Source organism: Echeneis naucrates, chromosome 6, assembly GCF_900963305.1.
Source record: "Echeneis naucrates chromosome 6, fEcheNa1.1, whole genome shotgun sequence".
Classification (NCBI taxonomy): domain Eukaryota; kingdom Metazoa; phylum Chordata; class Actinopteri; order Carangiformes; family Echeneidae; genus Echeneis; species Echeneis naucrates.
The window spans coordinates 11,948,026-12,015,150 of NC_042516.1; the positions used below are offsets into that span (position 1 = coordinate 11,948,026).

General features: G+C 40.3%; 1 protein-coding gene across 1 annotated transcript; it reads left to right on the forward strand.

The window, feature by feature from the left end:
* The first annotated feature begins 4,393 nt into the window (after nt 1–4,393).
* On the forward strand, nt 4,394–60,637 carry LOC115044631 (collagen alpha-1(XIV) chain-like). Its single transcript, XM_029503763.1, has 25 exons — nt 4,394–4,510; nt 5,769–5,884; nt 15,202–15,318; nt 19,587–19,730; nt 20,209–20,304; nt 36,777–36,932; nt 37,141–37,260; nt 37,454–37,618; nt 37,752–37,916; nt 38,163–38,314; nt 39,182–39,311; nt 39,621–39,766; nt 39,905–40,034; nt 40,293–40,432; nt 40,914–41,040; nt 42,000–42,139; nt 45,616–45,748; nt 46,157–46,192; nt 47,495–47,637; nt 49,804–49,936; nt 50,972–51,094; nt 52,191–52,340; nt 54,413–54,529; nt 60,368–60,514; nt 60,633–60,637. Exons 1-25 carry the CDS (start codon nt 4,455–4,457, stop codon nt 60,635–60,637), a joined length of 3,087 nt encoding a protein of 1,028 aa, XP_029359623.1. The 5' UTR covers nt 4,394–4,454.
* Nucleotides 60,638–67,125: the final 6,488 nt, after the last annotated feature.

Here is a 67,125-nt window from a genome sequence, read left to right on the forward strand (position 1 = left end):
ACTTCGTGTAGTGGCAGAATTTCTAAGTTACATTTTATTTTACTTTGTACGTGATTTCATATGAACAATTTCACTCCCCATGCTTCTTGCTGAGTAATGCTTTATAATACGCCGCCATCTTTTAGCCACTACAAGCTTTAACATCTGCTCTTATAAACACCAATGAGGAGGTTCCTGTTTCCTGGAAGAAATCTCTTTCTCTGTTTGTCAAAGGCAACACTGGTGGCTTGTTTGTAATAATTATAGGAAGGTAGAGGAAATGCAAGGGACGGAGGTGGCGTTCATTTTTATTATTACAATATGCTGGTCCTGTGCAAACGGGGAGTATTACACACCAGTGTAAAGATTGCTTACACCTAAAGATGTGACAGGTTTATCAGGAAAGCAATAATTATGTCAGCTTTTGCTTTGTTCTCCAAAAGCATCTTTGAGGAAAAACTATGTATGAAAAAACTTTATAATCCTACGATCTCATAAAAAAAAAAGGAATTTGTGTTTTGTTTGAATAATATTTCAGTAAACATTCTCAGCCAGGCCAAGTACAATTAGCTGTCAGATTTTTTACCTTTTATCCAAACTCGCTAGCTGCTGCTGTACCATCCAGGGTTCGATATGTGGTATCTGTCACACTTTTACAAACCTTCGTGCTGACTTGTCAGGAATCAGAATGCAGCTGTTACTTTGTATGACAGTGATGTTACAGTCCAATCCGAGTCCTTGGAATGAGCAGTACTTGAAATAAGCAGATATTGGTTGCAGTGCAGTAACTCTAAAAACTTTACGAAGCCTCAGAGTTGGACCATATGGCGCTGAGCTAAGTGACCCACTGATCAACTTTACCATGTGACTGATGCATTTATTCAACAGAGCCACAGTTGTGATGGACAGGTACACAGTGGGAGGATGAACGGATTGAGACCAGAGTAAAAAGAGAGGAAGCTTATGAGGACAAAGGGGAAAAAGAATGAATAAATATAATAATAATATTGGACAGAGAACGGCGAGAGCCCATCCAGAGAAATGAATACATAAAATTAAAAAGAAAAATGAGCACACAGCGCTGTAGTTCATCCAGCAGGCACATCATTGGGTCCACAGAGAGCAGCTGTCAGTCATAAACTTCCTGGGACTGCAGCAACTCAGTATGTAAAGTTAAACAGAAAATGAACAACACACTATTTGTGGTATAACACAGTTGGATGCATTTTTATACATACAACACTGCGACTCTCCCAGTATTTCCCAGAGACCAACCAGCTGGGTTTAACTGGTTTTAATCAAATAGCCTCACTAGCAGAAGGGGTCAAAGGGTAGAGATGGGGGGTTTGGCATGCAAATGTCAGACAAAGTCTATGGTTGTCTATCGTCTATTGTCTGTCTGACACTGTGGTGTGATCAAAACACACTAACAAGTCAGTGCTCCGAACTGACCAGCTAGGTCACCGCTGGTGAAGAGATTAAAAAAAAAAAGAAAAGTGAGTGAATTTATAATGTGAAAATACAAGGAGCACTGCAGAAACACTGCAGTTACATATCTTTCCCAGATAAAACGTGGACAACCAGGACAGACAGACGAAGCTGAATGTGACAAAGGTGAGGAGCAAAAAATTAAATGTTAACTTTCACTAACCTGGTTAAAGAACACTGCATTTTATTCATACTAACAGCTAACCCGAAGGCAGAAAATGATCAGACGGTTTTCCAATGTCATGATGACTGGAAATGTGTGTCCGAGCCGAGACTCCCCCGAGGCTAATGATAGACTGTAGGTTTTATTGATAAATGTGGATTAATGTTGGTATTACAATGCAGATGAGAGAACCAGAAAGCAGGCTGGTCATCTTAAAAGTATTATTCTGTACAAATTTGCCTGAATACCACAGTTATGACTTTTCCTTTTGCCACACCCTGTGCCAATGGTTTGTTTTAAGAATTCCATGCACAAGTATTTTTTTTAGATCTGAGAATACAGGCAACAGTATTGTGGAGTCTATGACAGAACCAGTGCACTTAAATCATAAGTAAGACTGATCATTACGTTTGCAGTGTTTCTTTTGTTTTAAAAATTACAATCAAGGAACGCTACAAGAGCATCAAATATAGGAATGTATCACTTCAATACCATAAAATCCCCAAACAAATTGATTTTACCAAAAGACAAGGTCATGTTCAGGGCTCGGCGCAGCCTAAAGCAGAAGAAATTAGACTGAGGTAACAAATACTGACATATAACAGCAGGTGAATACAAAAAAAAAAAAAAGTATTGCAGCCCAGGAATATGTCTGGACAATAAACTGGATGAATTTAACTATAGATTACTCTGGATTGCTGAATAAAAATCAAAGCATATAGCTAGATATGAATTGTTTTCAAAGTTGACCTAATAATTTATCTTTTTAGATTTCAGGTCAAACACATCCAGCCACCAACTCTTTCATGTGGTGTGTTTGTTTTTTTTTTTGTGTGGTCTGATGCAGACGGGCAACAGATGAAGGGGAAAGAGGATGACAGGACAGGAAGAGATGAAGAGGCTGAAAAGAAGGAAGGAGGGAGGAGGATGGAGAAGCCTTATCCTCTTGATTATAGTGTTTATGGCATCTGGACAGTTGTTTAGCTAAGGCCCATGCATGTGTGTAGAGACTGTGTGTTGTGTGTGTGTGCGTGCGTAGTTGCCCCAGGGACACACCTGGAGAGAAGCTACTCAGTGTTTCGACTCAGCCAGCCACCGGCACATTTCAGCAGCCTCTGTTTCTCATGACTTCAATGCTTCAGGGCGAGTCACAAAGTCTCCTCGACAGCAGAGGAGCTCAGTGTATACAGAGGATTACAAAGTGAACTCAAACCTTATTCTCTCCAGCTGACAGGACAAAATACTGGTATTGACCAATCCATTGCAATGCTCATTCTAGCCTAAAAAGTAGGGACGGCTTGTCATTTTGGGAAAAAACAAAACAAAACAAAACTACTACTTTCTGAGAACTAGAAAAAAAATAAAGAGGGGTTCCAATTTCATATCTGTCCATTAAAGATGTAGCTACAATCAGGACAAGATTGTAAAGGCTAGAAACTGCTGATAGTCTGATGTTTTACTTCCCTAATGCTAAGCTAAACTTATCACCTGTTGGCTTCGGTTTCAGATTTAAGAGGCACACAGGTCATTTCAGTCATGTTAATGAACACGCTGGACAACCTGAAAGCCTCAAAACACCTAGTTTGAACCAAGGAGATGAAAGGGTCTTGTAAACACTTTTGTAAATATTGTATAGATGCTAAACACACCATCCTTGGTGTTTATGAGCAGACATCACCTTGTTTAGCACTCAGATTTCCTGCATCCAGTCAGAGGTTAGGAAGTGTTAACATTTTCCCATGTCCACATCTGCTGCAAGAACAGTTCATTTGAAATGTCTGGAAGTGAATCTGATTTTTCTAAATCCAACATTTGGTGTGGGCCTGGAGAATTCTCCTCTTCCAGGAAAAATAGTAGCTTATGAAGCAATTTCTATCTTATTCAAAAATCACTTCATTTAAAGGGTAGCCGATAGGATTACTGTTTTGGAGCTGGAAACATTCAAGTTCCATCAACAAGTTCCCATTTGGACTGGAACGAGTGTTTTAGATACTTTTAGATTACTTTTACAAAAGAAGAGAAACTGGGGTGCTTTAAATGCCCCAGGAGCCCTTACAGATGTTTCTGCAGGAGCTCCAACTTTAAATTGAGGTGTAGAAGGTGTGCCATTGTACCTTTAATCTCAGAACAGACACCTGTCCTGAGCGGACATGCACCCCGCCCTGATCAAACCAACCCCCCCGCAGTGACCATATGGCTCCTTTGAAGCCACAGATTCCGGAAATGTCCCTCACAAACCACGGAGTCGCATGAGGGGCCCCGGGAGACCGGAGCCGGTCTGAAGCCTGCAGGTTGGCAGCGGAGGCTTCTGCGCAGCGGCACTAGGTCTCTCGGTCTCCCTCTCTCTCTCTCTCTCTCTCTCTCTCTCTCTCTCTCTGTGTCTCTCTGTGTCTCTCTCTCGGAGATTGGGGTTGGGGCAGGCAGGGAGGGAGGGATGGCTGAATAACGAGGAAAGAAACACCCATTCCGGACCGACCGAAGCGTATCCGGAGAGAAGGAGTGAGGGAGAGAGAGGGTGAGGAAGGGTGAGGAGGAGGAGGAAGCCTTTGGGAGGCAGCAGCGGCAGCAGCGGTCTCTGCTCTTCACGGGATTTCCTCTGGGGATAAAAGGACGCGTTGGATTGATGACTGGAGGTATGAGGATTTGATTCACGGTGTGTTTGAGTGCGTCGCTCTCAGGTGTGCAGCACGCTGCCAGGATTGACTCAAACCGAAATCTGTCTTTAAAAAAAAAAAAAAAAAAAGCAAAAACAAAAACAAATAGATATAACATCAGCAGGACTTTGACATGATCACCGGAGACAAATATTGGCTGCGGACGGTGAATGAAACTTGTGCTCTCTCACAAGCAGGTGTGGAAAAACGTTTTAAATACTCAAACGTGAGTTGTTTGGGGTTTTTTTTATTGACTGAAATACGATTTTCCTCATAAAACAGCTATAATTTATTTTCTCCTTTGGCTTTTGTAGAAAAAAAAATATCCATTGTATGAAGGTGCGTGTTGGGGTTTCTCGTCCTCTGAAACCAAAATGAAATTGTATTTCAGTGTGTGCAAAACTGTTAGCTGAAAATAGTCTGAGTGTATCTAGACGGTTTAATTGCTTCATAAATGATATTGTATCCCTGGTATTGCATAGAATCATTTCATTTTAACAATCTTAATTTAGTGAGATTAACTCTCATTTGTCTGTGTGTACACTTTCATTTTTATCTGTGCGTTAGAGAGAGAGGCTATGATGGGAAATCATCATTTCCTTTGTCATGTCCTGAGGGTGATCTGTGGGAAAAAAAAAAAAAATCACTTCTGTTTGATGGAGTATTTTAGACATTAATATGCGCTGTCATTTTTCTGGCCTTTTGACACTGTCTGAATTGAAAGAGCTGCCTGTCCTTCCAACTGCCCCTGGGTTACCACCACACCGGAGAAGGATTCAATCTTGGAACAACTTTTGTTGCACGTGCTGTTTTATTCATAAGACTCACGGCAAGGTGTGTGAGAGTTTCCTCTGGAGAGGAATGTTAAGATGTCTGTGTGTAATGATGAGTGGGAGACTGGAGGAGAGCTGGTGAGGTGGAGGAGGAGCGGGTCAGGAGAGGCAGAAAGGGAGGGAACGAGGAGGCGAGGGTGCCAAGAGCAAGAAGTGAGGGGTGAAAGGAGGGGGTGAGATAAGTGGAGGAGAGGGGTAGTTATGTTTGCTCTTGTGGTTTGACGAAGGCACTTTCCATTTTCCTTCTTCAACCTGTCAATCAAACAGTCTGCCTATCACTCTATCTGTCCTCCTTCTTTTTATGCCAGTCCTTCTTCTCCTCTCCTCTCTTCTCTCAAACAAAGTCCACCACTGTTTCGCCCTCGGTCTGCTCTGTGTAGGCGTGACACGTAACCGCTGCTCTGCGGTCAGTCTAGACTGTTAGACTGGAGCTTTGTAATTGTATCAAAGTGAATATTAGCCAGTACCAACTGATTCCAGATCAGTGCCTTGGGGCAGTGTGGGCAAGGTGGGTCTTGTTGACCCCCTCTCTGCAGCTGAAAGGCATTCTTGGTGTTTCTGTCACTGAAACCCCTCTTTCTCTGTCTCTGCTCTCCTTCCCCTTTGCCTTTTCTCCATTTTCTCACTGTGATCTACCCTCTGTGTGTGCAGGTCTAGGCTGCTGGTTGTGAGGATGATGTCTACAGGACAGATCAGGTGGTGTTTGTTTGCTCCACTGGTGTTCCTGGCCCTACTTTCCAGCTTCCCCAGTAAAGCACAGGATCAAGGTAAGTAATTTTCCACTTCTCCAATCTTTTCTTTCTCCTCTCTCTTCTTCTTCATACCCCTCCTGTCCTATTGTTCCTTTCTGTTAAAGCAGGTTCTTATACCCCCCATCCTTTCTTCAACCCCTTTCTTTGCCTCTAGGCCCTCCACTTTCCACATTGACCATTCAGCCTCTTTAAATCTGTGTCATTCATCACTCTTATCCTTTTTTTGCCCTGAAGCTGCACCTCTCTGACCTCCTCTATCTTCATATTCTTCTCCCTCCCCTCATCCCGCTGTCCTCTCTTCTCCTCCTCCGTGCTCTATCTTTCATAGGCCGGCAAAAATCCAATCAGATTACATCACACTCACGATGGTGTCACCTCCGTATCATTACACCATTTCACCGTGGCAGCATGGCAACGCTTTCCACCCTGCTGCCATCCTCGAAAGGGGTTTTGATGAATGCGTTGTAATGTTTTGTAACAGTGTGCTTTCAAAATGTGATTATTTGCTGCGCAATATATCACGCTCCAGTGTGCTTCGCAATCAGCCGAGCCGCGGCAAACCTGATTTAATCAAACTAAATGATCACCAAAAAGTCTTTTTGGGCAATGTTTTTTTGGTCATGGATATTAAACATCTGGATGCAGTCTTCCCAAGAAGAACACATTTGAGTTCCAGTTGACCATATGGTATGTTGATATGTTATTATGTGGCCATATTAATATATATCATCTGCTAGAAAGTTCCAGATGCATGTTTTTCTGAATGACTCAGATATTCTGACGTATGCTTCTTCTTCCTGGATGTCTTTTTACATAGTAAATTTAGTGGTTTACGATCTAAAGTCAAATCAATCTTACCGTTCCTTCTCCTGTGATCAAGGTCCAGTTTTTGAGGTGATTTAGGTGATAGATGGTGATTTTTAGTTTTTTAATGATTGTTTTTGATTGAGAAAGCTCAGCTTGATTCAACAAAATGGATCCCCCATGTCCTCCAGGAATCCTGTCACAACAGTGCATGTGCGTGTGCAGTTGTTTATGCAACTTTCTGTTGCACAGGAGTTCATGGGAGTGCGTTAAGCCAATGAATTGCAGAGGTAGTTATCTGGAGAGAGATCATATGAAAAAGACCCAGAGGGACACTGATAGCGGACCTTCCTCTTTATCTGTGTGTCTGTTCCACATTCCTTCCAGGATGTGGAGTTAGAGGATCAGGGAAGTGGCAGGTCTTAGGTAAATCAACACTACACACTACAACAAGAAATCAAATAAAGATTTTTTTTTCTCTCTATTATAGGTTGTTTAAAGTCAATAATACACATGTGACACATGCCTTTTATTGATCTGTTTCTACAGACAAATCCACCTAAAAAATGATTCATTTTGTCACATTGATCTTTGAGAAGTTAGTTTTTGTTTCAGGTCCGTTTTGCTTTAAGTTTGGGGCTGCTTTGTGTGTGTGTGTGTTTTGTTTTTTTTTTTATTATTTATTTCATTGATTGCTTTGAAATGAAAGAAGGGTTTTCTGCTTTCTTTCGTCTTTCTTTTTCTTTTACTGTTGAACTCACTCTTTACTTCACCTCATTATTTCTTCTATACCCACTCCCTTCATTCTTCTCGCTCTGTTTCTTCTGACTTATTTTCCTCATCTCGGTTTCCCCTTTTGTCTTTTTCTTTAAGAAGCTTTTATTCGAGTTTTCATTAGCAGCTCTGTAGGTCCGATTTTTCATCGCAGTCAGACAGGAAGGAGAGGTGTGACAGCATAAATTAAAGTGGGATTTAATTCCAGTGAATCACAGCAGAACATCAATGACCTCCCAGACACTATGGGAGCATGCCCTGCCCAATCCCTTCATTAGGGAGCATGTGATAGCCATTAATTTTTGCCCACTTGGTCTTTGTAAGCTACAACATCTGGTCAGTGGGGATCCTAGCTCAAAGATTAGTGTGGGTTCTACCCACCGGGGATGTTTGTATATACAACACACATGTCTGGATATAATCAGGAACTCCTCTATCATTGAGTGGGTGAGTCTAGGAAGGATTTGTTGCTGCAAGAAATGAAGCAACTGATCTGACATTTAGAGCAAATTTGTGATGTTTTAAATCCAACAGTGTTTCTCCATTCATTCATTATTACAGCCTATTGAATTTTTCAAATGATAAATATGAGAAATCTGACATGCTTTTGCACGTTACTGAGCAGGTTATTCTGCAGCATCTGGGATGATATTTCATGAAAATACCAAAATCACACAGCGTTGCTGAAATAGAAATGCTGTAAATTTATGTTGCAGTCCCAGTTTACTGTAGCTTGACATCCTGAAGTACAATCTGATAATCCCATATGATATTTCATAGATAGGTATGGAATATATATTCCTTGTACGTACAGCTACAGTGTTTGTACAGTGTTTTGACAGTGAACCAGGTTCACCATCTGGGAGCAGAAGCTGAGGGGATTGTCCTTTGTTTGGCCAATTTCTATTCATAAACCTGAAGATGATATTCCAAGAAAAGTTTGGAAATCAACAAAGTCATTTGAATTTCAGGTCCAGGAACTGGGACTGTCTGGAAAAATGTTATTGGCAATCCATCAAATGGCTGTCGAGACATATTTGCTTGAATCCAAATCTGTCAGCCTCAGTGTAGCGTTCGAAATGAAACATCTTAAATAGAAAGTTCCAGATTTAAGAAGGCTTCATCCTCACAGGAACACAACATGTTCTTCCAAAACTTCAATGACAATATTTGTTGTTTTTTTAGGATATCTCACTCTGGATCAAAGTGATGGAATGACAGACAGCTGTCCATTGCACTTTGACTCTGATGTGACTGCCAATGGACTGTCAGCTTAATTATGTTTCCTACAAGTCACCTTTGCTAATACACACTGACCAATAAATAAATACATTACTACTGCCTGCTCTCCATTTAAAGGTCCTGTGATGCTCATCTTTTTGAATAGGCCTGGTGATGCTCTTAATGCAGAAATTGAGCAGTGCGTAACACAGTGCACTGTTGTTCCTGCTTCGTTTGCTGGCTGTTAGCTCAGCCTTACAAAGCAATGAAGAGGGAAATGTAGATTTTGTTCTCTGCTCAGTCCTCAGAGGGGCCAAGCAGGGACCTGGCACGTTGTGCTGCTGTTTCTAATGCAGCAATGGCAGAAGCAGGATGGGTTGAGTGGAAATGCCAGAAGTTGGATGTTTGCCTTTGTTGCATCAACTCTGACCTCAATGTCAAGCAAAAGAATAATAAATCAGGCAATCAGAAATTTTTTCTTTGTAGATTAAATCCTGTGGCCTGCATGAATCAGTTTGTCATCGTAAAGATGCGAAATATGTGTGGGTGGTGTGTGTGTGCATGTAACGTGTGCTTGCTTACTTACTATAATTGATTTCGTTGATTGGCTGACGCCCTGGGTCATTTCCATGCTTCAGGACACATTATAACATTATATGCTCAAGAACGCATTTGCAGTGCTTTTGCACTCCTTGCCTTAGTGTGTGCACAACTGCACATCTCAGTGCAAGTGTGTGTTTACGTGGTGTGTTGTATGTGTGACGAGGAGGCAGCCTGGTGAATTAGTATGAGTGTGTTGGCCAATCATTTTCAGTTATAATGAACAGGGGGGAAGCCGATGATGAGATATCATTTATTCATAAACATGAGAGAGAGGATGACATGGAAGAACCTGTCTGGAATTTAAAAATGGCTAAATTATCTAAACCTCGACTATTGTCAACCCACCGCTGTTGTTAGTGGTAATCCAGCTTGTCATAATCATCAGCCACTTTGGGCTAAATGGAGCATTGAATCGTGGGAGATGGGATGTGCTGGAGGCTCTCTAATTTTACCCTCTTGTTATTGTCAGAGTACGTAGATAATGCTCTGTGATTATAAATAAACAAAATTAACTCTGATTAATGGGGACCTGAGCTGATAAGGACTTTTGAAAATGTTCTTTTTTTGAGGTTTTGGGAGAATGGATAAAGGAACAATTGTGGTGCAGACTATATACAGCTCTGGATCTTTAGTTCCCTCTTAAGAGAATATATTTCAAATTATACACCACATGTGTCTCAGTACAGACAGGAATGGTGAGATTCAGGTGTAGTTGCAGTGCAACCTAGACACTTCCGGAAATCACGTTAGTAATATTGTGCGGAGCCTGAAGTAATTCAGCGTTGAGCAGATATTCTGGCAGTAAAAAGCTGTGAATTGGTTGCTTGGGACCTGGTTTTCTGGAAATAACTGTGGAAATACGGTTTAGTGGTTTGGAAATGCCTCTATTTAAAAATACAACTTAATTTGTTGTTGCACTTTTATTAAATCAAGTGAGCACGTGAAAAGAAATTGAGATAGTCTGCAGCTTTTAGGTAGAACTGCACATTATTTGTAATTTTTAAACTTGGATTTTCAACATAATTTCAAAGTTCTGACCTTTGTATTCATTTATTTTGTTAAAGATATGTCGAATAAAGTAAGTGGTTCTGGTCCCTAATGTCACTGAAGTACAATGGAGCAAGAAACAGAGGAATTGAACAATATGATTGTGTAAGTAGGTAAATGAATGTTGCTAATAATCTCTTACAACACCATAAATATAGTCTTCAAGAACAAATACACAAACTATGGCTAACTGTGGGGTTAGGGGTAATCCAAAGGTAATATTCAAAACCATCTTGATCAAGTAATTGCCTGTGTTTTTTTTTTGGCCTATTTGACTTGATGCAAAAAAGTGTATATTCCTGTTTAGCCTGGTGAGTGTGATATTAATGGTATTTTAATGGACAGCACCACAAAAACAAGATAGAAATACTGGATTTAACCTTTAAATACAAAGTTTTATGATCTAGTTTGTGTGTTAGAATAGCACTAGTATTCTATTCTAGTATTGAATATTTCATTCTTGTTTGATGGCGGCCATGTCCTGCAGAATTAACCTAGTTTAGGAATTTATGGAGACGCTCTTTTTCTGTTTTTCTCTGCTGCTTTTCAAGCATGTATAATATTATGGCTTTAGACTGTACACGAGGAGGTACCATCCTCCAGACTGTTAATATTCACCAAGACCTGAAGAGAGATTACACACATGCACACACAACCCCGCCCCCCACACAAACACACACACACACATACACACACAATGCAGCAGAGATGTGCTGAGGGAAAGAGGCATCACTTACACAGGTAAAGTGATAAAAGACAGAAAAGGCATTAAGTCACTGAAGGACAAGTGTGGAGGGGCGCAGAAGAGAACAAGGTAGAATAAAAGAGCAGAAGTGAGGACAAGGGAAGAGGAGGAGAGGGAGAGCAAGTTTAAACCCACGGATAAGAAGTAGTGATGTGATAAAAGAGAGGACTGTTCCATAAGAGCAGCAGAGGAGATAAAAAGAGCAGAGAGGTGGAGAGAAAAAGAGTGGATTTGGGCTAAGTGCTATCTCAGTGAGCAGAGGAGTTCTTGTCGAAATGAAACAACAACCACGTCAGTCAACATGTGCCGCAGCCCTGAATCGATACCAAACATGCTCACACACACACACACACACACACATACACACACACTTCCCTCACATACAGTGCAGCAGCTATGTGTGAGACAGTGCAATGCAGGATTCGTCATCCATAAATCCTGAGTATTGGTGATTACTCACAGTGGAGTTGGAATTGGGGTAATCTGGAGAGAGGAATTAAAAGAGGGGTAAAATGAATGGGAAAGAAGAGTGGGAAAAGAAAGGAAATGTGGAGAAGTGAGACAATAGTGGAAAATGAAAGGAAAGAAGGAGAAAGATGATGGGAATAAGAAAAAAACAGAGGTTATGGAGGGGTTAGGAGGAAATAAAGACAAAAGGGAATAGAAAACTGGCAATGAAAAAAAAAAGGCTGAGAAAAGCCAGAAAAATCAGAGAAGACAAGCGAACGACATGAATTTGGAGAATTTAAAAGAAGAGAGTTGAATGGATGTTCAATTTGAGCAAAGACAGGAAGACATGAAGAAAGGAAGAGGAGGAAAAGATAGAAGAGAGAATCAAGATTTCAGGAAGTCAACATGGAACTGGATAGTGAGCCACATCTGAGGATGAGAAGAAAATCTGAAACGCGATGGGAGGGACAGAGAGAAGAGATGGAGTGAAGCAGAGCATTTATTCATCTATCAGGAGTCCAGGCAAGCTTTCTCTCCTGCTAATCTTGGGAAAAGGCATCCCCTCTAAAACTGGGCCATCAAGCTGTGCTAGTACCGCCTCAACCCAGATAATTCCAGTTGATACTGGGCCGCCAGTTAATAGACTTTTCTGATCCACACTCCCAACAGAGTCAGGAGAGACTCTACGAATTAAGGTACAGTTGCAGGGAGGGTTACAACATAAAATATAAACTGCAGTGAATATTTCAAAACCAGTTTGATCATCTAATTAAAGTGCGTTTTCGGTTGACTTTGTGGGAAATGAAAAACAACTTTGAATACTACAATTTATATTTAATTATTATTGTGATACTGCTGGTAATGACAGTAATGATGGACAATGTGACCAAAATGAGACTGAACAGACAAAATATGATGGTCGAAATGGTGCGCCGGAATAGCAGATGCTGCTATTCATCTGGTGTTTTACGTGTTTCACAAAAGCATTCAGAGTGTGTGAAATGTTGAGCTCTCGGGTTATATTTATTGCTGCACAGTGGCAAACAGGGCCAGACATTGTGGTTACTGGTGGGGTAATTCAGCATGAGACCTCGTGTTCTGTCCGCATTCACAGCTATCGGGCTTGCATGTCCATATTCATCACTGCTGTTTCAGGAATTTCCTCTGACTTGCGGGCTCTGACATGAATTTGCAGCGCAACATAGTCACAGTTGGCCTATTCATTTTTACAATAGTTTTTCATTAAACATCTGTGGGTGTATACGTGTGTGTGTGTGTGTGTGTTCATTGACATGCAAAGCAAAGATCAAGTTATTCAAGGCAATTTTCACCTAGTTATTAGTTTCCTGCCTGCCAACTCAATACACCTACTATCAAGCACATGCTCAATGATACTGGGGTAATAATCTGCCCAGCTCTATCACAGACTTAAATTATTCATAGATTCTTTTTGTGTGGTGTAATTATACCGTTTCATCCTATGCATTTTGAGCATTTGAAAGGAGTGAGCAAAATGGAAATTTGTGAAGTGAAGCATTGTGTCCTTGCAAAGCGATCAAACAGCATCAGAAGATGTTGTGTTCAAGAAGTTCAAGAGCTTGTCCTTGTTTGGCAGCTTGAAACTGGATATTGTCTCTGTCTTTTTTTTGGGGGGGGGGGTTTCCAGAAAAGTTGGGACTTGACGTTAATTTATGAGGTAAAACCTTGACTAAAAATCCAAGGACATTTGGAGGGAATGCAGTGGCTCATTCAACTAGATAATAAACATGCTTGCAGATTTACGATAGTAAAAGCAGACTACATCAGCAGTTTAAAAAGTTTTCGTGAGCCATCTCTGTTTTGACATTTTGCACTCAACCTCGAAACCTAAAGAAAATGTTGTCGCTTAGTTTGCGTGTTAGGGAAAGGAAACGCTTTAATGTCGTATATCTCTGAAGATTTTTCTTCCATGCACAGCTCTCACTCACGATGAGCGATAGCACTGAAGATCATTTAACATGTGCTAACTGACCAAGCCAAGTGCCGCACTTGTGACTTTTCCACCTACAATATAACACAACTCTGAAAGCACAGAGCCTTGACGTTACAGCCTGAATGGGATTTTCCTTTGAGAAAGATGGATGTCTGTTCTTATCAGCAAGTGAAAATCCTCCGCAGTACACCTCAGGTTCGTTAACATCATATCACCTATTTTCTAGTGGGTGCTTTCTCCATAATGCCTGATGTACAGTCCTTCCAGGTCCACACCCACTCCCCTATCTGCCAGAGCAGATGTGTGTCTGTGCACTGAAGGATCACTAATTTGGGTTCATCTCTAAGGTCCTTCAAAGTCTATTCTTAAAAGGGACTTTTTGACTTTTAAAAATTGCCCATTATTATCATTGCTCCCGAGCCACTTCAACCACAGAGTTTTGCTCTTTCTCTCCCCTTTCCAGCTTCCAGCAAGTTCTTTGTAAAATTGTAAGGCGTCCGTTGGGGGAGATTACTCAAAACATGTCAGGTTTTCTCACACTCTTTGAGCTCCGAATGATGATAGAGAAATAGAATTTCATTTCATACCTGTATAGCTGCCGTATTATAAAGTTTTAAAGAAAATCAGTGCGTCGGCCATAAAAACCCCGAAGCTAGTTTAGTGCAGACCGCATCAAATCTGAAACTTTGAGTTTGACATGTTTTGAAAGAGTGCTGGCAGGTCAGGGCTGTACATTGGCAAATTTATTGATGAAAGTGTCCATCATTTTAGAAGCATAGTAAAAAAAAAAAAAAAAAGCAACTGTGTATTGTCATGAATTCCTTATATAAACTAACACAATCGTAAAGAAAAATGGTGAAATGGTGATATGTGTCACAGACATAAAGTTTATGCTGGTGACATTTGTTCCTATCTGAGGTGAATTTGTGATATTCCACAATACTACATTCTGCTGTCTCTTGCTTTCTGTTTTGCTCCTTTGCATCTTTAGTTGTCCGTCACTCACTGTCTGTAGATTAAAAACTGTCTTCTGCTCCCCCAACACTTTTTGATTCTCCTAAACGTGCTGCAGAATGTGTTTGCAAGAAGCCGCAGACTGCACAGGCAAAATGTGGAGAACGGCTGCTGTCACTACTTTTAACAGACCTCTGCAGATCTCTTCTCACAGACCGAGGATGCCACTGTGCATCATTTATTTCTCCCTGTTACAGTGCAGATTAGAAATGTGCACAAAAGACACTGTCACAGGCAAAAACATCGATTTCTCTTTTACATTACCCCTCCAGTGAAGAGAATTTGACTGGAAAAATTGTCTGCCCTGTTTTAAACCTTTTTCAGATGAAGCAAATTGAAACTGATCTGCATGCTTTACTGAACTGTTTTCATATCGATCTAAGGGTTTTAGGAACTGAAAAAAAAAAAAAAAAAGTGAAATTCACTCAGCCCTACCTCTGTCTTTCTCTTAATTTATTCGTTTCCCTTCTTAAATTACTCTGATTTTGGGCAGACTTTGTGGTCTTCGTGGTGTGTCTGGCTTTCACAACTGGGTTAACAGCTGGCTTGTCATGTTAACGTGTGTTGATTAATGATTAAAGCAGTGTTTTATTCATTTCCATGAATTCCTTAGCTGTATTGAAGCTTATTTAAATGCGGTAAATTGTTTTGTTTCTTTTTTTCTTTCTTTCTTTCTTTCTTTTTCTTTTTTCTTTTTTGCAGTTCCAGCTCCAAGGAGGCTGCGTTTTAAAGAGCTGAGCTCAAGCAAACTCCTTGTCTCGTGGAAGGAGCCCAAAGGAGATTTTGACAGCTATCTGTTCCTCTACAACAGCATACCAGGTAAGATGGTTTTGCTGTTCCGATGACGCACAAAAAACACACACACACACACACACAGAACATACTAATATACTGAGAAATTTGACTTTTTTGTGAGTGGATCCCATTATGACTTGGATTTTCTGTCTGTCAGGAAGGATTATGTAATTTACTCCTTATCAAAGCTCCTTTGAAGGGATTACACTCTTGAGAGATATGGAGGACTCAAAGTTTGTCCTGCACCTCTGCCAAGTTTGAGACAAAGGAGTGTTTTTGCTGCATAGGTGGAGCCTGTCAGCAGATTTGGAAGGAGGACTGATAGGAGCACAGTACAGTAGGGCCTGTATCGACTCACGATAGAGTTCGGTCCGGAGCAGCTGAAAGACAGCAGCATTTGTAGTCAGAATTACATTTGCATTATCTCTGGATGTTCTTGTGACCGTGATGGGTGCCTGACATCCTGCTTTTATCCTGCTCCTGTCAGGAGCTGATCATCGTACAGGCGCAGGGCATGACCTCATCTCTTTCTGGACAGGCACATTGTAGTCAGTAATAACTGTAATTACTAATGACATCTCCTTTTTTGGTTACCACAGTGCGCCTACCTTCACAGTCATCTTACACGATTTTTTTAACTGTTGCTGCATCTCTGCCTGCATTTCTTCAGGATTAACACTGTGGGCTGGGCTGCAGACAATTATTTTGCAGGCACTATAAAAATGAACAAATAGGCCTGAATAAGCACTCTTTGACATAAAACTTGTTTGATGCAAACAATCCTCTGTGAGAACCGCTATGTCTCCTGCACCCGATAACAGAACAAAAACTGAAATTTATGACCACTTCTTCTCAGGGAACAGTGCAGCAGTAGACATTCAGCAAATTCTGTGACAAATTGGAGTTTCAGGGCAACTCCACGGTATCCATTACATAATTTGGTTAATGATGTCTTCATTGGTGGACACAGAAGTCTACTCGGGGACTTATGTTTTGTTTAGTTTGTCATTTTTTGCGGCTTTTCTGAGTCAGAGGAAGTGAACAACAGGCAGAGTTCAGGTTTTTAAGATTGGCTGAAAACATTTTACTGAGACACAAAACACATGTTATATCACAAAAGGTGCTGTCAGAACAGCAGCTTTTCTTTTCCTCATCAAAGTTTTTCCAAAATAGAGCAACCTAAGTGTGGCTGAATACAGATTCAGGTTTAAAATGGAAATAGACACCAAATTTTTGGTTTTTCTCAGTAAACTTATTCGTTAAAACTTCGTCCACAGTCTTTTTGTTTTCTTTCACTGTTAACAGCTGGTTTCTTTCTAGACAAAGCAACCCATTTCTGTAGCCTTTTTTGCTTTCCAATTACTTTATTTTTTGCATTTTAGGACGGTGAATGAATTAAGCTAAAATAAGCACTTATTCAGAATCTGTTCAATAGCCTGCCAAAAACTCTGAAATTGAAATTGTGTGGGTTGTGTCTGTGTGGACTTGCATGTTTGTGTGTTAGCTATGAACACCAGATGTCTATATTTACTTTTTAAATCTCAGTGGAGATAAAGCCTAACCCAGCAAAAAAAAAAAAAGTATTGTTTTTACTCTTTGTAACTACAATGTTGCCTCAACTGCTTGGTTGTATAATTGAATCCATGCATTGTAAACCAGTTGTGATGTTTGCTTAAAGTAGACAAAAGAACTTACAGAAGCAGTTGGCCTGGGAAAATTTACGTAAATGTGCCGCTCTGCCCTATTAGGTATTGTCTTACATTAATGCTGTCCTGTGACGTCTGTGTTTAGAAGTGGTTGTCATGAGTAGCCTATACAAGTTAGTTCGTTATAAAAAGACTGCCAACCGTCACCACTGATGTACTGATAGATGTTCGGACATATCACATTTTTTACTTTTTGGAAAAAAGTTATACTTTGCACTTTCATCTGGCATGAAAAACGGAGAGCGCCAATCAGAATAACAAGGTGCCCTGACAGCAGGGGAAGTGGGGCCGCTGGGTGATTGAGGAGTGTAACTGAAACCATGATGTCTGATGGCACAGGAAGTTTCAAGGTAGACAGTATGTACGATTTAGGGGTGCTTTCATGATTCCTCTCTTTCTGCCTGACGCTATACTGTATTTGTTCTTTAATTTATGAGACTCAAATGAAGCCAAATTGTGTTCCTTTGTTTCTTTTTAATAGTCTATGACTCATGTCTTCACATTTTGTACGTATTTTTTTCACCTTAAATGGGTTTTTGCCAACCATAATAAAGACAAACAACTTAGCTGTGTTTGCTTTCTAATGTTATACTAAAATGGTTTCACATCTGTGATGAAGCATTCTTGTTATGATGCCATGAAATTCCTGCCGAACCTCTATTATTATTATATTTATTCTGGTTTAAAATGACTATGATGACTACAGAGAACATGGAGAGATCAGTTCTCTGCTATAATCTTCCAAAATCTGCTTAATTAAACTTAATATGGTGAGATGATAATTTTAATGACTTTTCCTACTAATGAGTCATCCCATAGCAGCACAGTGGCTAGCGCTGGTTTCCCACAACAAGAAGGTTGCAGGTTCAGTTCCCGGCCTGGGGCCTTTCTGTGAGTTTACATGTTCTCCCCGTGTCTGTGTGTGCGAGCTTGGATTGGCTCCAGCATCCCCCCTGCAACCCGCAAATGGATAAGAGATAGAAGATGAATGAATGAATGAGTCATTCCACATGCAAGCAGTTTGGATATGATGGAAATAAATGTGGTCTGCGTCTACGTTATTTCAGCTTTAGTCTTTGCCCATATTAAAGCAAATTTACTCTCAGACTTTCAACTATTCTAAAGGATTATTTCAACATTTGGGGAAGTACAGTTATGTTTTTTCTTGCCAAGAGAGGAAGAGAGCAACAACACTCTTGCTGTCAGGGGTCAGTTTTCTTAGTTCTACATAAAGACTTGAAGCAGGGTGAATAAACTCGAGTTTCTCTCTTCAACTAAGCCTACAATCTTATATTATATAACAGGGAGTTGGCAGATTACATTTGGTAGTGTAATCTGCAAACAAAACAGTGGCCGTGAATTACTTGCTCCAAGAATTCAGTTGTTTTTCAAGAGAAACTGAAATATATCAGGTTGATATTAGAATATCTCAGGTGCTGATAGGGTTAGGTCATTGGCCGTTCTCCGACACTTTCAGCTCGAGACAGAAATGAGACGAAGATTCGCCCAATGCAGGTGGAAAATAATATGAAGCAGTTCTTTCTGTTGAAAAATCAAACCAAATAATTGCCGGTGAATTATTTGATCCATGTTACCAAAGTTTCAAAATACTTTTTTTTTTTTTTTTTTTCAGAGAAGGGCTGTGAAGGAAGTTTAAGGTGAAGTGTTCAGCTCTGAGAAAAGTGAGACATGCATTGTCAGTGTTTGCAGCAGTTGTCATGTGGAGGCCAAGTGAATACTTACCCTTCAACCTCAGTCCTGATATTCGTCAATGTTTTGGTTGACCTGCACAGATTGAGGTTCCAGTTTGTGGTGTGAGCAGTGATCCATGCATTTACCCCACCTGACATGCTGTCCTCTTCAGTAGGATTTATGTCCTCTCCTAAAAGTGTTGTTCGTCATCACCCTGCAGGGAGAGGGGACGTAAGAGCTGAGGAAGCACACTCACATAGTTTATTGATGTCTGGTCAGAATCACAATGTGGTGATAATGTGACTTGTGGGCCTGATGGGGATTAACTGCTGAGAAAAGGACACAACACGCACCCACACGCGCACACACACACACACACACAAACACACACCCAGATAAAGAGGAAGGTCAGCCTGTCACACACAGACACCTGTGGGGAAGATCAATAATTTATTTCAGGGACAAATTGTATTTTCCTGACCCCAAAACCTTAAACCAACTCTGACCTTTATAGTTTCTCTACGTTTCCACAACCTTAGAAATAAACACTAAAAGAATCTGAATTCTCTCAGGATCCACAACTTGTCTTCATTTTTGTGTTTTGTCACTTGACAACTTTTGTGGAAAATACAGAGTGCTTCTAACAAAGACAGAAATAAAAGAGCTAAAGAATAAAATATTTTAACCTTGAACCTAATGTTTGCTTACCTTGGGAGACTAGAAGAAAATCAACTCTTCTGCTGAATTAACTTTATTCTGGCGCCATCATGAGAATACTAATATATTTTCTCCCAATCGAGCAGATAAAGCAACAAAGAAAGAAAAACAAGATTCAAAATATTCACAAGTCTGACCTTTGCCCCTTGCTTCTTCTGCCTCTGCTCTCTCTGTCAGGTGGTCAGCAGAGGGAGATCATAGTGTCTAAATCTGACTCTAAGGTGCTGATAACAGACTACAACCCATCAAAAGACTACATGGTCAGTGTCGTTGCTGTCAGTGGCAGCGAACAGAGCAGACCACTTCAGGGCAAACACAAAGGTTGGTTTTCTTATATTGTGTTCTGCTCTTCTGATGTACTGCCTGATATTATTTTCCTCTATTCAGAAATGTTACCCCAGACTGCTATATTCAATTTACATATAACAGTTCTTCAGTGGTCTTCCTTTCCTGCCTTCTACTTGTCTCCTCTCCTCTTATGTTTGTCTTATGTTTCCTTTCCATTCCTCCTGTTTCTTCCTACCTTGTTTCCTTTCCTTTCCTCCTATTCTCCTTGCTTATTCCAATGTCTACTTCTCCTCTCCTCTGCTGCTGTCTGCACTCAACTGTATTCAAATCCATTCTATTCTGTTGTTCAGCTTTATTTTATTGAGTTTTTGCTATTTGAACGGTGTATATACTCTAATTTGTGCTCTCCTTACTGGCCTCTGTAGTCCCAGAGTGTGAAGGAACTCTGAAATTAAACTTTTATCCCTCTTGATTATGCTGGCATGTCATTGATCTGTTTTACCTGCTACAGCTGAAAGAGGTAAGAGTGACGGAGAAGACAATACCGAGCCACAGAGGCTGACTGATTCAGTTGTACCTCCGGAGGATGCCAACGAGATCTCTTCAGGTAGGACACATGCACACGAGTACTGTTTCAAGGAGAAGAGGCCACAAACTTCTAAATAAAATGAATTGCTCTCAGTACTGCCATGCTTAGAGAGTCAGTTGCTATAGTGATGTTTTGTAATGTCTCTAACACCAGCTTCATAAATCAGAAGGTCAGCACTGACTGAGTGAGAGTAAAGATGTCCGACACATCACCAGTGAGTCACCCTCAGTGGTGCTTTGTGGAGACTTTTGAGCATACTAAATGGTGTTAGGTGACTGACTACAATTAATATGTGATTAGTGACGCAAACGCTCTGCTTGTTTCTGCTTGGTTGTCATTTGTCTGGGTCTCTGTTGATTATAGAAACCAATATTTTATTTTACAAGGCAGCAATCGTGCCTTCATATCTAGTCCAATATGTTAAATTCTATGAATTTAAAATTCTATTCCTCTTGATTGCGAATACACTTTAATAGAAATTGTCCTCTATCCATTTTTCTTTAACATAACAATGACTTCAGTGTTGAAATCTTTAGCTGTTGAATAGTCACATGGTTTTCTGTGGGTGTGTTTGAGGCAAAGGATACTTTATAGACTCGGACGTGAGCGTTCATGGCTGAGTCTGTAGAGATTTGGCCTTGGGGCTGAATTAGAGACACTAATTGCTGCAGATGTGTGAATGTGATTTACTGTGTGTTACTGTCATTGGCATTTTTACCATACACAAAGTCAGAATCTTATTATTCAGTGGTAAGGTGTGTATTAATAAAAAATATTTGCTTAAGGCTCACTTATTATTCAGTGTTTGGGCACCAAAAGAATGTGGGGGCTCAGAAATACTCAAGATGTTACAATTAATGAGTCTGGTCAGGGTTAATCCAGTTTCATGACGGCTGTGTACTACAAGTCATCATTTTACTGACTACAACCCTCATATATAATATTTGGAATGTAATTTTACTCTGTAACGCAATATGTGCTTTCATAGTTGCTGATGGAGACAACAGGGACACAACCACTAGAGTTACAAAAGGGTCAAAATTTTCCTGTAAATTTCCAAAAACCTTCCATGGGAATGTTGGCTGCAGAACTCTGGATATTATGAGTTTTTCATTTTTAATTTCCACGTTGGAAATGAACGAAGGAATATTGATGCTGGATAAATGAATAGAATTAGACTTGACAAATAGACAGAAAAAGGATTTGACTGGATGTAGTCAGTGGAGTGGTGTGGCGCTAATTGTCCTGCTGCGTGTAGTAATACACATTATCTGTACCTATGAAGGAGGAATGCACACTGCAGGGTGCAAAGTAAACAGAACATGCATCAAGTCTGGTTGTTTTAACCAAGATCAACGTGTTGTTTTCTCCAATTACATCTTAAGTTCTCAATTGGCAAATTCCCAGTTTATTCCAGTTTACTCCTGTTTCTTCCTGATAATAACTCAAAAATTCCCACGGAAAGTTTCCAACTTTGAAAATGATCTATATTTTCCATCCCAAACACCACACCTGCACTCACAAACACACAGAGGCAGAGAATTAAGTTTATTTATATACACCTTTGTGAATTTGTGAATACTTACCAAATTAGCTCTTTGGTGGAGATGAAAACACATCAATAGTAAATCAAACCAAATGTTAGTGAGGGCGACCTCTATTAACCCTTAAAGTGCCCTCAACCTGCATGTTGAGCTATAGAAATGCACAAGTAATTTGCTGGTAATTGTCATATCTGCAGTGTGGAACATTACACTTTCTACACGTACCCTATGCAATAAATAATGTCCTTCTTCAACTCGTGATTTTTCTATAACAGTAATGTCATCATGCACTTTCCATTTTAATTGCTAAAAGCAACAATTTGATGAAAAAGTGAAATCTAGTTTGTTATTTAGCAGACATGGGAATTTCAGCAGACTTGTTTCCGCTCCACCTGACTGATTTTGTGGGTCACTGTGGCAGTTAAAATCAGATGGTCGTGCATGTGTACACATGATGGACCTGCCTGCAGTGCACTTGATCACTAAAGAGACACTTTAACTGCAACTGTACTCAAACTAAAGCTATACCTGATAGAAGTAAAAAATGACTTCGTCAGACCCCCACACAGACAGGCACACAGAGGTTTAGATCTTTGATGTACTTCTTTGTTTGTCTCTGGCTGTGCCCCCTCCATCCTTCCTGTCAGTAGGTACTCTAGATTTATAAAGCTGGATTTCCCTCAGTCTGCTGTTATCAGAGCTGCTCACCATTCACTGCGGCAGATGTGACCTTGATTTGTGTTCTGCTTGTACCTGTTGGGGATTAAAATCATATCCTGCTGTGCTCCAAAAGAATTTGTCAATATGCTGTGTGTGTGTCTGTGTGTAGAGCTTTGTGTACTGTAGTGAAGATGATGATGTCTCACAGTGGATCATTAGAAGGTGCTCTTTTGTGTTGTACAGTATCATGTGACTCCCCCCATCATAGTCTGTGTTTATTTATGCTTTGATAAAAGTAATGTCTCGTGGCGCTCCATGGAGATGTTGTGTTGAGTTCCCCTTTGTGCATGTGTGTGTTTCTGTGTAGCAGCAATGTTAACCCAGTCCTTCGCCACTTTGTTCCAGAGTAGTAATCAGCTCGCTTTTATGTCGGGGTGGATTGTTTACGAAACCTTTCATTAGCAGCTGGCTCATACTCGTGTGTGTGTGTGTGTGTGTTTGTGTGAGGCTGACATCAGGCATCAAGTTGCTGCACTCAAGCCAGCTATGTGCCAATTACCATTTCTTCTCTATCTCTTTTAATGTAGTGGTAAGTTAGTTAGTCATTAGTTTATCAAAACCAATAAACCAATATCGTAAACCAAAATAACGCCATCAGTTTTATCTTTCACATTATCTCAGTTAGGTAGGGTCAAAAAAATGAAGGAAATTCAGACGGAATGCGTGCAGGGGTGTTTGTGAGCACATCGGTGAGGTGGGTTAAAGTAGAGAGGAGAGGGCCATGATCTGAAGCAAGCGTCAGGAAGCTTCCTCCGCTCTCAGTCAAATAACTGCCGCGGCCACCCACTTTTGTTCTAAAGATACTCAACAAATTACTTAACTGTATCTTGTCGAGGATAAACACAAACTGCTCTGAACTAAGTGCATGTCTTCCATTCCAGGAGCTTCAGATGGAACAAATTTTTTGCCTCTCCTGTGGGGTGTCATTGACTGAGGCTGTCTCAGAGGAAACAGTAAAGGTTTTACAAGGATATTTTGTCTTGGTTTGTAGTTTGGTGTGCGTCCAGATTTCCCATATTGATGTCAGCCATTTGCAGTTCTGCACCCTAAAAGTCAATGATTCGAATCATCGGTCAGGGACTCCGGAGTCAAATCTCAGTAGTGGGGAGACATTTTTTTTTACAGACTCTAAATCAGTCCGTGATCTGTGCACCGGATTTAGCGGATGTGAAGAGAATTCCTTTTCCCCTTGAATATTGGTTACTCTTTTTTTTTTCCTGCTTCGTCATTGTCTACTGAGAAAAGCCAGATAAAACACCTCTGATTACTACAATCACTAAAAGAATCAGACTACTGCTGATAGCTCACACCTGGACAAAAAAAGACAACAGCTGCCTTCTGGTGTAACAAAAAAAAAAAATAAGTCAGCTTGACTGCAATGCTGCCCGGACATCCCTATAGATTGCACAATTACTGCTGTATCGAATCATCTTCGAAACTTCCCATTGAGTCTTTGTCATTTGCTTCTGTTAAATAAGGTTGTAAATCACTCTGTCAAGCCACTGACGCTATTTTCTCATTTACTGCTTTTTAATGAGCAACATCAGTTACATCAGAGAAACGTAATTATTGTGACGCATTCGTTTTATCTTCCAGTGATTGCTATGTATGTGCGGGACACCTACTGTTTCCTTTAAGAAGTGATAATTGAAAACTCAAATACAGTCAGATGTGTGCAGCCAGCTCTTTACACTCCCTCCAGACACACAGATACACACCTACACACAAGTATAGACACAGGTACAGGCCGACATAGGTACAAGGATGGTTATTCATAAAACAACAGAGGCAGGGAGGAAATCTGAATATGTGTTTTTGGATCCTCTATGCATTTATAATATAATAATATAATATTTATTTATGGTAGTGAAAAAGGAGAAGGTGTATGTATGCAGTTAAGTTCTTTTACTTTATTCTTAAATATTCACTTTTTGTGAACTCTTGCTGATAAAGCTAGTTTTGTGTAACTCTACACCAAGTGCAGGACAAAATAACTGCAACTCTCCTCCAAAAACTGGTCTCATTTCTCTTCCATCCATCCAAATAATAATAATAACAATAATTGTTATTATTATCTTGAAATGATTTTGTCTTTGCTTTGCTAGGCATTGTCATAAATCAACTTGTGTCTGATAACTTTAGGACAGATTTCATTGAAACTGAATATGAAAAAGGTTAGACAGACAACCATTAAATCATGAGACAATATAAATATAGTCATAATGAAATAATAAATAATGAAAAACAACATTTTCAGACTGAAATGCCAAGCAAAGTTCTTCACCTTGACTTTCTATTTGCCTCTGTCAGGTTTATCTCTGCCAACAAAAACTCTCAATGGGCTACTTAATCAACTGACTGCACAAGAAAATGGCAATTTCGGGGTTTGACATTCATAGTTAATTCTCACAGTGTCAAAACATCAACATATTCTTTCCATTCTGGAACAAGATAATGAGACTGCAAATACTCTGTCATGTTACTACACAGTGGGACCCAGATGACATCAGTTCAGTCATTCGCCATCTTGATTCAGTCCATCTATCACGGTAAATTGCCTACAGAAATGTATCCCAGAATCTTTTCAACAGCTTCTCTGTCTGGAAGGAAACAATGTCCTCATCAAAGTCATATTTGATGTCTATATATGATTATTGCAAGTAGTTTCTAAAGACTGGCATTGTAATCCCACGGGGCTGGAGATGTCTGTTGGAGGAGGGCCCACTTTGTTCGTTCAGGCTAAAATTCCTCAGATAAATTCACAATGGATGTTCACAGACATTCATGGTCCACAGAGGAGGAGGCCTACTGAGTTTGAAGAATCAGATCAGGATGTGTCCTCTACCGCCATCAAAAATATGATATCTTTGCTTCTAAGGGAAACATCAGTTCCTGGACTATTGTCATGCAGTTTTTATAGTCATCCAGATATCCTCTGAGGACTTTGGTTATCTTGCTGACAGAAAATCAACACTCATGACAGCAGTTGGCAACCAACAGGAATATTGGAGGGCGGTGACAGGCAACATATTTTGTCTTCTTGTGTGCCAATGCTCCCTCTCTTTCTGAACTGTTCTTAAACTGTCCTTTAAAAGCAACTTTAAGCAAATAATAATAATAGAAAAAAAACAACTACTTGATTTTGGTTCTATTATCTAGGGCATTAACAGTCAGCTGTTGTTGCCAGATATTACAGCAGTTCATTAAAAGCAAAGTCAGTGAGGAAATCTGTGGCCAACAACAATAAATCTCTGTGTTTGCTTATCAAAGTAAGAACAAATCCATTAGCTGTACCCTGCCCAAGACAGAAATATATTTTCCTTGGAAATTGGTCCTAAACAACGCTTTATCAAAAATAATAGCCATTATTTAGACAGCTGCATGGTAGTAGATCAGAGGACATCTGTGTGTGAGCGTGCTGTAGGTGTGTCAGTGACTGCACTCGTTCCAAATGTGGATCCGTAGCCTCCAGTAGTAAAACACATGGTTGTCGGCTTGTAGACAACAAAGGTTGTAAGAGGAGTAATTCAAGTGATCCAGTCTATATATTTCAAACGAAACTGTATTTTACATAAATGAATAATTACAGTGTTGCTGCTGCACTTAAAAGAAAAAAAAAAAAAAAGGATCGATAACTTTGAAAACTCTGCAGTTAGTGTCTGGATAGCTTTTGATGTCAATACCAGCCGGGTATGACCGGGTTGACCAAATAATAGACGGTTGACTTACTTTGTTTTAGCTTTTGTATACTGAGTAATCACACAACACACACACACACACACATACACACAAGTGGAGATCACAAAGCAACAAAGGACAAGCGCCTCTGTCTTCCTCTATGCTTTGGTGCCTCTTTCAATACAAAGGCTCTAATGAGATCTGAGCGGAGTGTTCACTGAAGCTTGCGACCAGCACACACTCAGGCAGATACACGCAGTACCAACCCAAGGGACAGATGTAGTTAGAGTTGAACTGGAGGCCAATCAGATTCTTTGGACATTTGCTTCTCTGATAGTGAAAGACTATCCATCACATCTGCGGTGGGTAACAAATATATACCTGTAGAGCGAGGTCTGTGTTTTTATAGCCAAATTGAATTCCCAACATGATCATTTATTCCAGCTCTGGACCTTTGTGTGTAGATGTGTGCCCCTGTGTGTGTGTGTGTGCGCGCGCGTGCATGTGTGTGTTTGTTCGGCTCTCGAAATGATCTCCGTGTTAATTCCCAGCTTTAACATTAATTTATTCTAAATCTCTCGATCTCGGTGTGCCTCTGTGCTAAGTGTGTACATATTTCCATGAGTGTCTGAGTTTACTGCTTTATTAGTCTCCAGAATTAGCAATTATAGACTCCTCTGTCTCTATGCATTTTGGCCCGCATTTAAAATGATTCAAATACTTCAGCAATCAGTCAGAGATGCTCAGTAGCTAAGATGTTAAAGGTTTGTGGCCATGGAGATGTGTCACTCAGCTGACACATAGCAAGACAGACTGAAGAGGAAGCCAAAACCGACACTGCAAATGAAAGGAGAAAAATACTGTGAATACATGCAGCTCAGTCGACTGATGGGTGAGTTATCAGTGCCTCTGAATGCCTCTTAAAATAACATCAATTTTTTCCATTTGAGAGAAAAATATGCCAGATATATATGTCATGGTAAGAATTAAATGAATTAAAAATGAACGTTGTAGGCACAATTCACAGATGATGTAAAAATCCACAGTCTCGATATGACCTGGTCTGAAACGCGAAGGTCAAAGTAAGGAGAGAAAAGCTATTAAAATAAACTGAAATGAAAAGTGAAGGAACAAAGAGCAATCTCAGATAAGTGACCTGAAGAAACATAAAGTTTGTCTCCAATTTGTCTGGTCTCACCAGACGCTTTTTCCATCATGTTGTGTGTTGCATTTGTTTTCTGACATTTGCCAGCTACTTCATAAAATCAGTGTAGAGGACACACAGAAAAATCGTCCTTACACACAGATTGGCCATTGCTAAATTGGACATGCATGTGTGTGTGTGTGTGTGTGTGTGTGTGTGTGTGTGTGTTGTCCCTGTGGTGGCCAGACTTCTGTCCTTGCCCTCAATTAAGAACAAGTGTTCATGGCTGAGTTGAGCTAATTGTATGAAAATGTTGAACAAGTTCATGTGTGTGTGGATGTGCTAATGGCATTTTAGTCATTAGTGGCAAGGACTCTTTAAGTGCACAGGTCAATTTAAATAATTAGTGTCCACTTCCTCCCTGCACTGTCGTGGTTTCTGGTCCCTCCTCATGGTCACAAAGGAACGTGGTGCTCTTCTGTGGCTGTGGTATGAGCTTTACCTGTGTAGACTAACCATGTTTTCAGCATTGTTCCCCTGCAGGTTTGGTATATCCACAGCAGAGTAGCTGAAAATGTATTTGGAAGGAGGCAGAGAGCGCTGTGCATGGACCACTGTGTACATTATCTCCAGTGGGGTTATTGTATCCGCTGCTTGACTGGTTGGTGTCAGAGGTGTATTCAGGCTGGTAATTTTACAGTTCAAACCACAACAGACCTTGAACACCTCTTTGTTTTTCTGATTAGTTTCCTGGCAGCTCTGCGCTATATGTCACAGTTATTGTTCTTTATCTTGTTCATCCCACCTTTGTGCTGTTTTCCTCTCTTCTTAGCTCTCAGCTTTGGTTTACTGCCTGATTTGATCTGACCTTTTGAGCCGCTCCCCCTTAACCAGCCTTCCATGGGTTAAACTTTGTGGTCGACAAAGCACATCGGACATTGAACTTCATTTTGAAATGACACATTCATTCAGACATTCTTTAGTATTTACAGGCTCTGGTTCCAGTGGCCCATAATAACTGGTTTAGTCGTGGCAAGTCCTCCTTACAGTTTTCTGGTTTTCATTGATGCCTATGGTTACCTTCCCCTTAGTTGATGAATGTATACGTCCGTCAAACAAATACTAGCTTGTGTTTGACTAGTAAGATGGAAACACATGCAGAGAGATAGAAGGGATGGGCTGGCTGTGTAAATTCTCCCTCCTGCAGAAGTAATAATTAAGCCAGTATTGTATTAAATTGTGACACAAAAGGTCTAGTTAAAGAGTCACGCCCATCTCTTTAGGTTCACCATTTGTGCATGTAGCTAAAAGATAACCAGATGTGATAAGAGGGGTGCAGCATTTGAAATAGAAAGACGGTTCAACAAGTGCATTTTTGAGTGTGTGTGTGTACATGAGACAGAGATTAGTGGAAGACAAATAGGAAGAAAAAAACGTGGCAAGGTAAATAGAGACTGGCAGAGATGGAGAAACAAGCAGAAAGGTCGGGAGGCCGTGTGCTGCTTTCAGCACACATACAGCATCAGCTTTGTGTTCAGTGATGCGAACTGCAACAAGACAGTGGATTAAAGACCGGGAGTCCAGGCAAGGAAAGGTCTCTGGTGGACCGACACAAACTGTCTGACAACAGCTGTCGGATTACACCTTAAAACTCAGTGGATCACACTACCTGCGCGCGCACACACACACACACACACACACACACACATTTTCACTTGTACTATTGGCCAACAGGACTCACAGATGAATATGAATATTTGAGCCTTACTGAGTGTGTCTACTTTGATTTGAGAGTCACTGAGCGAATGACTCTATAGGTATATCAATCAGCTGACTGTGTTTTGATTGAATAAACAAGCCAATAAAACAGAGTAAATGCTGTTTCTGAGCTCTGTGGCTTTTGCGGAGACCAAACCTTGCAAGTTAAAATAGTTCTCCACAGTAGGTTGATGCTTAAGCAGGACTAAGCCGAAGGTATGAAACATTGAGATGATTGATATTAGTAATTTAAAAATATATATTTTTAGAACAATATAACAGCATTAAAATTCATTCAAAAAGCAGCAGCAGAAAAGTTTCACCTGTCTCAATCTCAAGGTCGATTAAATTTCAAGGTCCTAATATTTTTCATGTCAGCTCACTGTCTCACCTATTAATCTAATTAATGATGGCTGTGTTTTTCCTATAATTACAAGTTTATATATCCCTCGTCAGTCAATGTCCTGTAATCTTGAACTGTATGTTATGTACATCTTAGAAGCACATCATCTTTTAGGAGATGACTCGTGGCATACTGATATCAAATTATGAGGGAATGTTGTCCCTTCTCTGGCACAGCCACTTAAACAGGTGCACAAGTTATGATATGGAAAACTGGCCAGCAGGGTCAGTTTTTCACTTGGTATTCATTGTCACTGTCTCTTTAAATGAGATCCACATTTTCATCTCAGTTTGGTAGAGCACTTACCGAGCACACCTACACACGAGCAGATGGGATGGAAAGAAACAGACAGTACTGATTTAAAGTGAGCATTTTCGCTACAACACACAGGGAAATAGCCTATATAGAAACATTAGGTTATCCATGAACAGATTGAAGAAATGGATCTTATTAATAGTCACCCTGTAATGATATATCAAGAAACCTTCTTAAATAGGTGAACACAAAAGGGCAGGTCACCTACTCATCACTTCCATTTTCATTATTTCACTTAAGTTTACATTTTGTTCTGAGCAAAGAAATCAAAATCAAACACATCAACTTCTGTTGAACTATTTGAGGAAAGTGTCCAATTATTTCTGTAATAAATTAGCCTTTTGATGGAGGTCAAGTTCTCTCCTGAAAGCAGGTTGACCCAGGTTGAGAGAAGAAGGGAAATGTGCACACTGACGCCACTGCTGTCCATCTATCTGCATGCCTGTCACTGCACTCAATGTTAATTCCAGACAGTGAAACACAATCAGACTTAACTAGGGAAAGATTGCAATGACAGCGCAGTCTGTCTGATCCCTGGCTCTATAGCGGTCAGCAGTACATCAAAACTGACTGAGAAGAGCCACTATTAATGAGAATAAAGAGAAGCAAATAGTGCAAGAAGGAAGAAGATGAAAAAGTTTTCTTTATTTGATAAATTGCTTTTGCTTGCAATTGCTTTTGAATTGCTTGTTTTGTCTCTGTATGTACTTGTTTGTGTAATGTGCATACATTACTCTCACCACTATATCCATATGTTTGAGTGTGTTGCATTCTGGGACTCGGAGATTGCAGAGCAATCTGCTTTCCTTTAATGAAACTGGCCAGCAGATAACATGTGGCCTACAGTTTATATCCATGTGTTTAAATCTCTAAGTTCCTTAACTACTACAGTACTAAATAAGTACTTATGCTGCTATACTTGTCTAAGTCATGGTTTTTGGCTGTTTTCTGTCTTGGTCATTAGCTGTCTGTCTTTGCTTTGCTAAAAGTTGCAGCCAACAGTGGCGACCACTGTTGAAGTCCCATTCTAATCCACCCATTTCTTCCCTCCCACACAAGTTAATTTAATTGTGTAGGAGCCACATAGTTTTTTCCCCACAGCTCTGCAGACTGTGGGCTGTGAGTTGTGAGTTGTAAAATTCAGTTGCTCACTCTCATGGACACTAGCTTTATGGTCTGTCTAATCACACTGTCACATGCCAATAATGGCTGGTGTCCGTCCAATTATGTGCTCACATGTAAATAGGTTCAGCCATGGCACCTTTTTCTAATCATGTGCTTCTCTAAAAATGAGGTTCAAACATAGTTCAGCCAAGCTCATGGTTGACATCTGCTGAACGCAGATATATTCACAAAAATGTGTAAATCCGGCCTTGGGGACATTTTTTAAGTAATATTGGGTGTACAGGGCTGAAATAGGATGGATGGTTTTGTGCTTTTCCCGTGTGCCCTGTTGAGACTAATGTTCTATTCATAGTGATGGAGTCAGTTGTACAGTATCTTGATGTATTTGAGTTCATTGTGTGGGAAGTTTTCAATCTGACTTTCAGTGCAAGATTTTCACATCATAGATTTAAATAATTGTGTAAAGGCTGAATTCTGTTGAACTGCTTTGGTTTTAAGGTATTATGCCGTGAAGATGCTCTATGTTTAACATTTAGCATCTGCTTGGGTTGAGGTTGGATGTGTTTACGGGGTTATAAATGTGAATTCTTTATTATGGCAGCAATAGAAACCAAGTGTGTCTTCTTAAAGCTGGATATTTGGAGAAAGACAATTGCATGTTTGGCCCCAAACAACATCAAAAAAAAGGGGAAAACAGATGTTGGACACTCAACATAATTGCTGCGTCGCTGTCACTAGCTACCAATGACCGTACTTACAGGTGGACCTTAAACGTGAAGATAACATTTCTAAATCACTTTGCAGGTCATAAACCCAGCCCCCAGTGTACACTGAAATAAAATGATGCCCCAAGGATGTTTCTGTAATTTCATGTTGTCCTTAACACACTGGCCTCACACATTAGTTGGTGATGATTGATGCCTGACTGGGTTGGGCAGCATCTCAGTGCCACAACTCCACAGCCACCATTGTGCACGCCCTGGCTCCAAATGACCTACCCCAGCCACACCGGGATATTTTGTCTCTGTGTTTGTAGTCCTGGAGACAACTTGTGCATGTGTGAAAACAGCCGGCTTCTTATAGCAGCTAGTCTCAGCTCATGGAGATTGTCGTACTTTGAACACTGCCAAATGAACTTTCACAACGCTTTTCTCAAACTTTTAAACATTGTTTAGCTCTGTTTCCATGGTGAGAGCCACGGCAATGGTAAGCAAGTAAAGCTCAAATACTTGGATCCTGTTTTGTGCACCAAGATGTCATTTTGGTTAAGTGAGACGTGGCTTTCAGCTCCAATAGCTGGCCGAGCCACAACACATAATCCAGCAGAGAGGAGAAAACTAGCCAAGCTCTTCGAGCGTTGTAGTCGCCCTGAAGATTCATGCCTGAAATGAGCTTCTTCAGGCACAGATATTTGAATCCAAGGCTAACATAGTATGTTGCAAATGTAAGTGTGTCTTTAACTCACATCTTTTTGTCCATCACCATCAGACCTCAGCTATTAAAGGGCGTGTAAAGGAAAATAATAAGCATTGTGAATACTTCACTACTTGGTAGGATTTTCACTATTTTTCTATTCCCAAACAGACTTTAGTTCCCTGAATCGAAATGCTAGAGTACTCACACACTATAGGCGAGACTGACATGTCTTTTTAGTTGTTTTACTTGAGGTGGGTGAGACAGATTTTGGTGTCAAACATAGACTGTCTCTTAGTAGTACTCCACAGAGGTGGACAGAGTGAGAGGCAGAGGTGGAGGAAGAGGAAGAGTAATCGTGGAATTGGGAAGACTTGGCACTACAGAATCTGTCAGTATATCTGCAGTTTTTTAATGAATTTTTATTATTCCTTCTTGCCTCACTTGTTTCTCCTCCTCCCTTTCATACTTTTTCTCACTGTTGTGGGTGCAAAGACACAGCTCTCCCACTGTTCCCCGGCAGCTGCACTTTGACATACAGCAAAGGCACTGAGCAGAGAAGAAAGAGAGCGGGCGAAAGAGGTAGAAAAGAGAAGGAGAATGAAAGGCAGATGGAGCTTAGGAGGATCACAGCGACCTTTGAACATCTTGCTGTTGTGTAGCAGTCAGAGAGACAGCAGAGAGGAGGGATTCAATAGCAATTACAGTACTAAGACACTGGAGGCATTGACTCTGACATTCAATATTGAGAAGGAAGCACAATTATGTGAGGATGTGGTTGGCCATGTATAGATTTGATTTCCAATTTCTCTCCCATAACTAAAGGCCTATAATTTGTCTTTGTTTTACAGAAATATGTGATGTGATTGCAGAGATGATTCTGCTGAGCTTGTAGTGTTTTTTTCCAAAAGTCCAAAAACATAAAAAAAACAAAGAAGATGATTATTAAATATCAATGAGTTGTTATATAGCCGTTCCGGGAGCTACATTTTTAAAAACAACCAATGTCTACAACACAGCGTTCATGGTTTCTGACATGTGCTACATACTCCTGCTCACTGCAAAGCCCATTTAATGAGTCCAGTTCTGTTCAAGAAGTTATCACACCACTCCTTCAGAGAAAAGATGGACTTACACAGTGATACAGTAGCGCCCGTGAGTTATCCAGCTGTCATCTTGTGGCGACATTTCATTTTTTTTATGTTATTAACTGATATTGTCGTAAGTTGCTGATTAGAGGATTAGTGCGACAGATCATTTTCTGAATCAGCGGTGTCAACATAATGAATGAATGAATGATAAGTGGATCAGTGAGCAAACGGGATTCCTTTGTGTAATTGAGAAAGTGAGGACACAGTGATGTAGTATTAGACTGCATCGTGCAAATTTTTTCCACCTTCTGTAGTTTCTTTTAGATGAACATGACCATAACACAACCTGGAAGATTTGAGATCTGTCAGATTGATAAATGGAATTATAGATTTATGTGATGGGAAGATTTGTTATTCAAACTAAGCTTCAACAAAATTTGCAGAAATGCAGATGAATGACTGAAAAAACACAGAAAACACACAATGTAAAACCCATATTAGACTCCCATCTTCATCTTTTGCTGTGATAGATTATGTACAGTGGGAAGGTATGGAAGTTAGTTATCTAAGTCCTCAGGCAGAAATGCCAACAAATGATTTCCTCTGAAACAACTGCTCACATGCAGTTAAACCACACAGGTCAGCAGACATAATGTGAAGGAGAGAAAAAATCTGTTGAGATGTAACTACGTTCCCAGCACTCTGCCAGCAGGAGATTGGGGAATGACCCTTGAGCTGTAATTAGCTGTAATTACTGACCTTCTAACCCTCTGTTTACAATCTCCTTCGACAATCTTGACGGCTTTTCACATTGCACAGTACTTGACTTTCTCCCTCTCCTCTCTCGGACTCTTTCATCTTTCACCATTAATGTCCTAGTCTTTTGTTTTAACCTGCGTACTATAGACACTCACACCATCTCAGTGTCTCTCACTTTTTATCACAGAGCAGCTTCTCAGTTGATTTTTTTTCTCTTTCATCACTCGTTTCATCATTCATCGGGGGAAAAATTTCCCCGGTGATTAGTTAACGTTCTTTCTTTCTACTATTTAACCTCAGACTTTTTTTTAAAGGCCACACTTGTTTGTTTTGCAGGAAGCGAGGCTCTCCAAAAAATCTTCTTTTCTCTCTTGGCCTCTGAGCCTTTTGCCATTTTCCCAAATTCCCAGTCTTCTCTTCTCGTTTAATGCTGATCAGTCAACTCTTAACCTCTTCTTTTCCTGTACTTTTTCCTAAGAGTTTCTTACTAGCGTCTCACATTTTCAAGAATTTGCAACCCAGAACGTCAGCTATCTGTCTTGACCTTGTTTTCTTTTCTCTCCTTCGTCTGCCGTCTGCAGCAGATGGATGGTTCAAACAGACTGACACAGACCGCAGACAGTAGGCTCTGTCTGGAAAATCACTTGTTGAAACCAATACCTGTGTGGCTTATCATCAGACAGCGAGTCTTTTATGGATTTCATGCTTGTGATAGTGCTGGCCTGAGATAATACTACCAATAGTAAAAGTGGTTGGACAAACAATACATATATTTTCGATGCAAAAACACAGATTCAGGGCAACATGCTGGCATAGTGGTTAGCACTGTTGCCCCACAACAAGAAGGTTGCAGGTTCAGTTCCCGGATTCTGTGAGGAGTTTACATGTTCTCCCCATGCCTGAGTGGGTTTCCTCTGGGTACTCCGGTTTCCTCCCACCGTCCAAAGACATCATGTTTGAGTTAACTGGTGACTCTAAATTGTCTGTAGGTCTGAGTGTGAGTGTGAGTGGTTGTTGGTCTCAGTCTGTCTCTGTGTGTTGTCCCTGTGATGGACTCGGTGACCTGTCCAGGGTGTCTGACCTGTCTCAGAGAGAGCTGGGATTGTAGCTAGCAGCCCCGTTGACCGGGAAATGGATGAGTGGTAGAAGATGAATGAAAAACACAAATTCAAACAAGGATTTCTTGTTTTACACACAATTATTTTTTGTCTGGGCAGTATTCTGCACAGAAAACTGCTGTCATTTTATGTCATATTTATTAGCTTGGGAGATACATTTTCTTTTTGGCACCAAGAAGAACCTTTACTCATCCCGTTTTGCATAATTTTACAGTTGACAATTGGCAATGTACCAAGAGGGGATGACAAGAGAAGTGAAAATGGAATAAAGGTCTTGGGACTAAGCCAAGTCATCGCAATTACCAAGCATGCACCTGAGCCACTAAAATAACATCTGTTGTCAGAACAGAGAGAGAAATTGAACCTTCCTCTCTGTTCTCCCAATGGGGGAAAAAAAAATGCAGTCCCTAACGTTTTTGTGTCTGACTCGCGGTATAAATCCACAGTCTTTATCTTCATCTTCTCAATGCCTTATACTGTACAGAAATGCAAGGTAATAATTGATTTTCCTTGAGTCAGCATTCTCTGTTATTACTCATCTTTATTAGCCACAAACGTCCAACCTTATGAGCATGCTCTGGATTATCTACTATTACATTTGAAAACAGATGAGGGATTTATGATGCAGCCTTAACTGGATGTATTCATTCTCAGGATATCGAAGTGGGAAGGATGACAAGATAAGCATGGAATTGTGACAGTTGAGAGAGAGTCAGAGAGAGAAAGAGAAAGAGAGAGAGCGAAATTATGCAGATCGTCGTATGTGTGGGTGTGACTTTTGATAATACGGACTCCTATTTATTCTATATTTCTTTCTGGTGGGAGTTTTTTGTGAAGATTTCACTTGAAAAATGTCTCTCTAATGAAGCATGGCTTCGTTCGTTGCAATAACTTATAGAGAGATTATTTCCAAGAGGAAGAGGTCAGGAGACCTGCAGCACTGCAGAGTCCAAATGAGGCTCATCACAAGGTATTTATACATCATATACTGTTCATGTCTGTAATGTGCGATGGGAAAATAACATGCTGTGTATCTGTTAGAACGTAAGTGGTTGACCAATGTTCAGATAATGTGTGTGTCAGTGGGCTGCCTGCGGTTTCCACGGTTCAGTGTAATTATGTTCACAGTTTTTGCTTGGTTCAATAAAGAGAGCCTGAAATCTGCTGACTTGAGGTTTATTGTGTTTTCTGGGTTTTATCTGAAAAAAGGTGAACATCGATATGAAAATCTTCATTTATTTATGTTTATTAGTTCCTTATTTGCCAGTGCTTCTTTCTTTGTGTTTGTGTCCAGCTTTGGTCAATTTCAGTCCAAATCTCCTCTTGTCTCACCTTTTTTCCATATAGAGATTTTATGTCACAAATAAGAGTGTCATCAGCTGTTTTCTAACCTTGTTGTCCTCTTTTCTCTTCTGCATCCAGTCGATCAGTTTGTGTGCCACACTGAAGCCATTGCGGACATCGTCATTCTGGTGGACGGCTCCTGGAGTATCGGTCGCATCAACTTCCGGCTGGTCCGCATGTTCCTGGAGAACCTGGTTAATGCTTTTGATGTTGGCATTGATAAGACAAGGATAGGTGGGTCCCTGCTACGTTTCCTTCTGAACCGTGGGAACAGTATGTTCCTCTGATGTTCAGGAAAACATTTTCAGTGATACTGAAAACTCCTCAGGTCTGTTTTCCTTTTATGTAAGCTGAGCTGGTCATCTAACTTTGAAGGGGAAGTGTCAACTATCTGGTCAGTCGATATTTAGTGTGAATTGAACGCTTGTCTTTCTGTGTGTAGGTCTGGCTCAGTACAGTGGTGATCCCAGGATCGAGTGGCATCTAAATGCTTTCTCCAGTAAAGATGCTGTCATTGATGCTGTCAGGAACCTTCCATACAAAGGAGGAAATACTCTCACAGGTCAGGGATTTCGCTCGTACCATTAGTTTGTTGTGCTGTTAATACTCATCCAAACAATTTTGAAGCTTTTTCCCTTTTTCTCTTTCTCTTTGCATCTTCTTCCCTCCTTTGAGTAACTTTTCTTTCCTTTCGCCTTCCTTTTGGTGCTTCTGCCTTCATCTTGCTCACTTGTCCTTCTTCTTTTTCCCTCCAGGCTTTGCGTTGAATTACATCATGGAGAACTGCTTCAAACCGGAGTCTGGCTCGCGTGTTGGTGTTCCCAAGATTGGGATTCTAATCACAGATGGGAAGTCCCAAGATGACGTTATAACCCCTGCAGAGAGCCTGCGCAATGCTGGTGTTGAACTGTTTGCTATTGGTAAGGATGGACGAAATGAATGAAAATCGCGTCATTCATGTACCTTAGAACTTATGTCAATGAATGACTGAATTGTATCATACTGTTCTGCTAGATTGATATTTCCAAATATACCTTTGCTTTTGCTGCCCAGGTGTAAAGAATGCTGACGAGAATGAGTTGCGCTCCATCGCCTCAGAGCCAGAGAGCTCTCATGTCTACAATGTGGCCGACTTCAACATCATGAGCTCCATAGTGGAGGGTCTGACCAGAACAGTGTGTGAACAAGTGGAACAGCAAGACAAAGACATCAGGGAGAGTAAGGAGATGATGAGACGGAGAGTAAAGTAGAGATATCAGCAGTCACATACGATGCAGGATAGAAAACGCTGACAGAGAAAAATCTGAAATCCAGTCTAACGTGTTTCGATTATATTATCATGCTCTTTTACTCTGATCAAATGCATATGTTTTTTTTTTTTTTTTGTGAGGGCCACAAAGGGAGTGTAATCTGATATTCTCTGTTTTCCGACCCATTCCTTTCCCCCTGTTTTTATTTCTTCAGAATGGATTCCGGAAGAGATTGGAGCGCCGCTCGACCTGTTGACGTCAGAGGTCACAGCCCGCAGCTTCAGAGTCTCCTGGAGCCACGCCCCTGGAAATGTTGAGAAATACAGAGTAGTTTATTATCCTACTCAGGCAGGAGAACCACAGGAGGTGAATACTGTGTTTTGTTTTAGGTTTTTTTTTTTTGCTAAGAACATCACTGCAGTGATATGTTTTGTTTAAACTGAACCGAGAAAAGCTGAGTGTTTATAAAAATCACTACAAAGAAAGTCGTTACCATTTCATTGCTATGCAAAGGCATTACATGCACAAACTTAGAGGCAAAAGTAATACACAGAAATACTGAATTCAAGAGGTGAGTTTAGCCTGGGGGGCTTTCTAATTTTCACCCCCATTTCACTCACAGCACCAAAGGGTGTCATCTGGGGGTCTTCTGCCAGATTTGTACTTAGAGCTCAGTTTTCCGTTGAGACGCTGGTGGTGTCATTTATCCGTACCCCTCTGTCACATTCCTCCATTCACACCTCCCCACAACATCCGCACAGGTAATGAAGGCTCGCTCGAAATGGTACCCTGGCGCCGGCTTGATTTTTATAAAAATATTTGACCACACAAACTGTCCAATATTTTTCTTAGCGGGGTTCCGGAGCAGAAAGTGAGGAGACCTTTCCAGCTGGCTCAGCCCACATCTAATCTGTATCACAACTGTCATCCATTCGCTAGAAAATGAAATATATTATTTAGCATGAGACATTTGTGCTTTATCTTATTCAATAAGTCACTTGTGTTTTCCCCTCCCCTCCCGTTTTCTTTCAATCTCTCTTTACTGCCCTGCTGTCCTATTTTTTCTCTCTACCATTTTTCATTTTCATCTTCCCCCCCGTTCATTGTCCCACTTTCCCTGCTATTCTCTGTCCCCCTGCCCTTTCTCCCACCAACTTCCACACCTCATTTCCTTTCTCTGTACCCACAATCCATCTTTCACACCCCTTCTTTGTCTTCCCCGTTGCACCCCAGGCTGTGGTGGACAGCGATGAAACTTCAGTGGTGTTGCAGCATCTCAACTCACTCACTGAGTACCAGCTAGCTGTGTTTGCCGTGTATGCAAATGAGGCAAGCGAAGCTCTGAGAGGATCAGAAACAACCCGTAAGTTTATTCTCAGGTACAAGCACGCACGCTGAACATGTGAAACCTCGCACCAACGTCTGAGAACACACACAAGTTTATAACAGTCACTTAAAAGTTGGAATCCAGACTAGTTGAACATAAAGCCGTCTTAATACCAACAGATAAATGCCTCGACTTTAATAAGATTGTCTTTCATGTCTACCAAACTGACAATATTGGCAAGCTTTACTTTCATCAACACCAATTTGAAAGACTCTGCTGGTATTATCACTGCCTGATTGTGTGCTGTGTCTTTGATTGTGTGTGTGTGATCGTATATATATGCAGTTGCTTTCCCCACTGTGACGGGCCTGAAGCTGTCCAATGTGACTTACGGATCCATGAAGGCAAGATGGGACAGCGTGGATGGTGTCTCTGGCTACATGCTGCTTTATGCACCGCTGACAGATGATGGAGGCCTGGATGAGAAGGAGGTAGTGAGAGAAGGAAAGCAGCAAGAAAGAGGAGAAAAAGTTTTATTGAAACAACAAATTCTTTTTTCACTTCAATTTTAAATAGCAAAACAGAGTACAGACGTGTATGTTAAATTCTGTGACGTGCGTATTTGTCAGGTCAAGGTATCGGACGCAGTGACAGAGGTGGAGCTGGATGGGTTGATCCCTCACACTGAATACACTGTCAGTGTTTACGCCATGTATGGAGAGGAAACCAGCGACCCCATTACAAACCAGGAAACTACATGTGAGCTATACACACAAACAAACGTCTTTTAACCTCATAAAGGCCCTAATTCTGACACTAGTTTTCTAAATTTAACCTAATCCTAATTTTTCGTCCTTCCTGCAAAGACAAGTTAAAAAAAAAAAAAAACTGCAAACAGAAGTCTGGGTTGAACAAAACATCCTCTCTCCTCAAAAATGTTCTCACTCTCAAGGTCAAAAGTTCAAAGGATTTATTCAATGAACACACATGAAACATTTGTTCTCTCTCTGCTTTCAGTACCATTGAGTCCTCCCAGAAACCTCCAGTTCTCTGACATCACCCATAACTCCGCACACATCAGATGGGACCCAGCGCCCAGTGGAGTTAAAGGTTACCGAATCATGTGGGTCAAGACAGATGAACTGCTCACAGAGGAGGTGCGGTGACATGCTGGACTCCGTGAAATTGAGTTTCACATGATAGAATTATGTTTGACAATATTTGTATCAGAGAGAAGGAAGGAGAGAAGGAACAAAAGAAAGAAGATTGGGGAAAAGAGGACATTAGCTGCAGGGACTGTTCTCTTCAACATTAAAAGGTCAGACTTAAATGGCTACTAATGAGTACAGGGAGAAATCATTGCGGCGAACAGGGGATATTTTAATTACACAGGCGTTGTATGCGCATGTGCAAGTTTGAGAGATATTACCTGCAGGTAGATATTAGCACCTTGTCCAATGTGTTCAAAGAATATGAGCAGCTGCCGAAGGTTATTCTTTTGGAAGCACCGGCACAGTTACTCGGTTTTACCTTCTATTCAAGTTCTCCCGATTGTAAAGAAGAAAGTAAAATATTCCCATTCCCAAAGCTGTAGGTTGGTAGGTTGTGTTGATTCGTGTGTCTGTGCGCACCCTATAGGTGGAGGTCGGTCCAGTGAGCTCTTATGACCTCAGCGAATTGTCATCTCTGATGGAGTACTCGGTGGCCATCTTTGCCCTGTATGACAACGGCCAGTCAGAGCCCCTCACGGATGGATTCACAACCAGTAAGAAACTATCACTAGAAGTTGCAGTAGTCAGTAGACTCATTGCAAGCCTGTAGATTAGATGTGGGCCGATGCAGATGAGCGATGTTGCCCCCTTTGCAAATTTGTCCAAATTGTCTTCCTCTGAGGTATTTTTCTATTCTTTGTCTCTGCTGAGGACAGTATTGTCTCAGTTTCTTAAAAATAGTTGTATTTTCGGAAAATTAGAAGCCGCATAGTTTTTGTCTTCATGTCAAATAGTGTTGGATTTTATTACCCTTTACTGGTCCCTTTGCTGTTTTGGGAACTTGCTCATCTCATTTACCCCTCAACATAATAGCACTGTCACATTAAAAGGTCATTTCACAGTCCCTGGGCATTCTGTCATGCTGACAAATATTGATTTGAAGGAATATCCCTGTAAGCAACAAGCAGTTTGGCTTCAGTGCTGAGTCAGCTGAATAAAATGTATTTCTAGAAACCAACTATTAAACTCCTCACTCTAAAGGGCAATGTGGATTTTTATTTATCTCCTCACAAACTTTGTTCAGCAGACCTGGTTCTAGAGACGTAGTGTCACCAACTTTTTTAAGACTTTTCAGTGAGGGAGTAGGAAATGTGGGGTAGCTGCTTGATTTGAATTTGCATTAAAATGCTGCCATTCCACTGTGCTGTTGTAAACTGTAACCAAGGTCATTTTTCAGCAGAGAAACTTGTGCAACAAATTGTTCTGTAGAATCAAGGAAGCAGCCGTTTAAACACTAGACAGCATTTATGCACAAATTGAAAGTAAGGTTTACTTGAAAAAGTTGAACACTGAAAATATTCTTGATAATTTGAATGATGAATTAATTTTTTTTTTTTAATATATACACGCAATATGTATTATTTATTATATTGTATTTATTATTTGCTTTTGTATACTATACACTTGAGGTTTAAAAAAGAAAAGGAAACAGTGATGTCTCTCCCTGACTCAGCTCCAGTTCCTGGTCCTTTGAATCTACGCTCCAGCGATGTCAGCACAGACAGCTTTGAGGTCAGCTGGGATCACTCAGCCAATGACATCATCCTCTACAGACTCTCCTGGGCGCCGTTAACAGGTGGCGACACTAAAGAAGTAAGTGCCACTAATATACTTTATGTCGGGTGTTTTCTTTAGACACAGCTTTCAAGAACACAAACTGAAATGTGACAGTGAAGCTTATCCTAATAGATTATGTTGACAACACTACAGAGCCACAACTTTAAGTCAGACGTCTCTGAACATGTACTCCATGCTCCCACTGCAAGTTTGGATTTTCTCTTCCAAAGCTGACAAATATTACAGCTATAAAATTAATATTTTAGCCTTAAAAGATAAAATAACCTCCATGGAATCAGAATTTCTCATTCAGCCAGAGGTCTACTTACTATCTCTATTTCCAGAGGAAGAAGTGGCTGCTCTCCATTGGCCCAGATAAAGGAAGCATGTACTCTATAGACCTGCATATAAGTCTAACCAATCTACTGGTAGCTGGTAAAACCCCTGGCATGGCTGAGTATAAATACAGGTTGAATAAATCTAGAAATTAATGGCTGGGGTGTTTTATTACCGTGACCTGGGGTTTAGAGGCAGCTGGGAGGCAACGATAGAGCCCCTCTGTAAAAGTGTGTTGTGCGAGCGTGCTTTCCTGAGCACCATCAGAGCCGAAAATAACACTCTGGGGACCTGGAGAGGTGGGCTGATAATGCCGTCAATACAGAATAGGGAAGGGGCTTTTCTCTGTCTTTCACCCACCTACCATAAACATATACGCACACACATGCATCCACACACACAGAAACAGACAAAGAGGGTGAAAGAATTAGAGCGATTAAAGCTTGATCATTGAGATATTCACATCAGTTTTGGTTCCTTTTATGCATTACACAGATGAGACAAGATTCATTTATTTTACTGGCATCCTGATATCTTTTCAAAACAGTCATTGGGTCTTGTTGCGCTCTTCAATAAAATGTTGAATTGACTGTCTTTAATCAGGCAGGTACCTCTGAGGGTAATGTTGTTTTCTGCATGAAGAAAACAATGCTATACAATATGGTAATGTGGCTGACTAAATGTAAAAGAAATGCAAAAAGGAAAAGGAGAGAATGAAAAGGAGTAAATATGCACTCATGGGAAATCAAAAATGTCTGGTGAAATTTGCACGTAACTGTGCCCTGAAGGGCTCAGCAAGGAACAAATTCCTGTTTATAAGCCGGTTATTAACTCATCTACAATAAACTGTAATTTCACAGTCGCTCTCTGTGGGGCAAACTGTATTTCTGATGACCTCTTTGTACTTAACTTGGGGTTTGGTTCCGTTTCTGTATTGGACAAATGAAACTAGTCATTTGGACTTATGCAGCACAAGTTGATACAGTATATTCATGGAAAGCCACTTTTTTGATTCACTAGTATTAACTATCATTTTTTTAAGTCTGTAATTGGCCCTATTCAAGTTTGATGTTTGCTTTACATAAAGAATACATTTAAATGTTGTGAGTTTCAAGGTGAATTTCTACAATTCAAATTACCACAATATTTAAAAAAATTCTACAACCCCAATTCCAAAAAAAGTTGGGGCATTGTGTGAAATGTAAATAAAAACAGGATAGACCGATTTGCAATTCTCAAAAACCCATATTTTATTCCCAATAGAATATAAACAACATATCAGATGTTGAAACTGAGACATTTTACATTTCATGGGAATTATTAATGATTCATTTATTAATTTGATGGCAACAACACATCTAAAAAAAAATGTAATTAAAAATTAAACATTGTTTACCATTGTGTTGCATACCCTCTTCTTTTAGCAACTGTCTCACAGAAGTGAGGAGACCAGTTGCCGGAGTTTTAGAGGAGGAATGATGTCCCATTCTTGTCTGATGCCAGATTCTAGCTGCTCACCAGTCCTGGGCCTTTGCTGCCGGATTTTTTGTTTCATGACGCCCCAAATGTTATCTGTTGGGGAAAGGACTCAGATTCTTGATAGATGCAGTATGTGGTTTAGCATTGTCTAACCGAACTATGCAAGGCCTTGGCTGAAAGAGACATTTTCTAGATGGGCATGTGTTTCTCTAAGTACTTTTCTGAAGTGATGGTCCCTTTCCAGATTTGTAAGCTGCCCACGCCATAGGCACGAACACAACCCCACACCATCAGAGATGCAGGCTTTTGAACTGTCTGCTGATAACAAGCTGGATGGTCCCTCTCTTCTATAGTCCGCAGGACACGGCATCCATCGTTTCCAAAAAGGATTTCAAATTTTGATTAATCTGACTACATAACAGTTTCCATTTTAAATGAGCTTTGGCCCAGAGAAGATGGTGGTATTTCTGGACTGTGTTCACAATTGGCTTCTTCTTTGCATGATACAACATTAGCTTGCATTTGTGGATTGCACAGTGAATTCTGTTCACAGACAGTGATTTCTGGAAGTGTTCCTGAGCCCATGCTGTGATGTCCAGTAGAGAATCATGCCTTTATTCCCAAAGATCACGAGCATCTGGTTTTGACCTTCGTCCTTGTCCCTTGCACGCAGAGATTCCTCTTGATTTTCTGTGATTTTATGTTCGGTGAACCTCTGCCCATCCAAGATGCTACTTTTTGTACCCAGTCATGTTACAGACCTGTTACCAGTTAACCTAATTAGTTGTCAAATATTCCTCCAGTTGTTTTTGATTTTTGCTAATTACTTTTCCAGCCTTTTGTTGACTTTGTTCCAACTTTTTTGAAATGTGTTGCTGCTTAGCTAATATTTTCCATGAAATGGTGAAATGTTTCAGTTTCAACATCTAGTATTTTGTTTATGTTCGATTGGGAATAAAATGTGGGTTTATGAGCTTTGTAAATCATTGCATTGTGTTTTTATTTACATTTAACACAGCGTCCCAAATTTTGGGGAATTGAGGTTGTATGTAAAAATGATAAGTTTTTTTTCACAGACATAAGCCTTTTAAACTATGCGTCACCACTTCCTGCTATTTTATAGCTGAAATTACGAGAGCTGAGACAATTTGTTGGGGTTTTTTTTTTATGTTTTTTTTTTATGCTTCCTCTGCTAAAACCTTTTGGCTTTGGCTTTGAAAGTCTGGTGTTACTGCACTTTGACTGTAAATAAACCTGTCAGACTGTCGGTTAATGCCCAAATCTTTTTTGAAACGTCAGCATCTCTTAGAAAACTTCTCCTACTTATTTTCCTCTGGCAAGCATAATTACAGTTTATTATGATCCGAGGCAGAAGAACATGACCTTAAAGGTTATCAGCATTTTAGTCACAACCACAACTACGTAACATTTTAGGAAATATTCTATACTTCTTGAAAATACCAAGGTAAATTGATAATACAGAGAACTCTTCTTGATGTTCACTGAGTGAAACCTAGTTTCCAGCTGGATGAAAGTGCAGCACTATAAAGACCCAACTTAATCTGCAATTTTGACAAGAGAGGTAGAAAACTGGTTATAAAACACCACAAGCACAAAGGTGACATCTTTATAACATTAGCCAGTGAAATGTGAGACATAAACTATTGTGTTTGTGTGGGTCTGTTTGTCTTCTTTAGGTGGTCCTGACTGGAGCTGATAACAGATACACCCTGGCCAGTCTGAGCCCATCTACTGAGTATGAAGTGATGTTGACAGCTATATTCAAAGATGAGTCAGAGAGCGACACCATCTCTGTTATAGAGACCACGTGTAAGTTTAACGGGCAACTTGTGCAGCTGTTTAGCCGCAAACTCCGAGAATCGTGGTATTTTTACAAAAATTCAACACAACTCAACACCAGTCTCAAAACTTTTCCAGAGATGTTACAAAATCCCCTTGGTTGTACTGATGTTGACATGAGCGTGTGACATGAGTAGCAATCTTCACCGAAGTGCCATCATCTGCTGGGAACAGACCAACTCAATCTCCTATGATAACAAAATTAGCATTTCTAGGTTCAAAGTGCGGCTTGGCGTGCGCCTATTTGCATTGATTTGTTTGTTTATCTCAAAATAAGAGATTCTATTGGCCATGTATCATTACCTTAGCTATTGATGCAGAGAACAGTTGAGAAGAATTTCGATCCAATTATCTAATTTATGCTCTCTATTTCTGCAGTGGCCAAGACAACAACAATTGCTCCCACAACCACAGGTAAGGAGTGTCAATGTAACTTTTCAGTAAAATTGCAAAATGTCAGGAGAAAAGCTGTCCAAACAAGCTCATTCTCAATGTTGTCCATGTAAATATTGGCTAATCTGAGAACACAACGTAATTGGATGGATGATGGATGATGGATTAAAAGTGTGCCATGAAATTAATTTGTTCCAAATGTTACCAATGCTAATATCTTAAGCTCCTTTAATTCATTTTGCTGCGTATATCCAGCAAGCAGCAGCCAGCTAAGTTCACTTTGCACTTTAAAAATGCCCTGCAGAGAGTCTGGCCAAATTTTAATAGCAGTTCAAGCCAAAGCATCTGTCTAGAAGATCTTCTGCCACTGAAATGTGAAATTCTTCCCTAGTTGCCAGTGCATGCGGATAATGTCAGAGAACATTAGTTCTAGTTTTAGCAAGTTTCTGTTGCTGTGTTTTTGGCCTTTGTCGCTAGTTTCAGGAAACAAAAAACATAATTACTGTGTGCTTTGAAAAGTCTCTCCTGACTGGTTGATTAATCTAAAATTGAAACACTGATAACATTATCAAGCAGAAGCAACCTTAATACGAAAATTTCACAGATCTTTTTTTTTTTAAGTGTGTTTACCGAGTTAGCTTCACCCTGAGACTTTATTTCAAACTCTATTATCTCAGAGGTGACCCAGAGGCTGTCTGCATCGTGTTTTGTATGAGGAGCAGGCTATGGCTAATGGAGTCACAGCATGTCCTTTACTCACAGCGCTAAAAGCTAAGAGCAGTCCGTTGCCTTACTTCAGCCCCTGCTTACTATTATAAAACTTTATCTGTTTTCTTTACAACTCCAAATGCTAAAATGAAATTCCCAGCTCAAACGGAGGAAGTTGCCTCTGTTTTTAAAAATCAAGACTAGTTTAGTGATTCATCGCGTTTGGAACTGTCTTGCTGATTTTCATCCAAATGAACTGCGTCAATTTTAAAGCATGTTTAATTGGGTTTTGAAGCCACCGTTGAGCCTGATGGAACTAAAATGAAAAACAGAAACACTTGGCTTTACTTCAGTGTGAGCTTAATTTTTCTGCAACTTTATACTTATCATCCAGCACATCACAGCTGACTGAATCATGTTGGCACTTTGACAGCAGCAGTTACTTTCTCTAAGCATACTGGCATTTTCACTGACAGTTTTCAAATCTTCAATTTACCAAACCGCATTAAAATTTTGAAGGAAATGCAGCTTAAGCCAAGAGTTAGTGTCAGTGTTTATGCATAAATCCATCAGTAACACGGTACAGTGACTGTTGTCTGTGGTGTGATACGGCAGTGGGACGTCAGGCTGTGAGAAACCTTCAGCTGATTGATGAGACCACAGAGAGCTTAGAGGTATCATGGGAGATGGAGGACCCCCATGTGGAGAGCTACAGGGTCTCCTACGCTGGGCTTACTGGTGACCATGAAGAGGAATCTGTGAGTTGAAGCAAAATCATTTACGGATTAAAAGTAATCACAAACAGCATTGGCTTTAGAGGTTTTGAGCAAGAACAAGTCATTTTGATGTCAATTGCTTTTTTCTGTTCCAGGTTATTTTTAGATCCCATGAAATGCCTGTACTTAAAAGGCCTGTACTTATAACCTTCTGCCACTGCAGGCACCATAGCCTTAGAAAACATGCATGTAAACACACACAAGTGCCACTATAGAAGAGCACTAATTATGTGGAATAGGTCACACTGGAGTTGTGAGGAAGATAGTTGTTATTTCACACCTCCAGCAAACTGGATGGCAACTGAAGCGGTCAGTGTTGGGTCATCTGCTCCAATCAGAAAACTGATTACACTTTTAGTCCCGGTCCACATGGCCTCTCTCTGTAGTAAGAGCCCTTAAGCTCAGTGTCATGTACTGACCCTGGCCACTGATGCATGCACACAGAGGTACACACACATCCACAGCCTCTCTTTTCTTCTAACGCTCTGTTTTCTCTCCCACTTGCTTTCTCTCTCACCACATTTCCTTACTTCCCTCCCTGTTTTAATTTCCGAATGTGGTGTCAGAGCTGTAGAAGATGGAGAGGCCAGGCCAAGCCAGAAGACATTCCATTATCTTTTCAGTAGCTATTTACCTCACCCGGAGCAAAGATGGAGGACAGCAGAGAAAAGAGCAAAAGAAATGAAGAGTGGCAAAAAAAAAAAAGAGAGAGAAACAAGAAATTGAGCCGAAAGGCTTAAACCCGATTAGAGCTGTTTTAGGTCTCACCTCTTTGTGCAAGTTTGGATGTACTTTGATGATGTTGGGTGTGAGAGACAGACCGAGGACAAGACCGAGGACAAAGGAGATAGCATGGACAGTTCAGTGTGTCCTCAAGTCATAGTTGTGTGTGGACACATGAGAGTGTTTATGTATTTCACATGAATGTGTGCACATTCTCCAGCTTTGACAAGGAAAGGAGTTTCAGCACCTCCTTTAGAATGGACAGCTCCTCCTGATGCATGGCCTCACCCAAAACACCTCTCTCTCTCTCTCTCTCTCTCTCTCCCTCTCTCTCTCTCTCTCTCTCCCGCTCTCTCTGTGTCTCTCTCTCTCTCTCTCTGTGTCTCTCTCTCTCTCTCTTTCCCTCTATTTCTTTCACTGTCTGTCTGTCTTCTTCTCCAGCCCCACCCTCCCCTTGCTATCGTACTTTCTTTTCCTGTTTCTCACACTGACAATTGCTCATGATGCATGCACACACACGCACACATGCACATACATGCAAACACACACAAACGCACACACACACAGCAGCATCAGCATCAGCATCAGCAGAGCAAAGCGAATCTGTGATGTCTTTTTTGGGTCCACTTATTTTGTTGTTGTGCAGCTCTCAAAATACTCTTTTACACGGTTGTGATGAAAGAAAACATTAAAGCCAGCATGGGCCACAAGTTTTTAGAAAACTTCAATATCCTACTGTTGGAGAACAATTCTCATCTGTTGAGCATTGAATTAATAAACCGTGTGATGAAGTTGGAAGCTCCAGGGTAAGAAAGAAAGTGGACTTTGAGTGAGCTTGTTCTTTATGCTGGTGAGGTGTTGACTGAGGTGAGGCATCTACTCTCAAGTGGAATTTGGAAGTATATTTGGATTTAATTATATTATAAAATAGAAACATCTGGATTATTAGTTATTTTTTTTCCAATTAAAATTTCTTGTCCATTATTTTCAATATTCTAAGTGGGCTATTATGTTTATGTGGAAGTGTTTGTATTAAGCTGCTTGACCCTTTTGGATTTTAATAATCAAAATATTATTTAGATGAAAAAACACTTTCACAAGGGTTAAATTATGATGCACAGAAAGAATACTTGACACATGAATTGAGCTCACAGCAGTAATGGGATTTTCCCCTTGTTTCTAACTCAATGTTGACCTCAAATGCCTTCATTGACAAAACTGAACTCGTGAACTATTGCGCTATTCAACAGATGCTCTGTTTTTCCAAATTAAATCTGGCCTCAGTCCTTCCTCAAAATGTTCAAAATAATGCAGACTGTGCCTGTGTGTTTCTTACAAATAAATCATTTATCTATTTTGGTTTTTGTGGTAAGTCCCAAGTGAGCACTAGTCATGATTGCTTTGTGTGTGTGTGTGTGTGTGTAGGTTTTAGTTCCAGGTGGCCAAAGGAGGGCTGTGATTCAGTCTTTATTACCAAACACCCAGTACAAAGTGACAGTCACACCAGTGTACACGGACGGACAAGACGGGATCAGTGTGTCTTCCCTGGGAGCCACATGTAGGCTCTACAAACTCTCTCACACACAAACACACACTCATGCGCACAATCCAATTAACCATTCTCATTTTCTCAATTTTCATCACACAACATCAGCTCTCAGTTTAGAGAAGAATACATCTGATAAAACTAAAAGCTAATGAAAATGGATTGCATTTCTGCGAGCAGACTGTTCTTTTGCATTACATTAATTTCATGTTTGTTTCTTTCCCTGAAGCAGAATGCAAATTAAAGTGATGACAAACAAAGATGCGCTTTTTACTGTCTTCATGAAGACTTTTCACAATTACAGCAGCTCTTTTCATTAATGAGATGATTAAATTATATCAGCTCTAATGAATTCCTCTGATTACCCCCACGTGAACAATAGCGATTGTCTCATCACCGGACAGACAACTGAAGTGTCACACAAAATATGTCATCTCTTGAAATGAGGGTGCTATGGCTCAGCATATTGGAGATAAAAATGTTCCTCTCAGCTTGAAAGCAGCAGGGCTATAAATCAGAACCAAGACACATTTCATGTACAGTGAGATTTGATTTTATGTGTTTAGGCAGGAAAACTGTCATCACATCTAAATCAGGCTCCATAGCAATTTACAACTCTGTGATAACACAAATTCAACCTGAGCTGGCACTGAAACAAACAGAAAATATAACTATATCTTTGAAGTGCTGCAATTATTCACAATTTGTTAACAGAAATTTGTCAACAAAGTAATTACAGTGCCCTGTCTGTGACTTTGTTGTGTTTTCAATAGCAATGAAAAACAAAAGTCATAAATTATATTGTAGCTGGGTATTAAATCTCCCTTTTTGGTGCTGGCCAAAATGTGCTGTAGTTAATATGATAACCTGTCAGGCATTTTCAGTTAAAAGAATTTCAATGATACTCTGTAAATAATGCAAAGTCAGAACAGATGGCTGCACTTGTCCTCAACATTACAGATTTGATTAATGTCTTCAGCAGTTCATATATTTCAATGTTTGGCCCTTTTATTTATTTAAGTGGGATTTTGTCCTGTTTTGTGGCAGTACCCCTCCTGTCTCCTGGAAACGTCCGTGTGTCAGAGGAGTGGTACGACCGGTTCAGGGTCACCTGGGATCCACCTCATTCTACTACAGATGGTTACAAGATTGTCTACCACCCCATTTATGGTACCTGTACACACACAGACACACAATGAGAGGACAAAAATAATGCCATTCCTAAAATAATTTGTACAATCACGCAATAATCCCAAAATAAGACTTTTGGGGATGGCATGTGAAAGGTAGAGATTGTGGTAGTTTTCCTCAGTCTATTTTTTTGTGATTGTTTTTGTTAGTTGGAAATACAAAAAGTAACAGACGGAGACAATTAAAGTCTTTGTCTCCATTACACAAAATTACCCCTTCATGCATAAACACTGGAAGATAACTGTTAATTGGTAAACGAGTATGTTTTTTCCATTCTGTGAGTGCTTTGCCCTGTAACACAGGCTCATCTAAAACAGACTAATCATTTGTAGGGTGCTTTAGCTTTCCGAAAAGAGACTTCTTAGTTTTTCTTTTAAGCTCAAAGCATCACAGGAAATGTCCGTAATCCTGAACTGAAATAGTACATTTCCCTTCCCCATTTAGTTATTGTCTAGGAGCATCAACAAAAGACCACTTATTCTTATTCTTCTGCTTTCTTTGTGTTAATTGTTTTATGTTTCCAAAATGAGGCCCCAGTCTTTATTATTTTCATGCCTGTTTTTACTCATTTAAACACGATTACTGCGTCTGAGGGTCCAGCTTCAAGCTGACTGCAGTAATCTGACTTTAGAGAAAAAAAAAATCAGCTGGCTGCTGTTTTCTCCGGTGAGAATCTTCTCACATGAATGCCTACATATTCACACAAACGGACACTGATGAAAGACGTGCAGCCATAGTATGCTTAATAACTTAGAACTTACTACTTACTATTTATTTCACTGTTTCCCTTCCTTTGACCTTCCATCCCTTTTTTATGTAATATCTTTACCTTGTTCTTTACTTTGTGGTGCTGCAGCTACAGGTTTTTTTTTTCTTTTGGAGAAACAAAGGAATTTGAATTAGATATTAACCCACTTAATGTAACACGCACACAAATATGCACAAAGCCTTCAACTCATTTAACGATTTCCCTGTAGGTTGGAGATGGTAAGGATAATGCTGATCTTGAATTTTTTTTAAACCTATTGTCTTTTGTCTCTGTGTATATGTATGAAAATGTGTGTCTCTTTCTCAGTACCAGGACCAGTTTTGGAGACAACTGTGGGCGAAGATGTGAACTCAATGCTCCTTCTCAATCTACTGAGTGGGACAGAATACAGCATTCAAGTGACATCTTCCTACCCTGCAGGACAAAGTGAACCAAGGCTTGTGAATGCAAAAACATGTAAGTGTCCATATGTACAAAAAAGATGTCCACTGACCCTCACACTTTATTGTAAGTTAGAATTTTGTTTTGTCCTTCAAATGCAAGCTTGTTCAGACAAATGTTTAACAAAACAGTTTTCTACATTTAATATAGCAAATATAATTTTAAATGGAATCTACTTTTGAAAGGTCATACCTGATATGAAGATGTCATTTCAAAGTTTAATGAATACAATGAAGACATCACCAGTGTTTTTATAATCATAATTTGAAATTGTCACAAAGGAGTGTGATTGTAAGAATGAGGAGACAGCAGAGGCAGCAGCAGGAAAATAAACTGGTTTTAGGAAAGTGGGAACAGTACAACATGCATATTAACTGCCTGCTGATACCATACACTCTAATTTCCATTGAGACTGTAGCAAACAGAAGGCTATAAATATTTCCCAGTCAGGCAGTGAGTATAGCCCTATAAGCTTATGAATTTGGCATCAGTGGGTGCAGTAAAACCTGGTGCAGGTGAAGGGGAGAAGTTGACATCATCTTTGTAGAGCACAGAGTGTATAAATCTGATTCTTTCTTTGAACCCGCTCTGGCAAGCTCTCAGAATATTTCTATGTCATTATCTATCACCAAACATTTATGCCCTTTTGGCTTAATCAGCTTCTGTTTGTGTGCGATTCAACTTGTGCAATTTTAGGAAAAATCCTACATCAGTGCTTAAGTTAAAATCTGCTGTTGTCATTTAGGTTTAATATTTGATTGATCAGAGGGAACTTGTCAAATAGTGGGATGAAAACAAATGTACTTGAATTATTAACATCTCATAAAATTCTCATGCACATTTATGTACACAACAAATATAGATGTTTAACTTTTCTTTCCGGAAAACTATTTCCCCTTAACTTTGGAGAATATTTAGGATTATTCATGGATTTACACAAAGTCCAGAATTTACAAATGGGACTTAATGAGGAAATTAGCGACTCAATCTGGTGAACCATCTCTTCATATTCTCTATATGATTAATGTCCCTTGCACATGTCCTTCATAAAAAAATAATAATAAAAAAGAACAATGCTTTCAATATTACAGAAGTCAAAAGTCATTTATACACATTGCTCTTTCCACACTTTTCTAGGGACTTATTTGTGCATATTGTAATGTATGCTACTTCGTAGTTAGTTTTTTAAATGCCGAGCACAAATAGATGAAATTACATCACAAAATATTGGACAAAACATGTACTCACACTAAAAAGTCAATGCATTGATTCTCTGATATATGATATTTTCCCATATTATATAGGGCATAGTCAAATATCATTGTCCATATTTGTACTTTACTGTGGCGAGAATCTGATTTATTAAGGAGATTTTTTCTGTCATTTCTCAACTCTAATAAAGGCGATACAGTAATATATTTCCCAGGGTGCACTGCATTCATTACTGCCTTACCATAAGAGCCAACTGGCATGTTTGCACCAATAAATAAAACATAGTAGAATGTACTGGAGAAAGTAATTCTTGGTACCTTGAGAACATTGATTGAAATGAAGCTGCTCCCAAAAGATATATATATATATATAATTTGTAATTTGTATTTAGGTAAAAATGTTTCAATGTTACAGCAAAAATCCAGTTTCTGCAGCACCAGTGAAGGGTGTTCAATAATCTAGATAGAGATTTTGTAAAAAAAATTTTCCCATGATGTGTATGACATGTTTTTTTGAGGTCTACAAGAAGGAGAATTGAGCTTCCACTGTGAAAAGATTACAGAATGAAACACAAGCAGAAGGAAAATACAGAAATTACTTGGTGGAAATTGAATGTGAGAAACTTGTGAAGGCAGATGGATGCAACACGACCACACACACATACACACAGGGGTCATTTCTGACTGATTGCAGGATCTCCATATTGTCCACCATAGTTTATTCTCCTTTTACTCTGATCTTTGGGTGGTAACTGGGCAATTACCACTAAAGCCCCCCACTAAATATCAGTGAGTCTTGCATGAAAACACAAAAAAGGAGCTTAGAAATCAATGATTATTTAATCATTCTTTTTATCTACTGTACTGTCTCTCCAGTGTTCCTCGGCATCTCTGGCTTGTCAACCTACCAGGTGCGATCCAACAGCATGTGTATCCAGTGGCAGCCTCTTCTACAAGCTACATCATACAGAGTGTCCATACAGTCTACACTCAGTAAGTACTTTGCTCTTATTGTGCTGAGAGTACTCAGACAACCACCTCGCTCCAAGCGTGAACTCAATTGACTGATTAGGTCACAAAGTGCAGCTTTATGTGCTTGCTGAGAGGTGGTGTTGGTAACATCTTTTACTTGCTGTTAGGTTCATGGAGGCAAACTAAGAGAGAAAAAGTGGTAATTATAGAGTGCATGTACACAAACTGTCCATGCTTGTCATCAACAGTTCTGTGTCCCAACATGTTGCATCGTCGCATATTGTTTTTGAAAGAAGTCCAGCCAAGTAACTGGACTGAAATTTGGTGGAAAATATTTTACCAGAGCTGAGATGTTTGGTGAAGCAGCTGCAGTCCCCTTTGAGTAAATCTCCATTTAGATTTATTGCATGTCCTCATGAAAATGTCTCCTTCATTTATTAATAATGCAAAGTTGAGTCATCTCATGTCTCGGTCACATCTGTGCTGGTTACATCTAATGGGATTTAAAGAGGTACTGGAAGAGGTACTGAATGAGAACCTGGTCTCCCCTTATTCCTTTCACAATCATCTGAATTAATATCTATAAGAACCTCTGAGGAAATAAGTGTTCTTGCTGCGTTTCTGTCATTCTCACATGGTACAGGTTTTTTCATAAATTTATTGCTCTGAAGAAAGGAAGCAAGGAATAACATGCACACAACCCCTCCTTTATATGCAACAGTAGGAAACAAGAGGAAACTGCTTTGACAATATGTCATGGTGTCAAATGAAATTACGGTGTGACCTTTTGCCATTTGTTGTGCAGAATGCTGAGTTATTCAATCAAAGGCAGGTAGATGAAGAAAAGAAAGAGCAGAAATTAGATTTTTCATTAGAAAAACAAAGAAATAAATGGATAAATCAACTAAATTTTCGACTAATCAAACTTTAATCTAATCTCTTAAATTTATTTATAACAAACTTAAACCTCCTCTTTGTTATATTCGAGCCAATATTTTTTCTTTACTTTTGAATCATGGATGGAACATATATTAAAAAACCTTAATTAAAACCTTAGTGCAAATTGATCTGTTAATACATGTCCTCCAGAGATAAAAGTCCACATACGAGGCAGAACCAGATGTAGTGGTAATGGATTTTTCACGTTCTCCCAAAGCCTCTGAGAGGATAATGAGAAAAGGTGAATGAATACACAACAGGTTGGGGGTTTTCTGTTCAGCAGGTTCTAAAAGTCGTACCACTACCATGTCTAAGTTTCATGGAAGTGGACTTTCACATTGGTGGCTTTGCGGCAAAACATCCTCTTGCGCATTACCTTACCGGTTTGTTTCAGGATTTGTAAATTTGTTTCGGGTTCGTACATTTGTTTTGGGACTTTCCCCGAAACAAACCAGAAAGGGAATGCCCCAATCTGGGGTTGAGCTGGAAATGATGACAGGATGCAACACGGCCAGTTGGAGTTCGATGTATTTTATGGACAGGGTAAGGAGTGATGTTTTGTGGCAAACACATTCCATCTGGTCTGCGCCATTTAAAACCTCGAAAAACTGACCACACCAAAAAAACGCATTAAGCGGCTCATGTGTTTGCCACAAAATGGGCAAAACATCACTCGATCACTATCCATTGTTATACATGCACTCCATCAAATTCTTTTTTTAAACTTTATTTACATTTTCCTTATATACAGAAACTTCCGATAAGCACATTTGCACTTTTTACAATACAAAATACAATGGATCTTGAGAGATACAGAGGGGAAAATATAAGACTAGTGGTAAAAATGAGTAGAATTAGAATAGGATACTTAAGAGGGAGTGCTGTTGTGCTGAATATCAGCACTGGTGTGATTCTGTCATAAGCATGAGGCGACAGATAATCACAACAGCACGAACTCGGGTGTGATATTGCTTTTACACAAAAGTTGTACAAGCGCATTTTATTCGTTAACAGTAGAGTTACAGATTATCATTTGTTTGTTTATTTAATCATTTATTTGGCCCTGCCAACACAGATAGTTCTGCAACTGGAAGGGAGACACGGCTGTTGCCAGGCATAAATATTTCCTACACACAAGCTTCCTACTCTGTGTTTGCATATTACCTCTACTTTGTATCGTTTACATTTATCTGAATCTTCCCATTTATTGTGCAACCACTGAAATAAGAGTCTGCTGGCAAATGCTTTGGTGGCATGATGTGTGTTTCTGATGCGTTAACAGCTCGATCAAACAACACCTTGCTCCATGGAAGCAACGTGAAACAAGGCTTTGTTTAGATATGTATTTTATGCTTTATGTCCTGCAACACATTATCTATCTATGAATCAAAATTGGCATCGTGGTTTGTGTCTGTTTATAGAAAGCATCTCACCTGTGCCCACGGTTATGAGAATGCCTGTACAGCGGAGTAATAATGACTGGAAACAGTCCCAGTGCTATTGTACTCTATATCAATTTGTATCGGTGTTTGTAAAAGTATTTCAAATTTTGTAATGTTGGTTTGCACCTCTCGGCCACTATAAGTTGAACACATGGACCGGCTTTATTCAGCTCCTTTTCTTCCTTCCAACATCACAGCACAGTACTTTTAGGAGTTTCATCACACTGACTATAAAGCTTACAGCGGCTACAGCTGGTGTTACTTCTCACACCATTCACTGGAGAGAAATACATATATGCTTCTCTGCAAGCATACACACAACACAACATGGCTACGTGCTGACTACGTCACACATTACCCACAAGGCCACCTGCTTAAAGGGGAATGCTCAGGCCGGTCACACTGCGCAGCGGCCACGGGACGTGTGAATGAGAGAGTAAGGACCAAAGACCTGCAGTCGGATCCCCTAAAGTGGAGCTGTGTGGATATTCACCAGCTGTTTTAGCACAATAGCTCATGTGCTAAACATGAGTATCAACATACATTTCAATATAGTTCCCCATTGTTGAGCCTATTTTGTGTTTGTTTGTGAACCTTTCATCATCTGATCTCTACAAAAACGAGCTGTGTGTCTGTCATGTTGGGAAGTAAAGCACATTGTAGTGTAAAGGTGAGGCAGCGTGTCTCTGTATGTCTTATTGTTTGTCTGTTGTGTGAGCGATGTATGTAAGTGAATTTCCCTCAGGATAAATAATTAGATATCTATCATATATATCACATTTTAATAAAAAATAAATAAAAAAAATATAATATCTCTGTTTCGTAGTGGTTAGCGCAGCGGCCCCGCAATAAGGAAATCGCAGGTTCAATTCCCGGTAGGGTCAGATGATTAATTGGTGAAGACTGAGTGGGCTACAGCAAGGAAAAGCGGATAGTACACAAATGGTAAACAGGACTAGAAAAGAGATCAGACCAGAGAGACTCGGTTTGATTTTCGATGCACGGGAACACGGTTAGCTTAATTGATTGGTTAGGAGTAATGGACTGGGCTAATGCAAGTCAAACTCACCCATTAAAGTTTGACCCCCCCCCCCTCACCAAATGGTTTGGCCACCGACCCTTCGCTAAGCCCCGCCCCCCTTGGTTACTGTTGCTATGCTAGGCTGTTCTCTGTTGTCTGAAGTTCGGTAGGAAAATGTCCGGTCAGCATCAGTCCGGTGATCAGAAAGGAAAAGAAAGAAGAATAAGAAAAAAAGGATTTAGAAATTTGAGAACAAATACTTAAAAAATAGCAAGGTAAGAAACAGCGCAGTTAGCTTGTAACGTAAGCTAACTGGCTAATGCTAACGTCCATTAGCCTAGCTTGTATTAAAGCCCGACACAAAACGTTATCTTAGACAGAAACAGCTGAGTTTGGTAGCTCCATCAGAAAGAAGAGACAGAGAGGAGAGACCTCCAGCTGCTGTCAGGTAACAGAGAGAGGGACGGGGAGGGTCCTGGGGGGGATTTATTTAAGTTGTTGGCATTATTTCCGCACTTTCGACAAAGAAATTGGCCGCAAATTTAGAAGAAGTACTCCACCGCTTCAGACACAACACACACAAGGATCCGGACATTATGTGCAAGCAGACAGACCTGTATTCAGCTGTGAGTGATGAGGAGTTAGACCGTGACTTAAGTGATGTCTGCATAGAAACACTGGCTACAAGCTAATGCGTGTTCCGGGTAATAATACGGCCACGATGTATAATGTAGAATGAGCCGATTTATGGAGAAATAATCCAGGTGGTTGTGCATGTGCGCTCTATTCTCAGTTTTCCTGTTCACATCCCATTTCCCCATGACTTCATCACAACCTGCTCCTGCAGTTGCTGATGCTCCAAATTGGAAATCTGATCATAATGCCGTGACACCAACATGATCCAGAGGTGTGCACAGCCTGTGATCAAAACCCTGAGCGGGCCTATGGTGCTGTCCTTTACGGGTTGCCCCTTCTTAGTGAGTAGAAGAGCTGAAAATGGCAGAGCCTGTTACTGTTCCTGCCCAGGATGGCGAGGCATCGTTGTCACAGTGTTGGGCATTTAGTGTAATGGGAGGGAGTGTTACAGCCGTTGTGCTGTTTTTACCTCTCTCTTTTTTTGGTCCTGTTCTTGCCATTTGTGCCTCCTGTGGGTTGGCAGACCACCTGCGCCCAGTTGGGACATCAGGCCCAGACTATGAAGCCTGGGCAACGTAGGGGACAGACCAAGTGGGCCATTTGGCAGCCGGAGTGCTGCCTCTAATTACTGTTGACCCTTCAGTGTGCATGTTGTTCAAGCAGTTTTTTTTTTTTTTTTAATACATGCTTCTTTACTTTTTATTTTTGTTAACCTTCTGTTACTCCAAACTTCCTCCAGACAGTTAATGGGGACGTAACATCCACTTAAAGGGAAAAATTAACACCAAATATTAATCTTAGACAGCAAAGGAGGTATACTGTAAGAAGATACTCCGTCTTCCTTCCCTCTCATGCCTTTTTTGTTTATCTGTCTCTCCCTCTTGTCTGATCAGTAGTTGGTTATTCTAGCTGGAGTTTAGAGATTTGGTTTAATCCACGCAGAGCCAACCAGCTGCTGAAACACCTTCTCAGATGGAGAAGAGCAAGCCGCTCAGCAACAGCTGTTTCCCTAAACTTCATTATCTATGGCTGTTTCCTCTGGAGGAGGGGCTAATTTGTCACTCTCTTAGACGAGAGACACATTAGGAAATAAAATTAGACTAATGAAACTGACAAATGACAGCTATTAGAGTGCCTGCATGTGCGCTTCCAGTTTTCTGTTTGTTCCTTTTGGCTTCAAAAAACAAATTCTCTCGAATTCTCATACGTGAGATTCCCCAATGCTCACCCACTTCAGCTTCTCACAGCAAATGCTAAATTGAAAGTGTTTGCACTCTGCAATCCAAAGGAAATTGACAAGAGAAGGGGGGAAGAAATCGATGATATAACTTTTCATCTTCTGTGGATATAATAATGTTTTCCTGCAGTCTTTTTAACTTCAGAATTTTTGAGCTAACCAACTTTTGGGTGCCATGAATTTGTAAAGTTGTGTAAGCTGCAGTTTGCCTCCTAATTTTCTTTCAGTTAAGTGAGGTAAATATGGAGAAAGAATGAGTTTGATGTATCACAATCTGTTTCCATGGCTATATTTTTCATCCAAATGAGTCTGTTGAGATGAAAATGTAATTGTTTCCAAAAATGTACTCAAAATAGTTTAAGTTGATTTCAAGTTTAATGTTTTGGTTATTAATAATGTTAAGATGTTGTTACATAGTGCAGATAATCAACGATTCATTTCAAAAGTCAGTTTCAAACTCCAGATGATCTGAGCAGATTGTTATACAATGCCAGTATATGTGGTAGACCATTGCTGAAGATGGAGACGTGTACAGTTTGAAAGGTAAAGAAATTAACTTATCTTTTTGCTCACTTTATTTGCAGATAGTCAAAGGCAGGAAGTGAGCCTGGGAGGTAGTGCTTCCCGTCAGTGCTTCTATGACCTCACTCCCAGCAGCCAGTACGAGATCAGCATTCAGACGGAGATGCAAGAAATGGAGGGACCTTCAGTCTCCATCACTGACATGACATGTATGCTGCAAATATTTATCTATTAAGTATACAGCCATGATTATGTTTCAATGTTCCCCTTTCCATTCTGGACAAAAATGTTTTTCTTTCTCTTGTCCACTGCCACTCATTTGCCCAGTTTAATCCTCTGCCCCCCCCTCCCCAAGTAGCCATTGTCCACCACACATATGCTCCGCCACTGACACTTTCTCTCACTTTCACTCAGTGAAGATAGATTCTGCTGTTGCGCCTCATTGGTCAGCTGATGAGCTGAGGTGGAGCGCACAGCCTCAGGGACCTAGTGGGCTCAGCTCACAACCAGGGTTACAGACATAGATATGACCTCAGATACACACGAACATGCATGGACACCCAAACACATTCCCTGGCTGACATTGTTGGTGTACAGATTTGAGCTGACATCTGTGGATTCAATTCAGCAGGACACTATATAGAAGTACAAGTAATACAATCAAACAAACAGTATGCAATATAGTTAATTTAACCCTGCATTTTTGTGTTCCCAGGAAATTGTGCTCATATAATTGAACATAAAAGTGCTCCTGGTTCCTTTTAGAGTGCTAAATTATAATGAAAGTAATTACATGTAGACAACTCAAGTGTTCTGTCTGTTGGAAATTGAGCCCCTTTAACTATTTAATATACTCCTCGGTTGTTTAATTAACAGCAAATTTATCATATTTTATAAAATTATTTAATCTTTCTCAGTGCTGTCTGTTTTGAAACCAGACAGCTAGCAACAGTAAGGTCTAATCATAAATATACAGCTTGGACACTGTCACAATGTACTCCCAAACAAATACTTAAGAACAAATGATTGAAGCCATTGTGTACTAGATATATTTCCAAGGCAGCTGGAGAAAGATTGCGGATCATTTTAGCTTTTTTTCATGAAGAGTGTGCCTCTTCTGTGGGCAGTCACTGATCATTTACACACTTAACTCTGGTTTGACAAAACCCATTGCTCTCTGCAAAGTAATTGGCTTGGCACTGAGGCATACTCTAACCTGGGGCTGTTTTTGACTCTGAAAAACAGCCCCAGGTTAGAGTATGCCTCAGTGCCAAGCCAATTACTTTGCAGAGAGCAATGGGTTTTGTCAAACCAGAGTTAAGTGTGTAAATGATCAGTGACTGCCCACAGAAGAGGCACACTCTTCATGAAAAAAAGCTAAAATGATCCGCAATCTTTCTCCAGCTGCCTTGGAAATATATCTAGTACACAATGGCTTCAATCATTTGTTCTTAAGTATTTGTTTGGGAGTACATTGTGACAGTGTCCAAGCTGTATATTATGATTAGACCTTACGTTGCTAGCTGTCTGGTTTCAAAACAGACAGCACTGAGAAAGATTAAATCATTTTATAAAATATGATAAATTTGTTGTAATTAAACAACCGAGGAGTATATTAAATAGTTAAAGGGGCTCAATTTCCAACAGACAGAACACTTGAGTTGTCTACATGTAATTACTTTCATATAATTTAGCACTCTAAAAGGAACCAGGAGCACTTTTATGTTCAATTATATGACCAATTTCCTGGGAACACAAAATGCAGGGTTAAATTAACTATATTGCTACTGTTTGTTTGATTGTATTACTTGTACTTCTATATAGTGTCCTGCTGAATTGAATCCACAGATGTCAGCTCAAATCTGTACACAAACAATGTCAGCCAGGGAATGTGTTTGGGTGTCCATGCATGTTCGTGTGTATCTGAGGTCATATCTATGTCTGTAACCCTGGTTGTGAGCTGAGCCCACTAGGTCCCTGAGGCTGTGTGCTCCACCTCAGCTCATCAGCTGACCAATGAGGCGCAACAGCAGAATCTATCTTCACTGAGTGAAAGTGAGAGAAAGTGTCAGGGGCGGAGCATATGTGTGGTGGACAATGGCTACTTGGGGAGGGGGGGGCAGAGGATTAAACTGGGCAAATGAGTGGCAGTGGACAAGAGAAAGAAAAACATTTTTGTCCAGAATGGAAAGGGGAACATTGAAACATAATCATGGCTGTATACTTAATAGATAAATATTTGCAGCATACATGTCATGTCAGTGATGGAGACTGAAGGTCCCTCCATTTCTTGCATCTCCGTCTGAATGCTGATCTCGTACTGGCTGCTGGGTGAGGTCATAGAAGCACTGACGGGAAGCACTACCTCCCAGGCTCACTTCCTGCCTTTGACTATCTGCAAATAAAGTGAGCAAAAAGATAAGTTAATTTCTTTACCTTTCAAACTGTACACGTCTCCATCTTCAGCAATGGTTACCACAATACTGGCATTGTATAACAATCTGCTCAGATCATCTGGAGTTTGAAACTGACTTTTGAAATGAATCGTTGATTATCTGCACTATGTAACAACATCTTAACATTATTAATAACCAAAACATTAAACTTGAAATCAACTTAAACTATTTTGAGTACATTTTTGGAAACAATTACATTTTCATCTCAACAGACTCATTTGGATGAAAATATAGCCATGGAAACAGATTGTGATACATCAAACTCATTCTTTCTCCATATTTACCTCACTTAACTGAAAGAAAATTAGGAGGCAAACTGCAGCTTACACAACTTACAAATTCATGGCACCCAAAAGTGGTTAGCTCAAAAATTCTGAAGTTAAAAAGACTGCAGGAAAACATTATTATCCACAGAAGATGAAAAGTTATATCATCGATTCTTCCCCCTTCTCTTGTCAATTTCCTTTGGATTGCAGAGTGCAAACACTTTCAATTTAGCATTTGCTGTGAGAAGCTGAAGTGGGTGAGCATTGGGGAATCTCACGTATGAGAATTCGAGAGAATTTGTTTGGAGCCAAAAGGAACAAACAGAAAACTGGAAGCGCACATGCAGGCACTCTAATAGCTGTCATTTGTCAGTTTCATTAGTCTAATTTTATTTCCTAATGTGTCTCTCGTCTAAGAGAGTGACAAATTAGCCCCTCCTCCAGAGGAAACAGCCATAGATAATGAAGTTTAGGGAAACAGCTGTTGCTGAGCGGCTGCTCTTCTCCATCTGAGAAGGTGTTTCAGCAGCTGGTTGGCTCTGCGTGGATTAAACCAAATCTCTAAACTCCAGCTAGAATAACCAACTACTGATCAGACAAGAGGGAGAGACAGATAAACAAAAAAGGCATGAGAGGGAAGGAAGACGGAGTATCTTCTTACAGTATACCTCCTTTGCTAGATTTGGTGTTAATTTCCCTTTAAGTGGATGTTACGTCCCCATTAACTGTCTGAAGGAAGTTTGGAGTAACAGAAGGTTAACAAAAATAAAAAGTAAAGAAGCATGTATTTAAAAAAAAAAAAAAAACTGCTTGAACAACATGCACACTGAAGGGTCAACAGTAATTAGAGGCAGCACTCCGGCTGCCAAATGGCCCACTTGGTCTGTCCCCTCGTTGCCCAGGCTTCATAGTCTGGGCCTGATGTCCCAACTGGGCGCAGGTGGTCTGCCAACCACAGGAGGCACAAATGGCAAAGAACAGGACCAAAAAAAAGAGAGAGGTAAAAACAGCACAACGGCTGTAACACTCCCTCCCATTACACTAAATGCCCAACACTGTGACAAGGATGCCTCGCCATCCTGGGCAGGAACAGTAACAGGCTCTGCCATTTTCAGCTCTTCTACTCACTAAGAAGGGGCAACCCGTAAAGGACAGCACCGTGGGCCCGCTCAGGGTTTTGATCACAGGCTGTGCACACCTCTGGATCATGTTGGTGTCACGGCATTATGATCAGATTTCCAATGTGGAGCATCAGCAACTGCAGGAGCAGGTTGTGATGAAGTCATGGGGAAATGGGAGTGAACAGGAAAACTGAGAATAGAGCGCACATGCACAACCACCTGGATTATTTCTCCATAAAATCGGCTCATTAGCTTGTAGCCAGTGTTTCTATGCAGACATCACTTAAGTCACGGTCTAACTCCTCATCACTCACAGCTGAATACAGGTCTGTCTGCTTGCACATAATGTCCGGATCCTTGTGTGTGTTGTGTCTGAAGCGGTGGAGTACTTCTTCTAAATTTGCGGCCAATTTCTTTGTCGAAAGTGCGGAAATAATGCCAACAACTTAAATAAATCCCCCCAGGACCCTCCCCGTCCCTCTCTCTGTTACCTGACAGCAGCTGGAGGTCTCTCCTCTCTGTCTCTTCTTTCTGATGGAGCTACCAACTCAGCTTTTCTGTCTAAGATAACGTTTTGTGTCGGGCTTTAATACAAGCTAGGCTAATGGACGTTAGCATTAGCCAGTTAGCTTACGTACAAGCTAACTGCGCTGTTTCTTACCTTGCTATTTTTTAAGTATTTGTTCTCAAATTTCTAAATCCTTTTTTTCTTATTCTTCTTTCTTTTCCTTTCTGATCACCGGACTGATGCTGACCGGACATTTTCCTACCGAACTTCAGACAACAGAGAACAGCCTAGCATAGCAACAGTAACCAAGGGGGGCGGGGCTTAGCGAAGGGTCGGTGGCCAAACCATTTGGTGAGGGGGGGGGGTCAAACTTTAATGGTGAGTTTGACTTGCATTAGCCCAGTCCATTACTCCTAACCAATCAATTAAGCTAACCGTGTTCCCCGTGCATCGAAAATCAACCGAGTCTCTCTGGTCTGATCTCTTTTCTAGTCCTGTTTACCATCTTGTGTACTATCCGCTTTTCCTTGCTGTAGCCCACTCAGTCTTCACCAATTAATCATCTGACCCTACCGGGAATTGAACCTGCGATTTCCTTATTGCGGGGCCGCTGCGCTAACCACTACGAAACAGAGATATTATATTTTTTTATTTATTTTTTATTAAATGTGATATATATGATAGATATCTAATTATTTATCCTGAGGGAAATTCACTTACATACATCGCTCACACAACAGACAAACAATAATACAGAGACACGCTGCCTCACCTTTACACTACAATGTGCTTTACTTCCCAACATGACAGACACACAGCTCGTTTTTGTAGAGATCAGATGATGAAAGGTTCACAAACAAACACAAAATAGGCTCAACAATGGGAACTATATTGAAATGTATGTTGATACTCATGTTTAGCACATGAGCTATGTGCTAAAACAGCTGGTGAATATCCACACAGCTCCACTTTAGGGGATCCGACTGCAGGTCTTTGGTCCTTACTCTCTCATTCACACGTCCCGTGGCCGCTGCGCAGTGTGACCGGCCTGAGCATTCCCCTTTAAGCAGGTGGCCTTGTGGGTAATGTGTGACGTAGTCAGCACGTAGCCATGTTGTGTTGTGTGTATGCTTGCAGAGAAGCATATATGTATTTCTCTCCAGTGAATGGTGTGAGAAGTAACACCAGCTGTAGCCGCTGTAAGCTTTATAGTCAGTGTGATGAAACTCCTAAAAGTACTGTGCTGTGATGTTGGAAGGAAGAAAAGGAGCTGAATAAAGCCGGTCCATGTGTTCAACTTATAGTGGCCGAGAGGTGCAAACCAACATTACAAAATTTGAAATACTTTTACAAACACCGATACAAATTGATATAGAGTACAATAGCACTGGGACTGTTTCCAGTCATTATTACTCCGCTGTACAGGCATTCTCATAACCGTGGGCACAGGTGAGATGCTTTCTATAAACAGACACAAACCACGATGCCAATTTTGATTCATAGATAGATAATGTGTTGCAGGACATAAAGCATAAAATACATATCTAAACAAAGCCTTGTTTCACGTTGCTTCCATGGAGCAAGGTGTTGTTTGATCGAGCTGTTAACGCATCAGAAACACACATCATGCCACCAAAGCATTTGCCAGCAGACTCTTATTCAGTGGTTGCACATAAATGGGAAGATTCAGATAAATGTAAACGATACAAAGTAGAGGTAATATGCAAACACGAGTAGGAAGCTTGTGTGTAGGAAATATTTATGCCTGGCAACAGCCGTGTCTCCCTTCCAGTTGCAGAACTATCTGTGTTGGCAGGCCAAATAATGATTAAATAAACAAACAAATGATAATCTGTAACTCTACTGTTAACGAATAAAATGCGCTTGTACAACTTTTGTGTAAAAGCAATATCACACCCGAGTTCGTGCTGTTGTGATTATCTGTCGCCTCATGCTTATGACAGAATCACACCAGTGCTGATATTCAGCACAACAGCACTCCCTCTTAAGTATCCTATTCTAATTCTACTCATTTTTACCACTAGTCTTATATTTTCCCCTCTGTATCTCTCAAGATCCATTGTATTTTGTATTGTAAAAAGTGCAAATGTGCTTATCGGAAGTTTCTGTATATAAGGAAAATGTAAATAAAGTTTAAAAAAAGAATTTGATGGAGTGCATGTATACAATGGATAGTGATCGAGTGATGTTTTGCCCATTTTGTGGCAAACCATGAGCCGCTTAATGCGTTTTTTTTGGTGTGGTCAGTTTTTCGAGGTTTTAAATGGCGCAGACCAGATGGAATGTGTTTGCCACAAAACATCACTCCTTACCCTGTCCATAAACTACATCGAACTCCAACTGGCCGTGTGCATCCTGTCATCATTCCAGCTCAACCCCAGATTGGGGCATTCCCTTTCTGGTTTGTTTCGGGGAAAGTCCAAAACAATGTACGAACCCGAAACAATT

Bases quoted from the DNA above. Each gene is read 5' to 3' on its own strand.
- LOC115044631 (XM_029503763.1), top strand. From the start codon at position 4,455: ATGAAACTTGTGCTCTCTCACAAGCAGGTGTGGAAAAACGTTTTAAAT. The intron at 40,035-40,292 runs GTGAGCTATACA...CTCTGCTTTCAG, and splicing joins TACAAACCAGGAAACTACAT to TACCATTGAGTCCTCCCAGA. The intron at 49,937-50,971 runs GTAGGCTCTACA...GTTTTGTGGCAG, and splicing joins GTCTTCCCTGGGAGCCACAT to TACCCCTCCTGTCTCCTGGA.